The sequence below is a fragment of the Triticum urartu genome, chromosome 5A, assembly GCF_056163025.1.
Source record: "Triticum urartu cultivar PI428250 chromosome 5A, HENAU_Tu73, whole genome shotgun sequence".
Taxonomy (NCBI): Eukaryota; Viridiplantae; Streptophyta; class Magnoliopsida; order Poales; family Poaceae; genus Triticum; species Triticum urartu.
The window spans coordinates 384,621,560-384,693,648 of record NC_141877.1 but is presented as its reverse complement, the minus strand read 5'-3'; the positions used below and the strand labels follow the sequence as shown (position 1 = coordinate 384,693,648).

Below are 72,089 nucleotides of genomic sequence, written 5' to 3'. Positions count from 1 at the left end.
CTCTGCTTCCCTCTGCGAAGGGCCTATCTTTTATTCTTGTATATTACTTCATATAAGAGTCGTGGTGATCTTCACCTTTCCTTTTTACATTTTATCATTTGGCAAGCATAATGTGTTGGAAAGATCCAGATATATATAGCTAATTGGATGTGAGTTTTCATGAACTATTATTGTTGACATTACCCTTGAGGTAAAAGGTTGGGAGGCAAAACTATAAGCCCCTATGTTTCTCTGTGTCCAATTAAAACTTCATAACCATAAATATTGCGTGAGTGTTAGCAATTGTGAAAGACTAAATGATAGTTGAGTATGTGGACTTGCTGAAAAGCTCTTATTTTGACTCTTTCCGATGTTATGATAAATTGCAATTGCTTCAATGACTGAGATTATAGTTTGTTAGTTTTCAATGAAGTTTCTGATTCATACTTGAAATTGTGAATGAATTGTTAGTTTAGCATAAGAAATCATATGACAATATATATATATTGCTGTTATAATAATGATCATGATGCCCTCATGTCCGTATTTTATATTATCGACACCTCTATCTATAAACATGTGGACATATTTTTCGATATCGGCTTTCGCTTGAGGACAAGCGAGGTCTAAGATTGGGGGAGTTGATACGTCCATTTTGCATCATGCTTTTATATCGATATGTATTGCATTATGGGTTGTCATTGCACATTATGTCACAATACTTATGCATATTCTCTCTTATTTTACAAGGTTTACATGAAAAGGGAGAATGCCGGCAGCTGGGATTCTGGGCTGGAAAAGGAACAAATATTAGAGACCTAATCTGCACAACTCCAAAAGTCCTGAAACATCATGGGAGCACGTTTCAGAATATAAAAAAATATTGGGCGAAACAAGTACCAGAGGGGGGGCACCCACCGTCCACGAGGGTGGTGGCGCGCCCCCTGCCTCGTGGGCCCCCTGGTAGCCCCCTGATTCCCATCTTTGCCTATATGGAGTCTTTCGTCGAGGAAAAAATCACAAGCTAGCTCACGGGATGAAACTCCGCCGCCACGAGGCGGAACCTTGGCGTAACCAATCTAGGGCTCCGATGGAGCTGTTCTGCCGCGGAAACTTCCCTCCGGGAAGGGGAAATCATCACCATCGATCCTCTCATCGGGAGGGGGTCAATCTCCATCAACATCTTCACCAGCACCATCTCATCTCAAACCGTGGTTCATCTCTTGTATCCAATCTTTGTCCCAAAGCCTTAGATTGGTACCTGTGGGTTGCCAGTAGTGTTCATTACTCCTTGTAGTTGATGCTAGTTGGTTTATATGGTAGAAGATCATATGTTCAGATCCTTTATGCATATTAATACCCCTCTGAATATGAACATGAATATGATTGATGAGTAGTTACGTTTGTTCCTGAGGACATGGGAGAAGTCTTGCTATAAGTAGTCATGTGAATTTGGTATTCATTCGATATTTTGATGAGATGTATGTTGTCTCTCCTCTAGTGGTGTCATGTGAACGTCGACTACATGACACTTCACCATTGTTTGGGCCTAGGGGAAGGCATTGGGAAGTAATAAGTAGATGATGGGTTGCTAGAGTGACAGAAGCTTAAACCCTAGTTTATGTGTTGCTTCATAAGGGGCTGATTTGGATCCATATGTTTCATGCTATGGTTAGGTTTACCTTAATACTTCTGTTGTAGTTGCGGATGCTTGCAATAGGGGTTAATCATAAGTGGGATGCTTGTCCAAGGAAGGGCAGTACCCAAGCACCGGTCCACCCACATATCAAATTATCAAAGTACCGAACGCGAATCATATGAACGTGATGAAAACTAGCTTGACGATAATTCCCACGTGTCCTCGGGAGCGTTTTCCTTTATATAAGAGTTTGTCCAGGCTTGTCCTTTGCTAAAAAAAGGATTGGGCCACCTTGCTGCACCTTATTTACTTTTATTACTTGTTACCCGTTACAAATTACCTTATCACAAAACTATCTGTTACCGGTAATTTCAGTGCATGTAGAGAATACCTTACTGAAAACTACTTATCATTTCCTTCTGCTCCTCGTTGAGTTCGACACTCTTACTTATTGAAAGGACTAGGATAGATCCCCTACACTTGTGGGTCATCAGCACACAAGTACACAAATATGATTTTTCAAACCGTTACGGTTTGCTGTTGCATGTAGATGTAGTTCAAATTTGAATTACGGTCATTAAATGGCTAGAAAATCACTTAAATGTCTTTAAAAGGTCAAATGGCCCCTAGAATTTTCCAAATTTTCACATGACAATTGTATTAGTGCATGTTAAATGTAGAAAAATAATTGAAGGCCGTAAGAGGAAGCCATCTCCCGTTCGTCATCAAACATGCATTATTACATCTCGGAACCACGAGCCTTCTAGTGAGTTGCTCCGGTTTGTGAGAGGTGTGTGTCCAAACTTTCGTCAAACAGGCCAATTATTTTACCACATCATCTTGGTGGCATGACATTACATCAAGCAAGGTTTTATGTTTTTCTAATCATTTTTTAATTTTTTGGAATTGAAATGCCATGGCACTCCATGCATGTGTGCCGTTAGACCAATATGTTTGAAAAGTTCTTCTAATTTACTACACATGGAATTAACTTGCACACAAGAACACAAATTTGATTTTTCAAACCGTTATGGTTAGCTGTTGCATGTAGATGTAGCTCAAAATTGAATTACGGTCATTAAATGGCTAGAAAGTCATTTAAATGTCTTTAAAAGGCCAATGACCCCTGAAATTTTCAAATTTTCACATGCCAGTTGTATTAGTGCACGTTAAATGTGGAAAAAAAATTGAAGGCCATAAGAGGAAGCTATCTCCCGTTCGTCATCAAACATGCATTGTTCCCTCTTAGAACCATGAGCCTTCTAGTAAGTTGCTCCGGTTTGTGAGGGGTGTGTGTCCAAACTTTCATCAAACATGCCAATTTTTTTACCACATCATCTTGGTTTCATGACATTACATCAAGCAATGTTTCATGTGTTTCTAATCTTTTTTTTGGAATTTAAATGCCATGGCACTCCATGCATGTGTCCAGGGCGTGAGACCAATATGTTCGAAATTTCCTTCCAATTTCCTGCACAAGGAATTAACTCGCACACAAGTACACAAATATGATTTTTCAAACCGTTACGGTTAGCTGTTGCATGTAGATGTAGTTCAAATTTGAATTACAGTCATTAAATGGCTAGAAAATCAATTAAATGTCTTTAAAAGGTCAAATGGCCCCTAAAATTTTCCAAATTTTCACATGACAGTTGTATTAGTGCATGTTAAATGTAGAAAAAAATTTGAAGGCCGTAAGAGGAAGCCATCTCCCGTTCATCATCAAACATGCATTGTTACATATCGGAACCACGAGCCTTCTAGTCAGTTGCTCCGGTTTGTGAGGGGTGTGTGTCCAAACTTTCATCAAACAGGCCAATTATTTTGCCACATCATCTTGGTGGCATGACATTACATCAAGCAAGGTTTCATGTTTTTCTAATCATTTTTAAATTTTTTGGAATTAAAATGCTATGGCACTCCATGCATGTGTGCCGTTAGACCAATATGTTTGAAAATTCCTTCTAATTTACTGCACATGGAATTAACTCGCACACAAGAACACAAATATGATTTTTCAAACCGTTATGGTTAGCTGTTGGATGTAGATGTAGTTCAAATTTGAATTACGGTCATTAAATGGCTAGAAAATCACTTAAATATCTTTAAAAGGCCAAATGACCCCTGAAATTTCCGAATTTTCACATGCCAGTTTTATTAGTGCACGTTAAATGTAGAAAAAATTGAAGGCCATAAGAGGAAGTTATCTCTCGATCGTCATAAAATATGCATTGTTCCCTCTCGGAACCATGAGACTTCTAGTCAGTTACTCCGGTTTGTGAGAGGTGTGTGTCCAAACTTTCGTCAAACATGCCAATTTTTTACCACATCATCTTGGTGTCATGACATTACATCAAGCAAGGTTTATGTGTTTCTGATCATTTTTTGGAATTTAAATTTCATGGCACTCCACGCATGTGTCCAAGGCATGAGACCAATATGTTTGAAATTTCCTTCCAATTTACTACACATGGAATTAACTCGCACACAAGTACACAAATATGATTTTTCAAACCGTTATGGTTAGCCATTGCATGTAGATATAGTCCAAATTTGGATTACGATCATTAAATGGCTAGAAAATCATTTAAATGTCTTTAAAAGGTTAAATGACCCCTGAAATTTTCCAAATTTTGACACGACAGTTGTATTAGTGCACGTTAACTTTAGAAAAAAATTGAAGCCCCTATGTAGCGATCCGACCTCAGACGGTCAAATCTCTGTGTTCAGTGTCATCCGTGGATCGGTAATGCTGACACACACAGTACTTGAAGGATTTATAACAGAGTAGCAATCACACACTTATTACATCGAATGTCTCAAAAGAGAACTTATTACAATAAATATGGCTTAAGGCCATCTAGATAAGATAACAACGGAAGACTTGGAAGATAAAGTGAGTCCATCAACTCCAACGGCATAGCTGAGTGCATGACAAACGACCTAGCGCACCTTACTCCTCGTCTGAAAAGTCTGCAACATGATATGTTGCAGCCCAAAAACGGGTCAGCACATGGAATATGCTGGCAATATAACACAGTAGAGCAATGGACAGATAAATGCTATCACTATATGCATATATGGCTGGTGGAGGCTCTATGGTTATAATTTTTTTTGCGAAAAGCCAATTTTTCCTACAACAAAGGAATATATTTTATTTAACTATCATTGTGGTTGAAACATTGAGAATGGTACCCCCATCTCAATCCCAATTAAAAAGTGTACATTAGCAACCCAACAAATTAATTTAGAGTGATGAGATCAAACCAATAATTCAAGTACCAGATACTCAAGTTGTCCATAATCGGGGACACGGCTAACCATGATTAGTTTGTACACTCTGTAGAGGTTTGCGCACTTTTCCCCACAAGACTCGACCTCCTCCGTTGGATTTCTCGCACTACATGGTGTTTGAGAAATGGATGACTGAGACACAATCTTTCAGAATCATTAACTCTAACCCTGGGTAGACAGTACCAACCTACATCCCCTACATCTGCTAGCCTACCATTGGAAGAGGTCATGCAACATACTCAACTATGCTAGAGCCCATAATAGCTTGTGGCTGCACACGGAAGTTTCTAGCATGAATAATCTTATGATCCCTTTGAGCCTGGGTGGCGGACCATAGGAGGATCACACGGCATAACCCCGGGATCTCCTAGGACAACATTGGTATAACCCCGGGTGCCCAAACCAACAATCCACCCAGATGTGTATTAAAGTTGACACCTTAAGTTGTACGATTAGTTAACAATCTCATATCTGTCATGGATACACTCAAACCAAATCCACATCTACGATCATAGCATGGCGATATAAGCATAACATAGAAGTAACTCCCAAGGTTTGATAATAAAACAGGTAATAGGTTCTACCTCTTTATCTACTTCCCAATACCCACAAGTTAAACACATCCTAATCATGCAATGTTTGAGGATTGTAACTAATGCATAAAAATGGGTATGAAAAGAGTATGATCAATGTGTTACTTGCCTTGCTGACGATCCGCAAAACCTAGTGACTCGTAGTAGCACGCTTCGCACTCCGCGAATTCTATCGCAAATAAACAATAGCATACAAAAGCACTCAAGAAAAGATGAATGGGTAAAACTCAAATAAGAAGATATAACCACAAAGTTCAACTGAAGAACTCCGGTTTGCAAAAAGAATCAAATCAAACGGAGCAACGAAACTCAAACTACGAAAGAAACAAGATCTGTTTACTAATCTGGACTAAAGTCAAAAAATTTAGTACCAAAATCTTGTTCAAGTTGGTTAAACAGAAAGAGGGCTTCGAGACGAAGATCTAGGCGCTTGCTTCACCTGATTTGGATAAACGAGCGAAAAGATAAACTAAAACGAAGATCAGGGCAGAAATCGCGATCAAAAATAATCGCGGAAAAACCCTGGAAAATAAAACGAGATGAACAGGCTAACGAACGAACGTTTGCTGTTTGCGGCTACCTGACGAACAGCATTTGTTAAAATGAACATTTGGACAAACGTCTTCTATTTAACTAAACCGAAGGAAACCGAACAAAAACCGATCTAAAAAATAAAACCGATCCAGGGTTTTTACCGAAAACAAAACCGACAAAAACCGGCAAAGAAAACCGGCGGCGCTAACTCTGGCGAGGCAACGGGCGGCGGCGCGGGAGGCACCGCGGCGGCAAGCGGTGGCGGCGGCGCTAGGGTTAGGGTTTGGGGCAGCGGTGGCTGGGCCTCGGGGTGCCTCGGGCTTGGCTTATAAATCCTGAGCTCAGACGAGTCCGGCTCGGGCACGGCCCGATAGGTCGGTTGACTTTTTAAAAAAAAATGCTGACGTGGAAAACTAACAAAAGAAATACTAAACGGAGTCCAAAAATCCTGAAATAAATTTTCACGGTCCTCTAATAATATTACGGACAAAGTGAACATTTATTTGGGCCTCTAATGCAATATTGAAAAACGCATATTTTTCCTAATTCAAAATAAAATAGCAATAAAATCCAAATAAAATTATTTATCTGATTTAAACATGTTTCCACCAATATTTCTTTTATTTTGGAGAAGTCATATTATCTCCTCTCATATATTTCAATATGAAATATTTTCGAAGGGAAAAATAATTAAAACCAAAATTATCCTTATTTCGATATTTGAAAAAAAATCAAATATGAAAATCATGAAATCCCCAACTCTCTCCGTGGGTCCTTGAGTTGTTTAGGATTTTCTAGGATCACAAAACAAAATGCAATAAAATATGATATGCATGAATGACCTATTTATAACATTCCAAATTGAAAATTTGGAATGTTACAAACCTACCCCCCCCTTAAGATGAATCTCGCCCTCGAGATTCGGGTTGGCTAGAAAATAGGTGTGGGTGGTCTTTCCGTAGATCATCTTCTCGTTCCGAGGTGGCTTCATCCTCGGTATGGTGGCTCCACTGAACTTTGCAAAACTTGATAACCTTGCTGCGTGTAACTCAGCTGGCAAACTGGAGAATCTTGACGGGTTTCTCCTCATAGGTCAGATCACTATCCAACTGAATTTCTTCCAGGGGCATTGTATCTCTCAGAGGGATATCGGCCATTTCAGCATGGCACTTCTTTAACTGGGAAACGTGAAACACATCATGAACTCCTGACAGTCCTTTGGGTAACTCCAACTTGTAGGCCACCTCTCCCATACGTTCCAAAACTCGGTATGGTCCTACAAATCTCGGGGCTAACTTTCCCCTTACTCCAAAGCGTTTAACTCCTTGTAGTGGTGACACACGAAGATATGATCTGTCTCCGATTTCATAGACTACCTCCTTGCGTTTTGAGTCCGCATAACTCTTCTGCCTGGACTGAGCTACCTTCAGTCTACCTCCTTGCGTTTTGAGTCTGCATAACTCTTTAATCAAATCTGGTCCAAACAACTGACGATCTCCAACTTCACCCCACATCAACGGTGTCCTGCACCTCCTTCCGTACAAAGCTTCGAAAGGTGCCATCTTCAAACTGGCCTGGTGATACGTCTCCAACGTATCTATAATTTTTGATTGCTCCATGCTATAATATCTATTGTTTTGGATGTTTATGGGCTTTATTATACACTTTTATATCATTTTTGGGACTAACCTATTAACCCAGAGCCCAGTGCCAGTTTCTGTTTTTACCTTGTTTTAGAATATCACAGAAAAGGAAAACCAAATGGAGTCTAATTGACCTGAAACTTCATGGAACTTATTTTTGGATCAGAAGAAGCCTAGAAGACTTGGAGTGCACGTCAGGGGATCTACGAGGAGGCCATGAGGCAGGGGGCGCGCCCTCCACCCTCGTGGCCCCCCTGACGTACTTCTTCCGCCTATATATCTCCATATACCCTAAAAACAACCGGGAGCACAATAGATCGGGAGTTCCGCCGCCAGAAGCCTCCGTAGCCACCAAAAGCCAATCTAGACCCATTCCGGCACCCTGTCGGAGGGGGCAACCCCTCTCCGGTGGCCATCTTCATCATCCCGGTGCTCTCCATGACGAGGAGGGAGTAGTTCTCCCTCGGGGATGAGGGTATGTACCAGTAGCTATGTGTTTGATCTCTCTCTCTCGTGTTCTTGAGGTGATACGATCTTGATGTATCACGAGCTTTGCTATTATAGTTGGATCTTATGATTTTTTCTCCCCCCTCTACTCTCTTGTAATGGATTGAGTTTCCCCTTTGAAGTTATCTTATCGGATTGAGTCTTTAAAGATTTGAGAACACTTGATGTATGTATTGTCGTGCATATCTGTGGTGACAATGGGGTATCACGTGATTCACTTGATGTATGTTTTGGTGACCAACTTGCGGGTTCCGCCCATGAACCTATGCATAGGGGTTGGCACATGTTTTCGTCGTGATTCTCCGGTAGAAACTTTGGGGCACTCTTTGAGGTTCTATGTGTTGGTTGAATATATGAATCTGAGATTGTGTGATGCATATCGTATAATCATACCCACGGATACTTGAGGTGATATTGGAGTATCTAGGTGACATTAGGGTTTTGGTTGATTTGTGTTTTAAGGTGTTATTCTAGTACGAACTCTAGGGCTGTTTGTGACACTTATAGGAATAGCCCAACGGATTGATTGGAAAGAATAACTTTGAGGTGGTTTCGTACCCTACCATAATCTCTTCGTTTGTTCTCCGCTATTAGTGACTTTGGAGTGACTCTTTGTTGCATGTTGAGGGATAGTTATGTGATCCAATTATGCTATTATTGTTGAGGGAACTTGCACTAGCGAAAGTATGAACCCTAGGCATTGTTTCAACGCATTGCAATACCGTTTACGCTCACTTTTATCATTAGTTACCTTGCTCTTTTTATATTTTCAGATTACAAAAACTATTATCTACTATCCATATACCACTTGTATCACCATCTCTTCGCCGAACTAGTGCACCTATGCAATTTACCATTGTATTGGGTGTGTTGGGGACACAAGAGACTCTTTGTTATTTGGTTGCAGGGTTGCTTGAGAGAGACCATCTTCATCCTACGCCTCCTACGGATTGATAAACCTTAGGTCATCCACTTGAGGGAAATTTGCTATTGTCCTACAAACCTTTGCACTTGGAGGCCCAACAACGTCTACAAGAAGAAGGTTGTGTAGTAGACATCACCTGGTAGCTATTTTTGTATGAGAACTCCGCGTAGGGTAAATTGTCGTCCCAACTAGATCCATAATCTAGTGCACAATCTCTCAACATGTCCTCCAGAATCTGATTGACTCTCTCGGTCTATCCATCTGTCTGCGGGTGAAAAGTTGTGCTGAAATCTAGCCTGGTACCCAAAGTCTGGTGCAGCTGGTGCCAAAATTTTGAAGTAAACTGCATTCCTCTATCTGATATGATGGTCCTCGGAACTCTGTGCAGACATACGATCCTGGTCATATATATCTTGGCCAACTTTGCACTTGTATAGGTGGTCTTCACTGGGATAAAGTGAGCAACTTTGGTCAAACGACCCACTACTATCCAAATAGAATCATATCCCGATCGGGTCCTGGGCAATCCGGTGATGAAATCCATGTCAAGCTTGTCCCACTTCCATTCGGGTATCGGCATAGGCTGCAGTAATCCTGCTGGCTTCTGATGTTCTGCCTTCACTTTCTGACATACATCACATACGGCCACATACTCGGCAATATCTTTCTTCATTCCAGTCCACCAGAAACACTCCTTCAAATCCAAATACATCTTGGTGTTTCCGGGATGTATTGAGTAGGGCGAGTCATGAGCTTCCTGAAGTATCAGCTTCCTGATCTCTGCATTATTGGGCACTTAAACACGGTCCCCAAACCACAAGGTGTCATGCTCATCCTCCCGAAAACCTTTGGTTTTTTCCTTTGCTCATTCTCTCCTTTATCTCAGCAATTTCTTTGTCATCCTTCTGAGCTTCTCGAATCTTTCCCAATAATGTTGACTGAACCTCCATTGCTGCAACAAAACCTCTAGGGACTATCTCCAAACGAAGCTCCCTGAACTCCTCGGCTAACTCCTTTGGAAATCCTCCGCTTATGAGCGTAACTCTTCCGGCTCAAGGCGTCTGCTACGACATTGGCCTTACTTGGATGATAGTGCAGCTTCATAATATAATCCTTTATGAGCTCCAACCATCTCCTTTGCCTGAGGTTCAGCTCCTTCTATGTAAAAATGTACTTCAAACTCTTATGATCCGTGTACACATCACAACGGTTTCCAATAAGAAAATGTCTCCAGGTCTTGAGCGCATGCACTACGGCTGCTAACTCCAAATCATGCGTGGCATAATTCAACTCATGTGGTCGAAGCTGTCGTGAGGCATATGAAACAACTCTTCCGTCTTGCATAAGTACTCCTCCAAGTCCTAAGCGAGATGCGTCGCAATACACTTGGAAACCTTGTGTATATCTGGCAAAGTCAGCACTGGGGCTGTAACCAAACGTTTCTTCAACTCTTGGAAACTTGCTTCACATTCTTCTGTCCATTTGAACTTAGTATCTTTCTTCAAAAACGCCGGCATAGGCTTTGCAATCTTGGAAAAATTCTCAATGAATCTCCGATAGTATCCCACGAGTCCAAGAAAACTGTGGATCTCTCCAACTGAGGTGGGTGCCAACCACTCAGTGACTGACTGAACCTTGGTGGGATCCACTGCTATACCTTCTCCTGATATAACGTGTCCAAGAAATCCAACTTCCTTCAACCAAAACTCACACTTGCTGAACTTGGCATATAACTGATGTTCCCTGAGCTTCTTGAGAACTAAACGCAGGTGCTCCTTGTGTTGGTTCTATGTGTAGAAACTTTGGGGCACTCTTTGAGGTTCTATGTGTTGGTTGAATAGATGAATCTGAGATTGTGTGATGCATATCGTATAATCATACCCACGGATACTTGAGGTGACATTGGAGTATCTAGGTGACATTAGGGTTTTGGTTGGTTTGTGTCTTAAGTATTCTAGTACGAACTCTAGGGCTGTTTGTGACACTTATAGGAATAGCCCAACGGATTGATTGGAAAGAATAACTTTGAGGTGGTTTCGTACCCTACCATAATCTCTTCGTTTGTTCTCCGCTATTAGTGACTTTGGAGTGACTCTTTGTTGCATGTTGAGGGATAGTTATGTGATCCAATTATGCTATTATTGTTGAGGGAACTTGCACTAGCGAAAGTATGAACCCTAGGCATTGTTTCAACGCATTGCAATACCGTTTACGCTCACTTTTATCATTAGTTACCTTGCTATTTTTATATTTTCAGATTACAAAAACTATTATCTACTATCCATATACCACTTGTATCACCATCTCTTCGCCGAACTAGTGCACCTATGCAATTTACCATTGTATTGGGTGTGTTGGGGACACAAGAGACTCTTTTTTATTTGGTTGCAGGGTTACTTGAGAGAGACCATCTTCATCCTACACCTCCTACAGATTGATAAACCTTAGGTCATCCACTTGAGGGAAATTTGCTACTGTCCTACAAACCTCTGCACTTGGAGGCCCAACAATGTCTACAAGAATAAGGTTGTGTAGTAGACATCAAGCTCTTTTCTGGCTCCGTTGCCGGGGAGGTTAGCGCTTGAAGGTATATCTTTAGATCTTGCAATCGAATCTTTTATTTTCTTGTTTTATCACTAGTTTAGTTTATAAAATAAAACTACAAAAAATGGAATTAAGTCTGTCTCATACGCTTCACCTTTTTAATATCTTTCATGAGTATGATGGGAAGGATAATTGTGCTCAAGTGCTAGAAGAAGAAATCTATAAAATGTTTGGCACTAAATATTTGAATGATGAGCATGATTGCAATGTTGTTAGTATGAATTCCTTGAATATCCATGATGCTAATGATATGCAAAGCCACAAGCTTGGGGAAGCTATGTTTGATGAAGATGATATTTTTTCCCCAAGCTTTGATGAGAAAATTTATTGTGATGATAGCATGCCTCCTATTTATGATTATTATATTGATGAAAGTGGATTTGGATAGGTCATGACTTTATTTTGTGATGAATCCACTATTTCGGAAGAGGTTCCAATTGATTATGAGAGCAAAGTTGCCATCTATGATGATTATTGTGATGACTTGTATGCTATAAAGAATAATAATATCCATTAAACTTTTCATCATGATTTTAGTTTTCAATTGGATTATGCCTCACATGATAATTATTTTGTTGAGTTTGCTCCCACTATTACTCATGAGAAGAATTTTGTTTGTGTGGAGAGTAATAAAATTTCCATGCTTGTAGATCATGAAAAGAATGCTTTAGGTGCTGGTTATATTGTTGAATTCATTCATGATACTACTGAAAATTATTATGAGGGAGGAATATATGCTTGTAGGAATTGCAATAATACCAAGTTTCCTCTCTATGTGCGTAAAGTTTTGAAGTTATGCTTGTTTTACCTTCCTATGCTAGTTGATTATTGTTCCCACAAGTTGTTTGCTCACAAAATCCCTATGCATAGGAACAGGGTTAGACTTAAATGTGCTAGTCATATTCTTCATGATGCTCTCTTTATGTTACAACTCTTATCCTTCATGTGAGCATCATTGAAATCATCATGCCTAGCTAGGGGCGTTAAACGATAGCGCTTGTTGGGAGGCAACCCAATTTTATTTTTGTTCCTTGCTTTTTGCTCCTGTTTAGTAATAAATAAATGATCTATCCTCTGTTATGATTGAGTTTTTATGTTTTAATTAGTGTTTGTGCCAAGTAGAACCGTTGGGAAGACTTGGGGAAAGTCTTGTTGATCTTGCTGTAAAAAAACAGAAACTTCAGTGCTCACGAGAATTGCTGCCATTTTTATTTGGATAGTGCTATTTAGTTAAATTTTTTTGCAGATGATTAACATATAAATTCCTCACGGCAAGCAATTTATTTTAGAATTTTTTCGGTTCCGGAAGTTTGCGTTAGCTACAGATTACTACAGACTGTTCTGTTTTTGACAGATTCTGTTTTTCGTGTGTTGTTTGCTTATTTTGATGAATCTATGGCTAGTAAAATAGTTTATAAACCATATAGAAGTTGGAATACAGTAGGTTTAACACCATATAAATAAATAATGAGTTCATTACAGTACCTTGAAGTGGTGTTGTGTTTTCTTTCGCTAACGGAGCTTACGAGTTTTCTGTTAAGTTTTGTGTTGTGAAGTTTTCAAGTTTTGGGTAAAGATTCGATGGACTATGGAATAAGGAGTGGCAAGAGCCTAAGCTTGGGGATGCCCAAGGCACCCCAAGGTAATATTCAAGGACAGCCAAGAGCCTAAGCTTGGGGATGCCTCGGAAGGCATCCCCTCTTTCGTCTTCGTTCATCGGTAACTTTACTTGGAGCTATATTTTTATTCGCCACATGATATGTGTTTTGCTTGGAGCATCAATTTATTTTGTTAGGATTTGCTTTCTGTTATTTAGAAAAATGTTTTTCATCTTTTATTTCAATAAAAGTGGCATTGATAGCCTTTACTATGCCTATGTTAGAAGTCCGCATGTTGCTGTTTGAAAACAGAAAGTTTACCGCTGTTGCGATAATTCCCTAGAAAATTCAGAATGTGATAAAATGTTGAAACCTTTTGCATATTAAGCTCTGATAAATTTAATACAGTGGGAATTTTATTTCATAATTTTTGGAGCTAGGGAAGTATGGATGTTGTTGCATTCTTTACAGACTGTCCTGTTTAGGCAGATTGCTGTTATGTTTGCAGTGTTTGCATATGTTTGCTTCTTTAATGATTCTATTTGAGGATAGGACTATTAAATATGCATAGGCATTTAGTATGCAATGTTGAATAATAATATTAGCGATTTGCTAAAGTAGAGTATGATAAGGTTTTGGCAATGGTTTATACTAACTTATCTCACGAGTCCTTGTTGAGTTTTGTATGGATGAAGCTTTTGAGATTTAGGGAGACCGTGATATGAGAGGAATTAAGGAGACACAAAAGCTCAAGCTTGGGGATGCCCCGGTTGGCATCCCACCTTTCTTCTTCAACAACTATCGGTTAGTTTTGGTTGATCCTAAGTTTTTGCTTCTTCACATGATGCTTGCCATTCTTAGAATGCCATTTTCTTTTGTTTTGCTTGCTGTTTGAATCAAGTATCAAGATCTGAAATTCTTAAATGTTAGAGAGTCTTCACATAGTTGCATAATTATTCAACTACTCATTGATCTTCACTTATATCTTTCGGAGTAGTTTGTTGTTGCTCTAGTGCTTCACGTATATCTTTTAGAGCACGGTGGTGGATTTGTTTTATAGCACCTATTGATCTCTCATGCTTGACTTAGATTATTTTGAGAGTCTTAAATAGCATGGTAATTTGCTTAAATAATCCTAATATGCTAGGTATACAAGATTAATAATAAAATCCTCTTATGAGTGTTTTGAATACTAAGAGAAGTTTGATGCTTGATGATTGTTTTGAGATATGGAGGTAATAATATCAAAGTCGTGCTAGTTGAGTAGTTGTGAAATTGAGAAATGCTTGCGTTGAAGTTTGCAAGTCCCGTAGCATGCACGTATGGTAAACGTTATGTAACAAATTTGAAACATGAGGTGTTATTTGATTGTCCTCCTTATGAGTGGCGGTCGGGGACGAGCGATGGTCTTTTCCTACCAATCTATCCCCATAGGAGCATGCGCGTAGTGCCGAGGTTTTTGATGACTTGTAGATTTTTGCAATAAGTATTTTAGTTCTTTATTACTAATGTTGAGTCCATGGATTATACGCACTCTCACCCTTCCATCATTGCTAGCCTCTTCGGTACCGTGCATTGCCCTTTCTCACATTGAGAGTTGGTGCAAACTTCGCCGGTGCATCCAAACCCCGTGATATGATACGCTCTGTCACGCATAAACCTCCCTATATCTTCCTCAAAACAGCCACCATACCTACCTATTATGGCATTTCCATAGCCATTCCGAGATATATTGCCATGCAACTTTCCATCATTTCGTTTATTATGACACGCTTCATCATTGTCATATTGCTTTGCATGATCATGTAGTTGACATCGTATTTGTGGCAAAGCCACCTCTCATAATTCTTTCATACATGTCACTCATGCATCATCGCAATCCCGGTACACCGCCGGAGGCATTCATATAGAGTCATACTTTGTTCTAGTATCGAGTTGTAATCATTGAGTTGTAAATAAATAGAAGTGTGATGATCATCATTTTCTAGAGCATTGTCCCAAGTGAGGAATAAAAAAGGAAAAAAAAGAGAAAGGCCAAAAAAAGAGAAGTCGCAAAAAAAGAGAAAGGCCATAAAAAAGAGAAGGCCCAAAAAAAATGAGAGAAAAAGAGAGAAGGGACAATGCTACTATCCTTTGCCACACTTGTGCTTCAAAGTAGCACCATGATCTTCATGATAGAGAGTCTCTTATTTTGTCACTTTCATATACTAGTGGGAATTTTTCATTATAGAACTTGGCTTGTATATTCCAACAATGGTCCTTCTCAAGTGTCCTAGGTCTTCGTGAGCAAGCAAGTTGGATGCACACCCACTTAGTTTCTGTTGTTGAGCTTTCATACATTTATAGCTCTAGTGCATCCGTTGCATGGCAATCCCTACTCCTTGCATTGACATCAATCGATGGGCATCTCCATAGCTCATGTATTAGCCTCGTTGATGTGAGACTTTCTCCTTTTTGTCTTCTCCACATAACCCCCATCATCATATTCTATTCCACCCATAGTGCTATATCCATGGCTCGCGCTCATGTATTGCGTGAAAGTTTATGAGTTTGAGATTACTAAAGTATGAAACAATTGTTTGGCTTGTCATCGGGGTTGTGCATGATGAGAGCATTCTTGTGTGACGAAAATGGAGGATGACTAAACTATATGATTTTGTAGGGATGAACTTTCTTTGGCCATGTTATTTTGAGAAGACATGATTGCCTAGTTAGTATGCTTGAAGTATTATTATTTTTATGTCAATATGAACTTTTATCTTGAATCTTTCAGATCTGAATATTCATGCCACAATTAAGAAGAATTACATTGAAATTATGCCAAGTAGCACTCCGCATCAAAAATTCTGTTTTTATCATTTACCTACTCGAGGACGAGCAGGAGTTAAGCTTGGGGATGCTGATACGTCTCCAATGTATCTATAATTTTTGATTGCTCCATGCTATATTATCTACTGTTTTGGATGTTTATGGGCTTTATTATACACTTTTATATCATTTTTTGGACTAACCTATTAACCCAGAGCCCAGTGCCAGTTTCTGTTTTTACCTTGTTTTAGAATATCGCAGAAAAGGAAAACCAAACGGAGTCCAATTGACCTGAAACTTCACGGAACTTATTTTTGGATCAGAAGAAGCCCAGAAGACTTGGAGTGCACGTCAGGGGATCTACGAGGAGGCCACGAGGCAGGGGGGCGTGCCCTCCACCCTCTTGGGCCCCTCGTGGCCCCCCTGACGTACTTCTTCCGCCTATATATCTCCATATACCCTAAAAACATCCGGGAGCACAATAGATCAGGAGTTCCACCGCCAGAAGCCTCCGTAGCCACCAAAAGCCAATCTAGACCCATTCCGGCACCCTGCCGGAGGGGGCAACCCCTCTCCGGTGGCCATCTTCATCATCCCGGTGCTCTCCATGACGAGGAGGGAGTAGTTCTTCCTCGGGGCTGAGGGTATGTACCAGTAGCTATGTGTTTGATCTCTCTCTCTCTCTCTCGTGTTCTTGAGGTGATACGATCTTGATGTATCACGAGCTTTGCTATTATAGTTGGATCTTATGATGTTTTCTCCCCCCTCTACTCTCTTGTAATGGATTGAGTTTCCCCTTTGAAGTTATCTTATCGGATTGAGTCTTTAAAGATTTGAGAACACTTGATGTATGTATTGTCGTGCATATCTGTGGTGACAATGGGATATCACGTGATTCACTTGATGTATGTTTTGGTGACCAACTTGCGGGTTCCGCCCATGAACCTATGCATAGGGGTTGGCACATGTTTTCGTCGTGATTCTTCGGTAGAAACTTTGGGGCACTCTTTGAGGTTCTATGTGTTGGTTGAATATATGAATCTGAGATTGTGTGATGCATATCGTATAATCATACCCACGGATACTTGAGGTGATATTGGAGTATCTAGGTGACATTAGGGTTTTGGTTGATTTGTGTTTTAAGGTGTTATTCTAGTACGAACTCTAGGGCTGTTTGTGACACTTATAGGAATAGCCCAACGGATTGATTGGAAAGAATAACTTTGAGGTGGTTTCGTACCCTACCATAATCTCTTCGTTTGTTCTCCGCTATTAGTGACTTTGGAGTGACTCTTTGTTGCATGTTGAGGGATAGTTATGTGATCCAATTATGCTATTATTGTTGAGGGAACTTGCACTAGCGAAAGTATGAACCCTAGGCCTTGTTTCAACACATTGCAATACTGTTTACACTCACTTTATCATTAGTTACCTTGCTGTTTTTATATTTTCAGATTACAAAAACTATTATCTACTATCCATATACCACTTGTATCACCATCTCTTCGTCGAACTAGTGCACCTATACAATTTACCATTGTATTGGGTGTGTTGGGGACACAAGAGACTCTTTGTTATTTGGTTGCAGGGTTGCTTGAGAGAGACCATCTTCGTCCTACGCCTCCTACGGATTGATAAACCTTAGGTCATCCACTTGAGGGAAATTTGCTATTGTCTGACAAACCTCTGCACTTGGAGGCCCAACAACGTCTACAAGAAGAAGGTTGTGTAGTAGACATCACCTGGTAGATATTTTTGTATGAGAACTCCGCGTAGGGTAAATTGTCGTCCCAACTAGATCCATAATCTAGTGCACAAGCTCTCAACATGTCCTCCAGAATCTGATTGACTCTCTCGGTCTATCCATCTGTCTGCGGGTGAAAAGTTGTGCTGAAATCTAGCCTGGTACCCAAAGTCTGGTGCAGCTGGTGCCAAAATTTTGAAGTAAACTGCATTCCTCTATCTGATATGATGGTCCTCGGAACTCTGTGCAGACATACGATCCTGGTCATATATATCTTGGCCAACTTTGCACTTGTATAGGTGGTCTTCACTGGGATAAAGTGAGCAACTTTGGTCAAACGACCCACTACTATCCAAATAGAATCATATCCCGATCGGGTCCTGGGCAATCCGGTGATGAAATCCATGTCAAGCTTGTCCCACTTCCATTCGGGTATCGGCATAGGCTGCAGTAATCCTGCTGGCTTCTGATGTTCTGCCTTCACTTTCTGACATACATCACATACGGCCACATACTCGGCAATATCTTTCTTCATTCCAGTCCACCAGAAACACTCCTTCAAATCCAAATACATCTTGGTGTTTCCGGGATGTATTGAGTAGGGCGAGTCATGAGCTTCCTGAAGTATCAGCTTCCTGATCTCTGCATTATTGGGCACTTAAACACGGTCCCCAAACCACAAGGTGTCATGCTCATCCTCCCGAAAACCTTTGGTTTTTTCCTTTGCTCATTCTCTCCTTTATCTCAGCAATTTCTTTGTCATCCTTCTGAGCTTCTCGAATCTTTCCCAATAATGTTGACTGAACCTCCATTGCTGCAACAAAACCTCTAGGGACTATCTCCAAACGAAGCTCCCTGAACTCCTCGGCTAACTCCTTTGGCAATCCTCCGCTTATGAGCGTAACTCTTCCGGCTCAAGGCGTCTGCTACGACATTGGCCTTACTTGGATGATAGTCCAGCTTCATAACATAATCCTTTATGAGCTCCAACCATCTCCTTTGCCTGAGGTTCAGCTCCTTCTATGTAAAAATGTACTTCAAACTCTTATGATCCGTGTACACATCACAACGGTTTCCAATAAGAAAATGTCTCCAGGTCTTGAGCGCATGCACTACGGCTGCTAACTCCAAATCATGCATGGCCTAATTCAACTCATGTGGTCGAAGCTGTCGTGAGGCATATGAAACAACTCTTCCGTCTTGCATAAGTACTCCTCCAAGTCCTAAGCGAGATGCGTCGCAATACACTTGGAAATCCTTGTGTATATCTGGCAAAGTCAGCACTGGGGCTGTAACCAAACGTTTCTTCAACTCCTGGAAACTTGCTTCACATTCTTCTGTCCATTTGAACTTAGTATCTTTCTTCAAAAACTCCGTCATAGGCTTTGCAATCTTGGAAAAATTCTCAATGAATCTCCGATAGTATCCCGCGAGTCCAAGAAAACTGTGGATCTCTCCAACTAAGGTGGGTGCCAACCACTCAGTGACTGACTGAACCTTGGTGGGATCCACTGCTATACCTTCTCCTGATATAACGTGTCCAAGAAATCCAACTTCCTTCAACCAAAACTCACACTTGCTGAACTTGGCATATAACTGATGTTCCCTGAGCTTCTCGAGAACTAAACGCAGGTACTCCTTGTGTTCCTCTTCATTTTTTGAGTATACCAAAATATCATCAATGAACACCACAACAAACTTATCCAAGAACTCCATGAATACCTTGTCCATCATGCTCATAAAATAGGCAGGGGCGTTAGTCAATCCAAATGACATAACCGTATACTCATATAGCCCGTACCTTGTGGTGAAGGCGTTCTTAGGTATATCCTGTTCTCAGATCTTCAACTGGTGGTATCCTGAACGCAGATTGATCTTGGAGAATACTTTAGCTCCTTGCAGCTGGTCAAATAGATCGTTGATCATCGGCAGTGGGTACTTGTTCTTGATCGTCACTTCATTCAACGCATGATAATCAACAACCATTCTTAATGATCCATCCTTCTTCTCAACCAAGAGCACTGGGGCTCCCCATGGTGAAGAGCTTCGTCGAATGTAACCTTTCTCCAATAACTCCCTAAACTGCTTCTTAATCTCCTCCAGATCATTTGCGGGCATCCGATATGGTCTCTTTGATATTCATCCGGTGCCTGGTAATAACTCTATCAAAAACTCAATGTCTCGATCTGGCGGCATGCCTGGTAACTCCTCTGGAAATACGTCTGGGTAATCCTTCACTATAGGCACTTCCTCCTGAACAACTCCTGAGAGAGAATTTACTTGGGTTCCCCTCGGCGCATGCGTGGATACATACTTGATCCCTTTTCCCTCCGGGGTGGTGAGTAGAATTGACCTACTAGCACAGTCAATATTTCCTCCATACTTCGATAACCAATCCATTCACAGTATCACATCCAATCCTTGTGACTCCAAAATTATTAGGTCTGAGGGGAAAACATGGTTACCAATGGTTAAGGGTATCCGATCGCACCATCGGTTGGCCATATACAATGCACCTGGTGAGCTTACTAACAAGGGTGTCCTAAGGGCTACGGTGGGTAACTTAACTTGTCCACAAATCCCCTTGAAATGTATGAATGCGATGCACCAATATCAAATAGAACAAGAGCGGTAAATGACTTAACCAAAAACTTACCGATAACTACATCTGACTGCTCTTCAACCTCCTCCACGTTCACGTGGTTCACTTGTCCCCTGTTGAAAGGGTTGGGCTTCTTCCCAGTGCTTCCATTGCCATTTCCGTTCTTCAACTCCGGACAATCATTGGCATAGTGCCCAGTCTTCCCGCACTTGAAACATGTAATGTGACTTTGATCCTTCTTGGCAAGGGTGGCTGGGTTAGAGCGGTTCTGATTGCTGCCTGCTCCATTCCCGTTTTTGTTCTTGGGGCCACTGTGGTTATGCGTACTTCCTCCATTGTGAGTGTGGCCTCCATGTTTATGGGTATATCCTCCCGAGTACGGGGTAAATCGAGGCTTCTGCTGGGCTCCTGAATTGTACTTCCCTTGTCCATACTTCCTTTTGCGGCTCTCAATCTGATGTTGCTTCCCTTCAATCATAAGAGCCCTGTCTACCAACTCCTGGTAGTTAGCGAATGTTGCTACCATCAACTGCATGCTCATCTCATCATTCAACCCTTCCATAAACTTCTCCTGCTTTGCGGCATCTGTGGCCACATCATTAGGGCATAGCGAGATAACTTACTGAACTCATCTACGTACTGAGCCACAGTACGATTTCCCTGGCGTAAGTTGCGAAACTCACGCTTCTTCATACTCATAGCTCCAGTTGAGACATGAGCAGTGCGGAATGCTTGCTGAAACTGATCCCAAGTGATATTTGCTATAGGGAAAGTGGTTGTGTAATTCTCCCACCATGAGGCTGCTGGTCCATCCAACTGATGTGCGGAAAAACGCACCTTCTCTGCATCTGTGCAACATGCGGTGGTCAGCTCCCTTCCAATCCTGCGTAGCCAGTCATCCGCAACTATTGGCTCGGTGCTACTGGAAAACACCGGTGGCTGCAACCTCAGAAAACGAGCTAAGTTGTCAACTGGAGGTGGTGGTGGCGGGTTGTTGTTGTTGTTGCCTTGGTTCTGGACTAATAGTTGCATCAAGGCATTCTGCTGCTGGATCAACTGGGTGAGCTCCGGTGGGAAGGCAAATTCGGGGGCACGTCTTGGAGGCATCTGATGGGTTTAGAGGGGAGAGATTAGAATAGAATGAGGTCTAGTGAGGAAACACTACCCATATGCACATGAGTCAAACACAATCATATCACACTAAATCAATTCAAGCAAGGGCATACAATCGGTCTAGAACTATCGTTACAAAAGTGCTCGGACTACTACTATATACATGGGGGAATACTACTAATCTTATGTTGGTCATCTAGAAATTTTGATCTATGGAAGACTCCATGATATCCACTCCAGCTTCGTCTTCATAATCATCATCACTATCGTCAGGGTCGGAGTCGGTGTCGTCGATGATGATGTAGTCTTCAGAACGAATTTCCTTGGGCTCATCGTCTTCTCCTCCTGGCGCGGGGTCTCCCATGAATACTCCGAGCTTCCTTGTCAGGTCGTCACTCATCTCCACTAGTATTGCGATTTCCTCCTCATATCCGTCGCGTGTAGACTTGAGTTCCTCTTCTAGCTCCATGTTCCTGGTCATCGCCTTCTTTAAATCTATCATGCTTGCGCACATCTGGTTCTCCTGTCGACGGATGTGCTAGTTTAACTCCTGGATGAAAGCTGCAATCGACCTGTCCTTCTTGGTGTTGATCTTCTCCCATTGCTCATCTCGGCACCCGCATATCTGGTAGATAGTGTCCTTCAGCTCCTGTTTGTAGACTTCTCCAATTCTTCCCATAGCAATGTGGGCTGTCATGCTCTTGCCTAGACTCCATGTGGGTGCATCAAAGGAAAACTCTATGGGCTCAGTGACTGGCGTGAATGTCCTTCCTGGAACTTGAACTCGAATCATCCAACGCTCCTCTTCTGGTAAAGTGACGGTGTAGGTCCCGGTGAAGCTTGGTATTTCGATGTTTAGGTACCTAGTGACTTCCTTCAAGTGTCGTCCAAAAGGTGTGTCTTCATTCGGTTGTAAAAACTTGTTCCTTGAGTCCGCCATCCTAAAGGGTAGAAAATGGAGAGGAGTCAGAAATGAGTAGAGAAGAGTGACCCATGGCTCATCTTAGTGGTCGTGTCCTACATTCAGCGTGTGCTCTGATACCATCTTGTAGCGATCTGACCTCAGACGGTCAAATCTCTATGTTCAGTGTCATCCCTAGATCGGTAATGCTGACACACACAGTATTTGAAGGATTTATAACAGAGTAGCAATCACACACTTATTACATCGAAAGTCTCAAAAGAGAACTTATTACAATAAATATGACTTAAGGCCATCTAGACAAGATAACAGCAGAAGACTTGGAAGATAAAGTGAGTCCATCAACTCCAACAGCATAGCTGAGTGCATGACAAACGACCTAGCGCACCTTACTCCTCGTCTGAAAAGTCTGCAACATGATATGTTGCAGCCCAAAAACGGGTCAACACATGGAATATGCTGGCAATATAACACAGTAGAGCAATGAACAGATAAATGCTATCACTATATGCATATATGGCTGGTGGAGGCTCTATGGTTATAATGTTTTTTGCGAAAAGCCAATTTTTCCCTACGACAAAGGAATATATTTTATTTAACTATCATTATGGTTGAAACATTGAGAATGGTACCCCCATCTCAATCCCAATTAAAAAGTGTACATTAGCAACCCAACAAATTAATTTAGAGTGAGAGATCAAACCAATAATTCAAGTACCAGATACTCAAGTTGTCCATAACCGGGGACACGGCTAACCATGATTAGTTTGTACACTCTGCAGAGGTTTGCACACTTTTCCCCACAAGACTCGATCTCCTCCGTTGGATTTCTCGCACTACATGGTGTTTGAGAAATGGATGACCGAGACACAATCTTTCAGAAGCATTAACTCTAACCCCGGGTAGACAGTACCAACCTACATCCCCTACATCTGCTAGCCTACCACTGGACGAGGTCATGCAACATACTCAACTATGCTAGATCCCATAATATCTTGTGGCTGCACACGGAAGTTTCTAGCATGAATAATCTTATGATCCCTTTGAGCCTGGGTGGCGGACCATAGGAGGATCACACGGTATAACCCCGGGATCTCCTAGGACAACACTGGTATAACCCCATGTGCCCAAACCAACAATCCACCCAGATGTGTATTAAAGTTGCCACCTTAAGTTGTACCATTAGTTAACAATCTCACATCTGTCATGGATACACTCAAACCCAATCAACGTCTACGAGCATAGCATGGCGATATAAGCATAACGTAGAAGTAACTCCCAAGGTTTGATAATAAAATAGGTAATAGGTTCTACCTCATTATCTACTTCCCAATACCCACAAGTTAAACACATCCTAATCATGCAGTGTTTGAGGATTGTAACTAATGCATAAAAACTGGGTATGAAAAGAGTATGATCAATGTGTTACTTGCCTTGCTGACGATCTGCAAAACCTAGTGACTCGTAGTAGCACGCTTTGCACTCCGGGAATTCTATTGCAAAAAAACAATAGCATACATAAGCACTCAAGCAAAGATGCACGGGTAAAACTCAAATAAGAAGATATAACCAGAAAGTTCAACTGAAGAACTCCGGCTTGTAAAAAGAATCAAATCAAACGGAGCAACGAAACTCAAACTACGAAAGAAACAAGATCCGTTTACTAATCTGGACTAAAGTCAAATTTTACATTAGCAAAATCTTGTTCAAGTTGGTTAAACAGAAAGAGGGCTTCGAGACGAAGATCTAGGCGCTTGTTTCACCTGATTTGGATAAACGAGCAAAAAGATAAACTAAAACGAAGATCAGGGCAGAAATCGTGATAAAAAATAATCATGGAAAAACCCTGGAAAATAAAACGAGACAAACAGGCTAACGAACGAATGTTCGCTGTCTGCGGCTAATTGACGAACAGCGTTCATTAAAAGGAACATTTGGACGAACGTCCACTATTTAACAAAACCGAACAAAAATCGATCTAAAAATAAAACTGATCTAGGGTTTTTACCAAAAACAAAACCGATGAAAACCGGCGAAGAAAACTGCCGGCGCGAACTCCGGCGAGGCGGTGGGCGGCGGCGAGGCGACGACCGGCGGCGCGGGAGGCAGCGCGGCAGCGGGCGGCGTGCGCAGCGGCGGCGGCGGCTGGGCGGCGCTAGGGTTTGGGTTTGGGGAGACGGCGGCTGGGCCTCGGGGCGCCTCGGGCTTGGCTTATAAAGCCTGAGCTCGGACGAGTCCGGCTCGGGCACGACCCGATAGGTCGGTTGACTTTTTTGTTAAAATAATCCTGACGCGGAAAAACTAACAAAATAAATACTAAACAGAGTCCAAAAATCCTGAAATAAATTTTCACGGTCCTCTAATAATATTGCGGACATAGTGAACATTTATTTGGGCCTCTAATGCAATTTTGGAAAACACATATTTTTCCTAATTCAAAATAAAATAGCAATAAAATCCAAATAAAATTATTTATCTGATTTAAACATGTTTCCACCAATATTTCTTTTATTTTGGAGAAGTCATATTATCTCCTCTCATAATATTTTTGAAGCAAAAAAATAATTAAAACCAAAATGATCCTTGTTTTGATATTTGAAAAAAAATCAAATATGAAAATCGTGAAATCCCAACTCTCTCCGTGGGTCCTGGAGTTGCTTAGGATTTTGTAGGATCACAAAGCAAAATGCAATGAAATATGATATGCATGAATGACCTATTTATAACATTCCAAATTGAAAATTTGGGGTGTTACACCGTAAGAGGAAGCTATCGCCCGTTCGTTATCAAACATGCATTATTCCCTCTCGAAAGCACGAGCCTTCTAGTGAGTTGCTTCGGTTTGCGAGGGGTGTGTGTCCAAACTTTCGTCAAACATGCCAAATTTTTTTACCACATCATCTTGGTGGCATGACATTACATCAAGCAAGGTTTCATGTGTTTCTGAATTTTTTTAATTTTTTGGAATTTAAATGCCATGGCACTCCATGCTTAATTGTGTCATAGCCATGAGACCAATATATTTGAAAATTCCTTCTAATTTACTGCACATGGAATTAACACGCACACAAGTACACAAAATATGACTTCTCAAACCATTATGGTTAGCTGTTGCATGTACATGTAGTTCAAATTTGAATTACGGTCATTAAATGGCTAGAAAATCACTAAAATGTTTTAAAGGTCAAATGACCCCTGAAATTTTCAAAATTTGACACGACAGTTGTAGTAGTACTAAAAAATTTCTCATACATTTAAAACACCATCCATTGCCACTTTACTCCAAATTCGTCTTTCACAGCTAATAAAAAATATTAACAACATCACACAGTTTTTTGTAGGAACCACTTGCGATGAAAATTCCTGGGTCTATTTAAGTCTTCCTCCTTAAACTTCGCTGGCTCGTATGCTCCAGTGCCGGCAACACCTGAATCCACGAACCCCGATCCCCATTCCCGCAACCCATTCTTGCAAAGATGACGACATGGAAACGCTTCGTGAAGGCCCGTACGATGGTCGCGTCCTCCCCGAGCGCAGCCGCCTACGCCGAGAGTGTCGCCGCATCTGCATTGAGCGCGGCCGCATCCGCCGAGCAGGCGTCTGCGGCAGCCGACATGGTAGCTGTAGCAGCCGTCCCGGCTGCTGCAGCTGCTGCGACGGCGGCTGCAAACGCCGAGAGCGCTCGAGCTACCATCCGTGCCGCCGATGTCGCCCTGGCCCCGGTCGAGGCCATCCACGCCAAGATCGAGGACGCATACGCCAAGATATTCTAGGCCACCTCAGAATCCAGCATGCAACCCACGTTCGAAAAGGCGGTGGTGGCCATGGAGCACCTGCTTCCTCAAGAGATCGCTGAGCGGGAGCTGGAGATGCAGGAGGTGGCGGAGATCGAGAAGCGCCGAGAGGAGGAGTTGCGCGTGGCCGAGGTCGAGGTAGAGAAGAGTCTGTCCATCGAGGAATCGGTGGTGGAGTACCAACGTGAGCTCTGGCGCAACCACCACTACGAGTACTACAACCTTGAGGGTGGCGCCGAGGACGAGGACAAGGACATAGTCGACTTCAGCAGGGGGCGCGGAGTCCACCAACGGCGGCATGTCCCCAGGACAAATCATCGACGTCTCATCTCACACCGACGATACATAGGCCGGTGCGGCGATGGATTTGTTAAAATTATGCATACTTAGGCTTTGTTTTTAATGCTGGTCTTTTGTTAGAGCAATGTTTAGGTCAATGATGTCGCTTTAAGGTACGTTGGTATTTCCCCAAAGAGAAAGGGATGATGCAGCACAAAGGCGGTAGGTATTTCCCTCAGATATGAAACCAAGGTTATCGAACCAGTAGGAGAACCAAGCAACACAACGTAAACAGCCCCTACACACAAATAACAAATACTCGCAACCCGACGTGTTAAAGGGGTTATCAATCCCTTTCGGGTAACGGTGCCAGAAATTGGTGCGTTGACGGGAGAAAGTTGTAAATAAAGATAGATCGAACGCCAAATAAAATAAATTGTAGCAAAGTAGATATGAAAATAAAAGGCAAATAAAATAGATCGTGAAGGCAAATAATATGAGAAAGAGACCCGGGGGCATAGGTTTCACTAGTGGCTTCTCTCGAGAAAAATAGCAAACGGTGGGTAAACAAATTACTGTTGGGCAATTGATAGAACTTCAAATACTCATGATGATATACATGCAATGATCATTATATAGGCATCACGTCCAAGATTAGTAGACCGACTCCTGCCTGCATCTACTACTATTACTCCACACATCGACCGCTATCCAGCATGCATTTAGTGTATTAAGTTCATGGAGAAACGGAGTAATGCAATAAGAACGATGACATGATGTAGACAAGATCTATCTATGTAGAGATAGACCTCATCGTTTTATCCTTAGTAGCAACGATACATACGTGTCGGTTCCCCTTCTGTCACTGAGATCAAGCACCGTAAGATCGAACCCACTACAAAGCACCTCTTCCCATTGCAAGATAAATAGATCAAGTTAACCAAACAAAACCCAAATATCGGAGAAGAAATACGAGGCTATAAGCAATCATGCATAAAAGAGATCAAAGAAACTCAAATACTTTCATGGATATAAAAAGATAGATCTAATCATAAACTCAAAGTTCATCTGATCCCAACAAACACACCGCAAAAAGAGTTACATCATATGGATCTCCAAGAGGCCATTGTATTGAGAATCAAACGAGAGAGAGGAAGCCATCTAGCTACTAACTATAGGCCCGAAGGTCTACAAAGAACTACTCACACATCATCGGAGAGGCACCAATGGAGGTGGTGAACCCCATCCGTGATGCTGTCTAGATTGGGTCTGGTGGTTCTGGACTCTGCGGCGGCTGGAATTGATTTTCGTCAACTCCCCTAGGGTTTCTGGAATATTATGGTATTTATAGAGCAAAGAGGCGGTCCGGGGGGCACCCGAGGTGGGCACAACTCACCGGGGCGCGCCTGGGCCTCCTGGCGCGCCCTGGTGGGTTGTGCTCTCCTCAAAGCACCCCCCAGGCGCAGCCTTGGCCCATTAGGTGTCTTCTAGTCCATAAAAAATTTTCGTAAAGTTTCGTTGCATTTGGACTCCGTTTGGTATTATTTTTTGCGGTGTAAAAAACATGCAAAAACAGCACCTGGCACTTGGCACTATATCAATAGGTTAGTACCAAAAAATGGTATAAAATGACTATAAAATGATTATAGAACATCCAAGATTGATAATATAACAACATGGAACAATCAAATATTATAGATACGTTGGAGACGTATCAGTGAACTGGCTCTGTTTAATTACTAAAATTGCTCGATTCAGTAAGTGTGGTATGTGTGTTGTACGCTCTTTTGTGTGCCCAAATTAGCATGTGATGTTAAATTATGCAATGACATAGATGAGGACAATACCCGGGGAAATTTCCACCAAAATTTGAATTATCAAACTCATCCCATGCACGTAAAGCAGAAGAATCATTTGCGATGCACACAATTGTTCAAAGTGAATGGTGTCCGGCAGCACCGCGCACAAAGTTTCCCTCCACATTTCGAATTTTTTGTTCTACCGCCAAAATATCTACCCCCTTCCCCACCCCCTTTTCTCCCTGATCACAAGTCACATTTCCCCTGTTTCCTCCTTCCTTCCTTCCTTCGTAAGCTATAGCCGCTTCCTCGCTCTCGTCGTCTCGCATCCTACCGCCGGGGTCGCCATGGTCTTCTTCAATGACCTCTCCAGCGGTTCCTCCGACGACGACGACTCCTTCACCACCCGGGTATGCCACTCTTCTCTTTCTCGGGCTATAACTTGGAATGAAGGATTTTAACCCGGCGGTCGATTTGAGTCATTTCTTCCTCTTGTAGCTCCCTAGGACCATCAGTTGCAATGAATGGAGCGAGGTGGCTGAGGATCTGTCTGCTTGTTGTCACCATCAATCTCCATGCGTGAAGCTAGTTCCGTTTGAATCTGTGGACGGTGGGAGGAAGTTTCTGGCATGTGCAGAAAAGGTTAGCCCCTCTTTCGTTGTTACAAATAATTTGTTAGATGTGCTTCAGACACTATCATGGTCCCAACCCATTCATACCACACCTTTAACCAAACGCATCCTAAGACAGTATCACAATTTGTACCTAGTATCTAAAAATGATGCCATCTCATCGGCGGTGCCATTAGAAAATTATTTGGCACCGCTTCAGCAGTTTGTGCAGCCAACTTTGGTCCACGCATCCGAGTGGCCAAGCAGTAAAATACTAAATCTTTATGACATGAAGGAATTGGGCATCAGAGCAACTAGGTGCTCCGGAGTCCGGCTCCCTATTTTTTTTTCCGCTGCATCGGCTCACTAGTGCAGGGCACCGGTGCAAAATGTAGCAACAATTGTCTTTACACTGTTTTTGGCATACATAGTAGACGGCGTTAGTGCTATTAGTTCTATCTTACTAAATTTGTGCATGTACACACCTGTTAGTATCAATTTCCTGTCATCCAAACACTATCGCTATGTTGTTGCAGTTATATTTAGCTCCCTCATAAAATATTCAATTTGTTATTTATAGTACATGAGTAAGAACTTGTAGCATTGTTGTGGTTAATTATAGCTTCTCATGTTTCAGAATTTGGTTGTTGTCTCAGTAGTAGTTAATTCATTTGCACATTGATATTTTTTAGAAGATATGTCATAATTAATCTGTTTCTTCAGTTTTTTAAAATAAGGATTGGTGATTTTCTATGTTGCTGTAAACCCATTTCCCCTACAATTGTTATTGATCTAGTTTTAAATACTATAGGATGAACGGAAGTGTTCTTATTTGGAGTGGTTGATCAAGAGTGGCCACAGTCTTTGAAGATGTGCCTAGCAAAGCTCTGGAGCATGTATGAGGAAGAGAACAGAGGGATGCTTAGAGAAAGTGTTGTCAACGCTGAAGAATATTTGAAGATGCGGGATAATAAGAGGAAGGTGGAGAATGAGCTCAGATTTTTAAAATCAGACTTTGCTAAGATGGTGTTGGCGAAGGAGGAGGCACTTTCCCAGTTGGCTAGTGCAAAACAGGTTCTTACTGAACTGAAAGCAGAGGTGGATAAGATGAGCCTGGATGATCTTGATTAGGGAAATGAATATATTGTTTTTATGAAGTTGAACTAGCTATATGATGTAATGTGTTGTTTTCAGGTAGCTATCGCACTGTGATGTTAAAATATATTTATGTGCCTGATATGAAATTGGCAAACAGTTGTTCGATATGAAATGTGAATTTGTGTAATACTGGAATTATTAATTGTAAGCTAATAAACCTTCTAAATGGGTCATGGAACTTTGCAAACGGTTCTAGCAGTAAAAGCGCTTGTGATGGATAGTCCAATGCCACACAGTTTTCTTCATCAAATCGTGTGTGATGTAGTTGAATAAAAGCAAATGGTTAACCAGGGCAGAGCATGTGTGATAGTTACACCTATCACACACGAGCTTATACATAAAACCGTGTGGGATGTACATATGAACGGAAACGTTTTCCCTGGATTGACTGTGTGGGATGTACATACAAACGGAAATGATTTCCCTGGATTGACTATGTAGGATGTACATAAGAACGGAAACGTATTCCTTGGATTGACTGTGTGGAATGTACATAACAAACGAAAACGTTTATTTCGGACTGACTGTGTGGGATGTACTTACGACCGGAATCGATTGGGCCTGTATAATCGTATTTGATCGCTCGTCTGTCGCACACGACCTCATTTTTGCCGAGCGTGTGTGCCAAAAGAGCCTATCCACGACGGTTTCTGGGTCATGTGGGAAGGACCCCCCTATCGCCCACACTCACTTGGCTACGGTTCCAAATGCCATCACGGAAAGGGATTAAAAACCGTTTGTATAGCACATCATTGTACCAGTGCATGGCGATAGTATACACATTTGTCAGCTTCATTAACAACGAAGCCAACAGATGTCAGAGTTTTATTAAAATTATCATGTCGCTGCTTAGGTGCTTGTTTCAGGCCATATAAAGATTTCAGCAACCTACACACTTTTCTTTCCTGACCATCTATCACAAAGCCATCTGGCTGTTGCATGTAGATTTCCTCGTGTAGCCGTCTTAACATCCATCTGGTGGATGAGAAGACCACGCGAGGCCGTCATGAGAGTAATGCTCGAATGGTGGTCAGTCTTGCCACAGGTGAATAAGTATCAACGAAATCTTCCTCTTCTTTTTGGTCATAGCCTTTGGCCACAAGCTTAGCCTTGTACTTTTCAATCATACCATCGGGCCTAAGCTTCTTCTTGAACACCCACTTACACCCCAATGGTTTGCAACCATAGGGACGGTCAGTGATCTCCCATGTCCCGTTAGCGATGATGGAATCCATCTCGCTACAGACCACACCCTTCCACTAGTCAGCTTCTGGAGAGGCATATGCTTCTGAAATAGAAGTGGGAGTGGGAGTATCATCCACGAGGTACACGAAGAAATCATCACCAAAGGTCTTTGCAGTCCTTTGTCTCTGGCCCTACCAAGGGTTTCCTCGTCATCCTCCTCAGGATTTTCATCATGTATTTGTTCATAATATTCCATAAAAATGGCAGGCTCAGGAGTCTCCTCATATTCCTGTCTAGAAGTGCTTTGCATATCTCTCATAGGAAAAATATCCTTGAAGAATGTAGCATCCTTAGACTCCATAATTGTACCGACCTTCTGGTCAGGTACCTGTGATTTCACTACTAGAAATCTATAGCCAACGATATTCTTAGTGTATCCCAAATTAACGCAGTCCACAATCTTTGGTCCAAGCTTATGCTTTTTGGGGATAGGCACATTGACTTTTGCCAAACAGCCCCAAATACGCAAGTACGAGAGTGTTTTCCTTCTCTTAGCCTATTTCTCATAGGGAGTGATCTCATTATCCTTTATCGGAACTTTATTCAAGACATGGCATGCCGTCAATATAGCCTCCCCTCACCATGCCTTGGATAAACCCGATGTATCTAACATGGTGTTAACCAAATCAGTTAGAGTACGATTTTTCCGCCCGGCAACCCCGTTTGACTAGGGTGAATAGGGAGGCGTCCTCTCATGAATAATGTCGTGTTTCGCACAAAAAGAATCAAAATCACTCAAGAAGTACTCTCCACCACGATCTGATCGGACTCGTTTAATTTTCTTTTGAAGTTGATTCTCAACTTCTGCTTTATAGATTTTAAAGTAGTGTAGAGCCTTATCTTTAGTATTTAACAGACACACATAGCAATATCTAGTGGAATCATCTATAAATGTCATGAAGTATTTCTTTCCACCTTTAGTCAACACACCATTCATCTCACAAAGATCAGAATGTATGAGTTCTAATGGTGCCAAGTGTCTCTCCTCCGCAGCCTTGTGAGGCTTGCGAGGTTGCTTAGCTTGCACACATGAAAGGCACTTAAAACCTTTGGCTAAAGTAAAACTCGGGATTAAATTCAACTTAGATCGCCATGTCATAACACCGAAACTAATGTGACAAAGACGCGAATACCAAACTTCAGATTAATTAACACTTGAATGAATATGGTTCATGACTTTATTACAAAAATCTGCGAGGGAAAGGCGGAACATCCCTCCGCTCTCATAACCTTTTCCAACAAATAGTCCATACTTAGTAACAAGTAATTTATTAGACTCGAAAACCAACCAAAACCTTTCTCTACATAGAAGGGAGACACTAACGAGGTTCTTCTTGATGGCGGGACATGTTGCACGTTCTTCAGCTGCATGATCCTTCCCGAAGTAAACTTCAGATCGACCGTGCCAACACCATGAACAGAAGCACTCGCGCCATTCCCCATCAATACATGCCCGTGGCCTGTGACCTGTAAGAAGAAAACAATGAAATGTCAGCACACACATGAACACCCGCACCTGTGTCCACCCACCAATCAGTGGGCTGAAACACTAAAAAAACAGTAAATTACCATACCCAGATGCACCATTCTCATTGTTGCCCACAATCATGTTGACAGACTTGGAGTCCTGTTCTTACTTCTTATACTTGTTTGGGCACTTGTTGGCCCAATGTTTAACCGAACCACAAGTAAAGCATCCCTCGTCCTTCTTGTTCTTCTTGAAGGTCTTCTTGCCCTTCTTCTTAAAGTTGGTACTGTGTTGGACACCGTTCTTTACCTTGGGCTTGTGGGAGTTGAAGTTCCTCTGGTTCATCATGTTTGCAACATAAATTCCTTCAACCCCTTTTTCGTGTGAGTCCTTTGCCCTTGAGTTCTGCTCAACACTCAGATGGCTGATGACGTCCTCTACTGAGAACTCACGCCTCTGATGTTTCAAAGTGGTAGCAAAGTTTCTCCATGAATTAGGGAGATTAGCGATTATACAACCCGCGACAAACTTGCCCAATAAATCACACTTAAGAAGGTCAACCTCCTTAACGATGCATATTATCTCATGAACCCGTTCCAATATAGGACGGTTCTCAACCATCTTGTAATCGTGGAACTGCTCTATAATATACATCTCGCTCCCAGCGTCGGTGGCCCCGAATTTAGATTCGAGCGCCTCCCATAAGTCCTTGATAACATGCACATGTAAATATGCATCAACTAATTTATCTCCGATCATGCTAAGAACTGCTTAGAGAAATACGATGGTGGCCTCGCTGAACGCCTTCTCCTGTCCAGGAGCAATTTGTTCCTGTGGAGACACCGGCGACCCAAAACATGTTCATAGCCGTGAGCCATAAAGTGGTCTTAGTCTGCCAACGCTTAAAGTACGTACCGGTAAACTTATCCGTTTTTAGTGCAGCGGCAAAGTCACTTGCCGAAAAATTCCTACACATAATAGGTTTTTGTATTGTTGAATAAGTAGGCAATTTTTCAACTAATTTAATCCATACAAATCACTAGTATGGCATTGACAGAATTAATGACATACTAATTCTAATCTAAACAAGCACGTACTACGAAAACAGTAGACACATCTACACGTAATGCTAGTACTGCTAATGCGGAAATAATCAGGAGTGGGATAAACGTGTTATACCCTCCAGTAGACCAGGCAGAAGCCGCGGCGATGGTGGCGGTAGCAGCGGCGGCCTTCTTGTCGGCCTCGAGCTTCTCAGTGGCGAGACGGTCGGCATCGGACTAAGACATGGTGATGATGAAGGTGATGCGGACGTAGACGAACGAAGGCGAGAAGTCGCATAGTCACTTCCGAAAAACCTATTCGCCCCTCTGCCGTACAGGATCCGGAGAGGCCGGGTTTCGGAGACCTGCTCTTCCGTCGACCGCGTACGCGGCGGATGGGATGCAGTCACCGGCGGCAGCAGCAACAAAGGAACGACAGTGGGCAGTGCGCGCGAAGCAGATGTGATCTGTTAGTGGCGGCTAGGGTTAGGAGACACCTCCCACTTATATAGACGCATCTGCGTGGAGAGATGTGGGCTCGACCCACGTCCGAGTCCGTGACAACCCACGATCCGACGTCTTAGATCGTGGCCCAGCTGTTAGAAAACTAAACTCTCCGTTACTGACTGGCAAAAATAAACGCGTAGGTGTGATCTCGGCTCGGCTCATTCCCGTAACCCGCGGCGCGTCGTGACGAGGCATGGCGTGGCGAGGCGGGTGGAGGAGGAGTGCGCGAGGGCCTCTTCTATTCTCAAGCTCCAATAGCATGTGGAAGAGAAACCCTTATATGGAGGTCCAACTCCTCTCCAACTTCTGGGGTGAGACTAAACTTCCCACTACACCTAGTGCCAATTAAACCCACATGGGCCCTTAGAGATTTCCAGAAATTGTTAGATGGGTCTTAGACCCACCCTGACATTTCAACAAAATCTAGCTGGTCTTCTCACTAGCAAATTGAGCTTGCAAAATCCCAAAAGCTCTCTCCACATCTTTCGTAGCCGCCGCCTGAGCATTGTGAAAATCAACATTTTTCTTACCTTCTAGTTTTTTCAACGGCTCACAAATGTTTGCCACCTTGGATAGATACCATCCGCAAGATAGTAGCCATAGTTGTATGTATGACCATTTGCTACAAACTGCACCGGTGGCAGTTCACCATTTGCAACCCTATTCATGAGTGGTGACCATTGAACAACATTGATGTCGTTCAAAGATCCTGGCATTCCGAAAAAAGCATGCCAAATCCAAGTCTCCTGATCGGCTACCGCTTCAAGGATTATAGTGGAACCTTTTTTCTGGCTGTGGAATTGTCCGTGCCATGCCTTAGGACGGTTCTTCCAACTCCAGTGCATACAATCTATTAAGCCAAGCATACCAAGGAACCCGCGAGCTTTATTCATCTCCAAAAGCCTTGCGGCATCTTCAACATTGGGAGCTCTCAAAAAATTCCGGACCAAACACTTGCACGATTTGATCCGCCGGAATACCATATGCCAACATACGCAAAGCGGCGATCACCTTTTGAAAGGTGTTATGCCCGAGTTCTCCGACGGCATTCCTCATTTGCTAAAAAAACCGATCATGGCTCGCCAGTCTCTCTGTAATGTGTTTGAACAACTCGATGATCATCCTAAAACGACGCCGAAAGTAGGGCACGGGTATGTGGGATTCTCCGCAAAATAGTTCCTCATCAATCTGTTGTGGGCATCGTTCATTTCCCTCCACATCTGATGACCAAAAACCGAACCACCGTGCTTCAGCTTTCTGTTGATGTGCATAGCTAGGACCATTGCAAGGTCCTCCTCCTCTTGAAGATCAAATTCTTCATTGGAAGAATCGTGGGATGCACTCATCTACAAATTTGAATTCGAACTAAAATTTAACACTACAAACAACATGCTCCGAATTCATCTACAAAAATGAAGTTAGAAGCGGCAAGCGTTTTGTCAAACACCTTGTGGGCGCCGAGCTACAAACCCCCGCCGGGCGCTGTTCGTCGGCGGAACAGGACGCTCGAGGGGTGGCCGTGGCGGAGGAAGCAGCGACGGCCACCAAGGAAGAGGGGGAAGCGACGCGCGCAGTGGGGAACGGCGGGGGAAGCGCCAACGGGTCGCTAGAGAGTAAGGATGGGGAAGGCGCGCACGAGTGGATATTTCAGATCCGGCGGTTCATGGACATTCTTGCGGGCAATTCGCTGTATAGCGCGTGATAGCGGGCACTTGAAAAAAGCAGCGCACGTTGCAGTTCTATTCGGCGCGCGGAGTGGTTTTTATCGCGCACGTGATTTTTGTGTGTCTGTTGGAGCTGCCGATTCGATCGCGCGCTAAAAAAAACTTTTTTTCAAGCGCGTGGCTTATTTAGTGCCTCTGGTGATGCTCAGTGCGCGCTTGCAAGGTTGAGAATGATTCGAAAACTACAGTCCTGTGCGTGTTGACTTGTTGCGTGAAACTCACGCTCGTCTGAACCGCTCGTCGTTTTCCAGAACTGAAAACTGCACCTGAAAACGACGGCTCCATTCCCCCACCTTTTTCCTCGTGTTTTTTGCGCTACGGTTAAAAGCGCCGCGTATTGCAGAGTGCACCTCAGCTGATCGATGCATGCCCGTGGACTCGGCGCACGAGACAGCTGGGCGGGCACACGCGTCTTCGGAGGACCTGGTCCATGCGATTACTAGTAGGCGACAACTAGTGCTCCTGCTCCTCCCAACAAAGTCTTTTGCTTAGCCTTGACACGTACGGTAATGAAGGTGGCAGTGGAGGAGGGGGCTATTTTGCAGTGTTTACTCTCACAAACGTACACCGGAATAATGCATGCTCGTATAGGGTTTGCCTTACCTACTCACATAGCCGCTCAAGTGCGATTGATCTACCCCGAATAGCACATTTACTCGGCATGGTTCATTTGACCAGAGCTGCAATAAATTTGAAGCTTTTTAGGTTGAGGTAATGCGTGCAACAAATCCCGACTTCAGAGAGGCAAAACCAAAAGTTGCCAAAAATGACAAAATTTCAGAGATGGGAGAATTTTGTTTTTGACACTCTAGATTTTGTCAATTTTTCTTATGCCACTCTAGATTTTTGACATTTCATTTTTGTCATTCTTAGTTTTTGACATCATAATTGTCACTCCCGTGGCAAAAGCAAAATTTTGTTAGTTTTTGGCATCAAATTAATTAGGCTAATACTTTGTAATTTTGTACTAAAATTCCTAACCATATTTCAAGCATTGGAAACACCAACTACAAAAAATTGAAACCACATATACAATACAATATAATCCAATGCATACAAACCAACAAAATTTGGGCCCACATCAGAATTTGACACTACACTAAAAAACGTCTTACATTAAGAGAGAGAGGGGGGGGTAATATATTTGTTTGCGCATATACCCCCCAATAATACAATTGCCACTGTTATAAATTTTGTAAACCTCATATTTTAATATATGTGGCTAATATGTCTTAGATGCTCACCTGGTTTGTAACACCTTCTTTTCTTCTAATTAAAGGCGACCTGAGATTACTTTTGCTTTTGCAAAGTACTTTACTACTTAGAATGAAAATATTATTTCATTCCCCGCAAAAAAGAGAAAATATATCATTTATGCAGATGCCACACGACATATTTCTAACACTAGAAGCTAAAAAAAAGGGAGTCCTAAGGGTAAACAATATACTCAATAGTCAAATTTACAAGGGTCCAATTTTATTACTGAGCCCTCGAATGAGAAATAGAATTACCATTCACATCAAATGAAACCCACAAACTCATACACTTATGGTTCACATGAGTGCACATAGTAATAAAAGGTACTCCCGCTATTCGTAAATACTCCTACATGTCGTTTTGGACATCTGGTCAGGTAATTGTCACTTGCATATATTATTAAAAAATTAAATCATTTTCATGAAAAATCTATTTTTAAATGTAGAATTAATTTTTAAAACGTTTTAATTTTCAAAGTTACACAGCTTACTACACTAACTTTGTAGAACAACATGTATAATAACCGAGGTAAAATCGTGGTACATCTAGCAATTCACCATGGGTGTCTCTTCACTTTCCCTCTCCTCATCATCCATCCCTGGGCTGGAGAGCAAAAGCGGCACGCGCATACACACCCCCACCTCCCTCCCTTTCTCTCTCCCCCACCAGCTAGAGAGAGAGAGAGAGAGAGAGAGAGCGAGAGGCAAGCTGCCCTGCCGACCGCCGCCGCTGCCGACGCGATGGCCCGCCTGTTCCGCGACCCCCGCCGCGACTCCGCCTCCTCCTCCTCCAATGGCTTCGCGCCCCCGGCCGCGTCGCCCGCCGCCTCCGCGCTCCCGTCGCCGTTCCCCGACCTCGGCGTGCAGCTCTCCCCGGCCGAGCTCCGCGAGACCGCCTACGAGGTCCTCGTCGCCGCGTCCCGCACCACCGGCGGCAAGCCCCTCACCTACATCCCCCAGGCGGGCCCCGCCTCCCCGGCCTCGGCCTCCTCGGCGTCCTCCGCCAACAGTTCCTCCTCCTCGCTCCAGCGCTCGCTCACCTCGGCCGCCGCCAGCAAGATGAAGAAGGCGCTCGGGCTCAAGTCCTCGGCCTCGTCCAAGGGGGGCAGCCCGGGGAGCGGCGGCGCCGGGGTCAAGGCGGCCCCGCGGCGGCCGGCGACGGTCGGGGAGCTGATGCGGGCGCAGATGCGCGTGTCGGAGCCCGCCGACGCCAGGATCCGGAGGGGCCTCCTCCGCATCGCCGCGGGTCAGGTAGGATCTCTCAGTTGGTTGCGGTTGTTAGCGCGTCAATCCGTGGGATTCGAGCTGAAATGCAGCTTAAAGTTTGCTCATTTGATCGCCATTTTCGTGCTTGCTTGAATTCCGTGTCGGCAGATTGTGGTAGATCTGGGGTGGGTTCAGCGTGCCGCGGCAAAAGCATAGAAAATTTGATCTTCGCTTTGGTTCTACTAGTTTAGTTAGTGTTCTTCGCAGTTAGTTGGAGGGCTCGATAAAGTTCAAATTTACCTGAAAACATGCTTATTTTCTCACTTTCTATTTTTGGTTTTCCGTATCTCAAGTTGAGTTGAAATACAACTGGCGAGTGTGCGAGCCTTTTCTCGAGGGGTGTGAAAATAGTTTTCTTTCCTTTTTTTTAGCTTGAATCTCATAATTGTCGGCTGAAATGGAATAATTCACTTTCCCGTGCATCATTTGATCGTACCATTGATTATATAATAGGATTTTTAATTATATAATTAGTGGGAACCAGAAACCGTGGTAAGTTGCATGATTCTTATCTTGATACCGGGTTTTGCTTCAGTGACAAAGTGCTGTGGAAGTAAGGGGAGGAAATGGGAAAATATACCACAAAAGTGGAGAAATCAATGACATGGATGCTAATCCAGTCCACCATGCAAAGAGCAGTGTATATTAATTGCATCAATGAGGATAAGAAGTTGATGATATACAATAGAACTTCTAACAACTTGCTGAACTATCATTTGCTTTTAAAAGATCGAGGGAAAAAATGTTTGGGGTGAGCTATTACTTATGTCAGTTCCAACAAGTTATTAACTTGACATGCCACTGCAAAATTGCATTTTGCTCTTGCGCCAACAAGAAACAAATAAGCCTCCTCTTTCGCCGTTCTTGCAAGGAATGGAGACAGTATAATGACTCATGACAATGAATTTGACTGCATCCATGAGCATTTCTGTGAGTGCAGAGGTGTGCGTTAGGACTTGTGGAGTAGGTTAAAGAAAATGAAGTGTCATTGGATTGGCTGAATAAGAGGGTGTAATTATGACTGGGTTTTCTTGATACAAACCACACCTTGAGCTTCCTTGGCAACTTGAATTGTATTGGCATTCTGGCAATGCATTAGCAGTGTAGCTTTAGCTGTAGAACTTTGGTTTAACGGATGCATTTCTAGCAATGCTTCTGACATTTTTTTGCTTGGTTGATTCATGAACATGTGAACCGTTGCACACACTAACATCTTCTTTAGTGCTCACATCCATCTCGGTGAACTTCTTTGGAATGCTTGTTTTGGACTTCAGGTTGATGTCAACATGCTAAACATGAACTTTATGTCTATATATGTATGTATACAACCTAATAGTATGTCATCTGCTACTTCACATTCCTGTAGAGAATAAATTCAGATAAGATTTTTTAGCTAAGATAGTGGAGTCTCTATTGTTTTGATGGTCCTACTAAATCCATGTAAACATTGATGAAATTAATGTCCATTTCTGTAGTCATGTAGAACTTGTGTATACTTACTTTGAACTCCAATTTTCTTGGCAGCTTGGCAGGCGCGCGGAAGCTATGGTTTTACCCTTGGAATTCCTGCAGCAGTTCAAGGCATCAGATTTCCCTGATCTTCAAGAACACGAGGCATGGCAGGGCAGGAACTTAAAGCTTATTGAGGCTGGTTTGCTTGTTCACCCGTTTGTTCCGCTGAACAAATCAGACAGTTCTGCACAACGGCTGAAGCAAATCATACGTGGAGCATATGATAGGCCACTTGAAACTGGGAAAAACTCAGAGTCAATGCAGGTCTTACGCACTGCTGTCACGTCCCTTGCTGGAAGGTCCCATGATGGAACTTCTGATGGATGCCACTGGGCAGATGGTTTCCCCTTGAATCTCCATCTTTACCAAATGTTGGTAGAAGCTTGCTTTGATAGTGATGATAGCACTGTGGTTGACGAGATTGATGAGGTGATTGAGCTCTTGAAGAAGACTTGGGTTATTCTTGGAATTAACCAGATGCTTCATAATCTTTGCTTCGCTTGGGCACTGTTCAATCATTTTGTTATGTCAGGCCAAGTTGATATCGAGCTGCTTTCTGCTGCTGAGAATCAGTTGGTTGAAGTTGCAAAGGATGCCAAAACCACCAAGGATCCAAATTACTGTAAAGTATTGAGTTCAACATTAAGCTCGATAATGGGCTGGACAGAAAAAAGACTTCTGGCGTACCATGAAACATTTAATACAAGTAACATCGAGTCCATGCAAGGTATTGTCTCAATTGGAGTGACAGCTGCAAAGGTGCTTGTTGAAGATATATCCCATGAATACCGCCGTAGGAGGAAAGAAGAGACTGATGTAGCTCGAAGTAGGATAGAAACATATGTAAGGTCTTCACTCCGTACAGCTTTTGCTCAAGTAAGTCCCCTTCCGCTGAAAACTATGCCTTTACCTCGTTTGCTGAAAATGTCCAGTTGCTTCATTAATTATTTTGATTATGTCAACCGCGTCACTGTTCATGCTAGTGCTATTTTGGCAACAAAACTTTTAGAAGTACATTCCTGGTACCTAATCCCCAAGAAATTATTTTGCTGAAACCCAAACAGTACATTTAATAATCTTTTCTTACTAGACAATTTGAGCTGCAAATCTTACAGAAATGTATGTGACACACCTTTCACCTGTACAGAGAATGGAAGAAGCAGATTCAAAGCGATCATCAAGGAACCCTACCCCAGTTATGTCTATCCTTGCAAAGGACATTGGTGACCTAGCAATTAAGGAGAAAAATCTGTACAGTCCAATATTGAAGACATGGCATCCCCTCGCTTCAGGTGTTGCTGTTGCAACGCTTCATTCATGTTATGGAAGTGAGCTGAAGCAGTTCATAGCTGGGCTTACAGAGTTAACCCCGGAGACAGTTCAAGTGCTCAAGTCTGCAGATAAATTAGAAAAGGATCTTGTTAATATTGCTGTCGAAGATTCTGTGGATAGTGATGATGGAGGCAAGTCATTAATCAGAGAGATGCCACCATATGAAGCTGAAAATGCAATTGCTAATCTTGTGAAACTGTGGATAAAAGAAAGGGTGGATAGACTCAAGGGATGGGTTGACCGGAATCTGAAGCAAGAGGTGCTGTTATTTTGCTTTACTGCCATGTCTTATTTTCCCAGTATAAATAGAAACCTTCATAGTTTAGTACTTGATGTTGCATGATGTTATGGCTTGCAAGATTAAGTTACTCTATATCTGCATATGGCTAGTGTTCATGTGGCTAGTTTTCAGTTCGCTGTCAAAAATAAAATAAAATCATGCCACCATATTAGTTTTGTTCCGTCTAGTTGGCACAATAAGAGCTGTGTGTACAAACCCAAGCAATATATTGACTCATGCATCTTGAGTCTGAACGATCCCTATGTGAGGATTATGCCAACACAATTTGTTGCTCTATAGAAACAATTTTCACAGTAGCAGTTCTGTTAGGTTTAGCTTAAAACATGTGCCTAGTAAGTTTTCTGTTCCACTAAGCCTGGCAATATCTTCTATGCAGACATGGAGTCCAGGTGCCAACAGAGATAACTTTGCTCCCTCGTCTGTGGAGATGCTTCGGATTATTGGGGAAACACTGGATGCATTTTTCGAATTGCCCATACCAATGCATCCAGCTCTTCTTCCTGATCTGACAGCAGGTCTGGATAGAAGCTTACAGCTTTATGTGTCTAAAGCAAAATCTGGCTGTGGTAAGTACTACGTACACAAAAGATGGAATCGTTTTCTGTAACTTGGTGTTTGGATGCTGAGTAAAATTTCCCTCTGATTTAATTACAGGGTCAAGGAGTTCTTTTATGCCCGAACTGCCTCCACTAACACGATGTGAGGTTGGCTCTAAACTACTATTCAAGAAAAAGGAGAAGCCACAGAATCCACAGCATCGAGGACCACAGAATGGAGCAACCAATGGAACTGACCCCTTGGGCCTTCCTCAACTTTGTGTACGCCTGAATACACTTCAGTACATCCGAAGCGAGCTGGAGAACCTAGAGAAGAAGATTAAAACATGCTTGCGGAACGTCGAGTCAGCTCAGGCAGATATTACTAATGGATTGGAGTTCAAGTTTGAACTTTGTCAGGCGGCCTGTCAAGAAGGTATACAACACTTGTGTGAGACGACTGCTTACAAGGTCACCTTTTTCGACTTGGGCCATATTCTGTGGGACACCCTCTACATCGGTGATATTGCATCGAGCAGGGTGGAGTTATTGTTGAGAGAGCTTGATCCTATCCTGGAGACAATATCAGGTACGGTGCACATCAAGGTGCGGAACCGTGCCATAACGGCATTGATGAAAGCCACATTCGACGGCTTCTTGCTGGTTATCCTTGCTGGTGGGCCTCTGCGTGCTTTTACCCGGCAGGACTCTCAGATAATAGAGGGCGACTTCAGGTCCCTCAGAGACCTGTTTCTGGCCGACGGAGATGGTTTGCCGGAGGAGCTGGTCGACAAGGCGTCCTCCCAGGTAAAGAATGTCCTGCCCCTCCTACGAACAGACTCGGAAGGCCTCATCGAGCGGTTCAAACGACTGATTGCCGATTCGGATCAAAGCCGAACTGCCTCCAGGGGCAAGTTGCCGATGCCAACGACTACAGGCCACTGGAGTCCAAATGATGCGAACACGGTCCTGCGGGTCCTGTGCTACCGGCACGAGGAGGCGGCTACAAGGTTCCTCAAGAAAACCTATGGCCTTCCCAAGAAGCTTTGACGCATGGGATGACAGCTCATGACACACAGGTTGTACATTTCCAGCCGCCGCCGCTATCTATCACAACAGATATTTGCTCGGGATAATGTATTGGGTATGGCACGACCCTGCGAGTAACACCATTGTAAAGGTTCCACAGAGGGGAGGGGGTTTTGTTTTTCTTTTCTCACCCTTTTTTGGAGGGTGGGGGTATTTGTTGATTATTATTTGTATACATGTTTCTCTGACCCAGTTCTTTTGCTGATGTTAGCCTTTGTGCGCCCGTGTTTGTAACAGATATATCTCGATTCCGTTTTACTACTTTGCAACAGGTATATCCATTCATCTTTGTGAATAAATTATGTGTTTTGTGTTGGCATGGCCCCGTTCGTTTGGCGCTCGTTTTAGCTTGCTGTATGCAATGCACTGCGTTTTGGCATTTCATTGGTTGTTGGCTCCTCGCTCTCCTGTTTGTAGAACTCTGTGTTGTAGATGTTCTTGGTTAAGGAGAACCAACATGTGGTTGGTTGATCAGTAGGGCAGTACTATCAGGGTTCAAACCCTAGGTTTTTACGCTTTGGTGCCTCATAATGGTGGAATATTCATTTAGTGGGAGGTGATGTTCTTGTCGATAGCGAGGTGTCCGTGATGACTTTGTCAACCTCAAGACTTGTTGGCTTAGTTTTTTGGATGTGTTTATAGGGATTAGGTGTTGTAACCGCAATAATTTAAAGTTTTCATATAAGCACAAGGGTAACAATCTTGCAAATTTATATGCATTGTAACCGCAGGGCGCAGGCTATAACTTTAAAGGGCAGGCTATAACTTTGAGCAACTAAATTTGGATTGACCCGCTTGTTTCGGTGGGCTGACGGTGACCGGCACCCCTAGCCCAATTTTTTTTGTGAAGCAGACCTAGAAGTCATCGACCTTGAAATTATGGGCCGGATCAGTGTCCCAATGAGTAACGTTCGTCCATTCCCATCATGACATGTCATTCAAACAGTGAAGCTCATAGTTTAGCTAAGCATGCACTCTCTCTCGGTGCGAGGCGCCACATGTGGTTGGCTAAGCCTCATAATCCGAATTGTATCCCACTCCATATGAATTATGATCAATAAAGCTTAGCTTTATCTAAAAAAAAGATTTGCCATGAATGTTTATTAGGAAGATACTAACATGTCTGTAAAATTTTGGTCAGAAACGCTGCATGTTTCTAGCGCACAATTTGTTTTCGAGTGGAAGTATTAGAAAAATGTGTTTGGTTGGATGTCTGGGCCTGAGAAAAACGTAGACTCAACAAAACATGTATTCAAAATAAGAAAACACGGTTTGGATGTCTGGACCAGGCAGTTTGCCAACTCGCTCCCCGCAGCTTCCAGCAAGGATCCAGCCGTTCGTTTGAGTTGACGCAGTGACTCCGGGTCCACGGGTCCACGACGCCGCCATCTCCAGACCCGCCGCCCCGCCATGGACCGCGACGCGCTCCGCATGGTCTGCTCGCCCCAGTTCTGGCGCATGGGCGTCCTGTGGACCCTCTCCCTCCTCTACTCCTACCTCCTCCTCTTCCTCCGTGGCCGGACCGCCGCCCCTCGCCGCCGGGAAGACGTAGGTCGCGGCGGCCGTCCCATCTGCGTGGTCACCGGGGTAATCTGGAACTGCCCTACCAGTCACGCCCGCCTATTTTATGGTATTTTACTGTACTGTTTTCCATGGTGCGCGGCCTTCTCACGGTGCTCCGTCCATGGCGCGTGCTCGCAGGCGACGTCGGGGCTCGGCCGGGCGGCTGCGGCGGCGCTGGCACGGGAGGGATACCATGTCGTGCTCGGTGAGTCGCGCGTGTCTTGTCGTGCTCGTGCGGGCATTTCGTTGAGCACTTGGCGCGCCTGGTCTCGTGCAAAATAGAGTGCCCTTTGTTGAACGCTATATATCTGACATTCGATGAATCTGCAAACGCGGATGTCATGTTTCATGTCATTATTCACCACCTGCTCTACAGATAAATTGATTCTCTGCTGCATCTTGAATTCTCGATTAGGTTCATGTTCATTCTTTATTTTGTCCTTGTTGTGGGACTTGTATTCAGCGGACTAAAATGATACATGTTCTATTTTGCCTCAGCTGGGCGTTCTGCGCAATTGCTGAGTGAGGTATTGTTTGCCGCTTCGGTTGGGTGTCTGTTTGCTTCTGTTTGCCATTATCATCACTGCTGCACTCTATGTAAAACCAGACTGCTAAAGAAATTCATAGGCAACAGCCGGATGCCTGTCTTGAAGCCTTTCAAGTGGACTTGTCATCCCACAGGTCAATTAAGAAGTTTGAAGCTTCGCTCAATCAGTGGATTCGGGATTCGAATCTGGAGCCTTCCATTCAGCTTTTGATTAATAATGCTGGGATGCTTGCAAAATCACACAGAGTTACTGAGGATGGGATTGATGAGTACGTGCTTTCCTTGGAATTATTCTTGTGAAAGAATTATGTGGCTTCAAACCACATGTTCTCTTAATATCAGCATTATGCTTTCTTTTATCTAGCCAATTCTCTAAGTGAACCTTAATGTATGTGACTTTCAGAGTGATGCAGACAAACTACATTGGTCCATTTATCCTGACCAGCATTCTTTTACCACTGCTGAAGAACAGCCCGGTACCTTCCCGGGTGGTTAATCTAACATCTTTCACACACAGATGTGGTAAGTTTGAAGTTTTTCCTATTGTATATAGTACACCAACTGTACGAACTTTTTCTCAACCTATTTTGAACTATTGTTGCGGACATTGCCACATTATGTAAATTTTTGTATTTCATATATTAGTTTGCATCTATCTGACATAGAACTGGACATTGGTCAGGTGTCTAGGTGCGTGAGTGCATGCCAAGCCCACCTATCTGTTTATTTTGTTTGCATCTATCTGTTGAATTATGTTGCCACTCCCTATGGATTTCTTGGTTGTAGTAGCTCCATTGCCAAAATGTAGTGGACCACATATTTCCCTGTTGCGTCTATTTTGAATCTGGTATACTATGTGTACTATTTGCTCTTGCAGCTGGTCACATCGTACCACCATTCTAACAGTTTCCCTCTCCCCGTACACATTCTCTTTGATTAACACGTGCAATTATTATATCTCCAGTGTCAGAAATTGATGTGTCCGAGGAGGCACTGCAAGGAGTGAAGTTTGGTCAGCATTCAGTTGGGGGAAGTTACCCCTTAGCTAGTACTTACGAGTATACCAAATGTACGCCTCTTGCTTTAGTATTCACTTCATGCAGCTCTTATCTACAGAATCTATCTGTCTCATTTTTTCCCATTGCAGTTTGTTTACTTATGTTCTCATATGAACTTCATCGACAACTTCACATCTCTTCTGGTATCTCTGTCATGTATGTGCCATTTAGTCCTGTCTTGTGTTTTCCCCTTCCATTTATTCTTCATGCAGTCGTATTTGATTCACATGATGAGATGTGTAGCAGCGCTTTTTGCCCATTGCCCACCAAGTAAACCTCTACTAAAACATGTCTGACCCAAATGTCAAAGTCCTTGCAAAATTATGTTCTTCTGTAGTTCTGTTGTCTTTTCCTTTTTACCGAAACTCGTTAATTATCTTTGGTACAAGGATGGATTTCGAAGGCTCATCTCTCTGTCGTGCTATGCTACCTTAAGCCCTTTTAGTTGTTTTATCATTTGAATTTGTTTATTCTCGTGTTTAAAGTCTTAAATTTCATGCTTATAGGGCTGCGGATCCAGGTGTGGTAGAAACACGCATCATGCGGGAGCTCCCTCCATGCCTTTCTCGGTTCGCGTTCTTTATTCTGCGCACCCTGAATCTCCTACAGCAGCCAGATACGGGGATTGATGCTGTCCTTGACGCAGCCTTGGCGCCGCGGGTAACCTTCCTGTCAAAACCCTCTCAAAGCTTCTGCCATTTCGCAATGAAAAAAAAGATGCATCAACGTCTAGTACCATCTCTGAGTTTTAGTTGTTATATCGCAGGAAGCATCTGGGAAGTATTTTTTTGGAGGGAAGGGAAGAACCATCAGGTCTTCCGTGCTGTCCTATGACATCGAGATAGCCAAGAAGCTGTGGGCAGCATCTTCAGCGTTGCTCCGGGAACTGCGGCTTAGAGACTGTGAATCGAGGACTGGTTGAACCAGCTTGTAAATTTGACATCGTTAGAGCATCTCTAGCAGTCCCTTCGGAAACATCTGATAAAATTGGAACGATACAGAGAGCATCTCTAGCAGATCCCCTAAAAGTCATATTTGAGGGATTTTTTGGGGTTTTGGGGAATTAAGCCCTATCTAACAAATCCTATATTTCCTAAAAAATATATAAGGAATTAAGACACTTCCTGGAAACGGATTCAATACCGAGAGTGATTTCTCTCCACGATACCAAGCTCCAGACCAACATTTTCCTCTTGAAATCGCTCGCCCCGTGAAACATACATACCGGCTTGCTCAACATACATACCGGCTTGCTCACAGTGAAAAAGAAACAACGACAAAGGAGTGACCACTAGGAGCTCGACCACGACGGTTCTTCCTCTCCCCGCTCGCCATCATCTCCGCTAATCGTTTCCTGCTCGGTGCTCGCCACCGCTGCCCCTCCTCTCCCGCTCGCAACTGTTGCCCCTGCCTGAATCTCAAGATCCGGAGCACATCTCCCTCCCAATTCATCAACAGAACATCCAGACGTGAAATTGGTATTGCCTCCTTTGTTGAATTTCATGTGCAAGCAAACAATAGATTTGGTATTGTAGCATATTTCCGAAACAACACTGATTTGGTATTAGACCCAATGTAGTTCAGAGGCTCTCAATACATACATACAAACGGAGCGTGAATGTCATTGCATATCTGAGTGTTTTGGCCCTTAGCTGTTCACGGTACCAGCCTTGAATCAATCGACACATTGTAGCTTTTGATGCGGTAGTGATTGACACTGATTTGTACCAAGCACCTGCCCTTGTGCTCTTGCTCATATTGGGTACTTCTTCATATTAATATTGTTCAAAATTGACTTAATTTTTTCAAACTCCAAAGTAAAAATTAGATACTAAATTCATTGGGATATCCTCCTATGTGGGCTGTGAGGAGATGATCATTTGAAGACTTTTAGGCAGCCCAAAGAGGTGCAAAAGCCCACTACCTATTAGGATTATGACTAGGGTCATTTTCTGAAGGAAATATGCCCTAGAGGCAATAATAAAGTTGTTATTTTATATTTCCTTATTCATGATAAAGGTTTATTGTTAATGCTAGAATTGTATTGATCGGAAACTTAAATACATGTGTGAATACATAAACAAATACCGTGTCCCTAGTAAGCCTCTACTAGACTAGGTCATTGATCGAAGATGATTAAGGTTTCCTAACCATAGACATGTGTTGTCATTTGATAACGGGATCACATCATTAGGAGAATGATGTGATGTGATGGACAAGACCCATCCGTTAGCTTAGCATATTGATCGTTCAGTTTATTGCTATTGCTTTCTTCATGTCAAATACATATTCCTCCGACTATGAGATTATGCAACTCCCGGATACTGGAGGAATACCTTGTGTGCTATCAAACGTCACAACGTAACTGGGTGGTCATAAATATGCTCTACAGGTATCTCCGAAGGTGTTTGTTGAGTTGGCATAGATCGAGATTACGATTTGTCACTCCGAGTATCGAAGAGGTATCTCTGGGCCCTCTCGGTAATACACATCATAAGCTTGCAAGCAAATGACTAAGGAATTAGTTACGGATGATGTGTTACAGAACAAGTAAAGAGACTTTCCGGTAATGAGATTGAACTAGGTATGAAGATACCGACGATCGAATCTCGGGCAAGTAACATACCGATGGACAAAGGGAATTATGTATGTTGTCATAACGGTTCGACCGATAAAGATACTCGTAGAATATGTAGGAGCCAATATGGGCATCCAGGTTCCGCTATTGGTTATTAACCGGAGAGGTGTCTCGGTCATGTCTACATAGTTCTCGAACCCGTAAGATCCGCACGCTTAACGTTCATTGACGATATAGTGTTATATGAGTTATATGATTTGGTGACCGAATGTTGTTAGAAGTCCTGAATGAGATCACGGACATGACGAGGAGTCTCGAAATGGTCGAGAGGTAAAGATTTATATATATGACGATGGTACTCGGACACCGGAAGTGTTTCAGAGGGTACCAGGTAATTATCGGGTCACCGAAAGGAGTTTCGGGCATCCCCGGCAAAGTTATGGGCCTTATGGGCCAAGTGAGAGAACACACAAGCCCACAAGGGGCTGGTGCACCCTCTATAGGGGCCGGCCCTATGGGGAGGGAAAGGAAAGGGAGGAGGAAAGGAAAGTGTGGACTTGGACTCCCACTTCCTCCCCTCTCCCCCTCTTTCCTTTCCCCCTTGTCCATACAAGGAAAGGGGGGTGCAGGAGGGCAGGAGCCCTAGGGCCGGCGCCCTGGCTGCCCTGGGTGCCTCCCTCTCCCCTCCCACCTATATATACATGGGGAGGGGTGCCACACAAGGACACTTTTGGGTAACGTAGCATGCAATTTCAAAAAAAATTCTACGCTTACGCAAGATCTATCTAGGAGATGCATAGCAACGAGAGGGGGAGAGTGTGTCCATGTACCCACGTAGACCGAAAGCGGAAGCGTTTGACAATGCGTTTGATGTAGTCGAACTTCTTCTCATTTTGACCGATCAAGCACCGAACGTACGACACCTCCGAGTTCTGCACATGTTCAGCTCGATGACGTCCCTCGAACTCTTGATCCAGCAAAGTGTCAAGGGAGAGTTTTGTCAACACAACGGCGTGATGACGGTGATGGTGAAGTGATCCGCGCAGGGCTTCGCCTAAGCACTACGACAATATGACCGGAGGCGTAAACTATGGAGGGGGGCGCCGCACACGGCTAACAATCGTTGTTGTGGCACTATTCTAATCCCAGGATTAGAATAACTATTTGGATCACAGAGCGCTATATAGGGGCGATTTGCTGTTCCTGAGATCACGTAAAAAAAATCCCGACAAATCATCCCCCACCTCTCGCCCTCCCCTGGACACCGACTAATCCGCCGCCGCCCCCGACCCCTCGCATCGCCGCCCCCGACCCCTCGCATCGCCGCCTACGCCCCGACCCCGCACACCGCCACCGCTGAACACCCCCCCGCCCCTGACCCCGCCCGCCGCCGCTGTCGCCCCAACAATTGAAGGCGTCGCCGCCCCAGGAAACCCCCAATCCCAATTCGCCGGCGCGGCCCCGGACCCCGCCAGCACCCTGCGCGTAGGCGTCTCCACCGCCCAGCGCGACCCCTTCACCACCAACATCACGCCGCCACCATCCCGCGCGCCGCCACGGCAACTGCCGGCCTCCGTGAGCGCCGGTGCGCATGGATCCGGCGGGATCCCGACCGGACTTGTCTAGGGATGACCTCTGCGGGCGTTATGGTCACCGCGGACTGCACCCAACCGTCGCAGTGGACTGCTCCGCATCACCGGCGGGTTGGCCTGCGACTACTGCCGAGCCCAGCGAACTGGATCCGCCGTTTCTCACGCGTGAGAGGTGGTGCTTCTCGGGCGAGCCCCTCCGTCCTCGACCACGCTGCGCCGATGACGCCTTGCTCCCTCTTGTTCCTCCTCCATCCCCCGAGCACAACTTCGACGATCTTGTCGACCGGCGAGCCATCTGTCCCTACTGCTGCATCATCCCCCGCCCCATCCCCTACCTGTGCTGCCACCATCCCAGTTGCCCCCAGCGCCAGTGCCGAAGGGCGCCCTGCAAAATCCCTTCTCCGGTCGATGTAGTCTGTGCCTCCCACGATCACATCAACAGAAGTCCCCCGTGTGGGCTCCCGTCGTCGCTCCCTGTCCCCCATCAGCGAGGATGACAGAATCTCGTGGCGCACGCATTGGAGCAGTTTAGTTTCTGTTGTGTGGGCGTGAGTTGCTGTGTGAGCCCCAAAAAATGACATTTATCAAATGTTGGGTATTTGTATAAAGAATTGTTTGTAGAAATTTGTTGTGTTTATTAAAAATACAGAAGTTCACCATACGAACTTGTGCAGTTCAATTTGTACTAAAAAGATAGAAAATAAAACAACAGTAAAGTTCACTAAAAAAATAAAACAACAGTAAAGTTCACAAAAATCATGGAAAAATATGATTGTGTTATTTTCGGCGTTTGCTCATATGACGAGTTTAAATGTAGAAGCTTAGATATTTTTGGTTGAAACATATGGAAACAATATTTACAATGTGAAAAGGTAAATTCAATAGTAATCCATTTTTTCGTCTATAAAATACAAAACTAAGAACTTCAAATTTAAATAACACATTAGTTCGATGTCTATATAAAGAAATAGATTTTCCCTATTTCTAAACGATAAAACCAAGGTCAAATTAAAAATAACAGAGTAGTTATGCTCATTAATATTTTTGATTTTTCTCGTTTCTAAAAAATAACCAATTTATTTAAAAGTTAGATTTTCCTCATTTCTAAAAATAAGAGAGAAGGCCAACTCAAATAACAGAGTAGTTCAAAAAAAGTTTATAAAAATAGATTTTCAGAAAAAAAACTAGAAAACTTGAAATATCCGAGAAGGTCAAAAAAACATGGAAGTTCAAATTTGAAAATGCTAGAAGATTAATTTGAAATAACCGAGAAGGTCAAAAAACCATGAAGTTCAAATATAAAGACCTGGAAAATTATTGGCTTATTTAAAACCATATTTTTCTAAGAAGTTCAATGTAAAAGAAAAGAGAAGTTCGAAGGTTAAAAAACTTGGATGTTTTATCGTTACAAAATAATAAAATGAACAAATTGAAATTAAAAAAAAAAGGAAAAACTAAAGTCTCAAATTATTTTCTCGTTTAAAAAAACAGAAGTTCAAAATAAAATAACGACATGGTTCGATGTTTATTAAAAAAACTAGGATTAAAAGTTTCGCATAATAAAATGATGAAGTTCAAATTAAAATAAATGAGAAGTTGACGTATACGGGAAACTCAAATTATTACCGTCTCTAAGCAAGATAAAATTGTGAAGTGCAATTTAAAAAAAATGTTTGATGCTTATTTAAAAACATATTTATTTCTAAGAATAAGGCTAAGAAGTTCAAATTAAAATAACATAGAAGTTTGAAGTATATAAAAAACTCAGATTTGTTGCTAGAAGTGCACGTGCTCCTTCGTGCATGGTTCAGAATTTATATCACGGGACATCCGACCTCCAATTACATGTGTTAAAATGGCAAAAATTGATGTCCGACCTTCAATTGCGTGTAATTCGATGTATACACAAAAATGTGACAGAATTTCATAGTGAAAACAGTGGGAAGTTCAAGTACTGCAAGGGATGCATTTCAAATGAGAATAAAAAGTATAGAAAAATAAAAGCTTAAAAGGTTTGTTGAAAGAAGTTCAAGTGCTCTGTCCGGGGAAGTTCAAAAATTCTTGCGAGAGAGGTTCACCTTGTATTTCCAAGTTCGAGTTTTTCCATATAAAAATCCAATACAATTCTTTACTCAAAAATATAAAAAGTTGAACTTCAAATTGAAACAACAGAGAAGTTCGTAGTTTATTAAAACCTAGGATTTACCCGTTCAAAAAATAAAAAACACAACGCCATTTTTTGCACTTTTAAAAACAACTCATAAATGAAAAAAATGGTTGCTAGAAGTTCAAGTGCTTAGCGAGGAAAAGTTCAAAAATTCTTGTGAGAGAGGTTCACCGTGTATTTAGATGTCCAAAATACATAAAAAAATATGTTGTTTTTTGTGTTTTAAAATAACTCTCTCAAAGCAGAGAGAAGTTCAAGTGATAACAACCGAAAGTTCACGTACTACATGGTGTGTGTTTCATATAAGAAAAATACAATAAAGTGAAACAGAGTGAAGTTCAAACAGACATGCCCCAGAAGTTCAACTACTTCATGCAGTGCAAAAGGTAGCACGTCAAAAACAAAGTGAAGTTCAAACAGACATGCCCCAGAAGCTCTACTACTTCACGCAGTGCATTTCCGTTCGCGATGAACGCAGAAATCATGATCTCGCTATTTTTCTAATTTACCTCAAAACGGCAGGAATATTATTTGTGTAAATTCAAGTCCTCTATCGGAGAAAGTTAAAAAAAATTATGAGAGAGGTTTGTACAAAAGAAATATCATTTGTGTAACATTGACGAACGGATGAGAAAATTACAAACGAAAATACGTCATAGAAGTTCAACGTGAAAATAGCAGGAAGTTCAACTACTACAGAAAATGAATTTCAAATGAAAAACTTTTAAAATCGTCGCTAGTATGAAAAAACAATTAATACGGGAAAGTTGCGTGTTTACAGCAGCTTTCCATCGGTATATCACCCGCTCAATTCCCGTGAGTGGATGGAGAGCTACGAGCAGTGCATGAAGATCTATTAGCAAAAAAATCACGTGAAAAACAGAGTGAAGTTCAGGAACACGCACCGAGAAGTTCCGGTTCTTCACGCAGTGCATTTTCGAAGAATCTGTTTCGCGATAGAGGCAGAACGAACGATCCTACTGTTTTCGAAATTACTTGAAAACGGCTAGGAATAAGAGAAAACCATCAACATGAAAAAGTTTCGCATTTTACGTAGCTTTTCAATGGTATATTATTTGCCCAATTCAGATAAAGTTTGTAGAAATTACGGCGAAAATACGTTTTTCTCCATTTTCGAAACTTACTTAAAACCGTAAAGAATTAGGAGAAACAATACATACCAAAAAGTTTCGCATTTGTTCAAGCTTTCCAACGCCATATCATTTGCTGCATTCGGACGCACGGTCAAAAAATTAGCTCGAAAATACGAACTCGGTAGGACTTGGACCATTTTCCAAATTACTCTTAAACCATTCAAAATTAGAAAAAAAACTTTCAAGATGAAAAAGTAGCGCATTTTCATAAGCTTTCCTGTAAGTGCATCTAGTGCCACCCCTAGTTGGTTTTGGAGTATTGACGACAAACCTAGTTGAGGGACTAATGTGTTTGTGAGAATTGCAGGATAACACAGGTAGAAGTCCCTCATTGATTCGGTTTTACTACAAGAGATGACCCCTAAAACTTTATGAAGACATTGAAGTCAAAGGTGGTATATGAAGATATTCACATTGAAGACTATGACAAGAGAAGACACGATATGAAGCCCATGGAGCTCGAAGACTTAGATCTTTCGTAGTTCTTTTTCTTTTGTGTTGAGTCATAGGAACCACCGTACTGTTAAGTGGGGTCCAAGAGAACCAGTCAGAATGACTGAAGTGATGCCTAAACCAAAAACCTATGTCTTTGAGTGAAGACTATGAGAGTGAATCTTGTCCAGAGTCGGACAAGCCAGCTTTGCTTGTAGCCCAAGTAAAGTTGCCGTGTGAGTTTGAAATCTGACCGTTGGGACACGTGTCAGTTCCTTAGTGACCCAGGGTCATTTCGGACAAATCAGGTCGGGTTGCCAAGTGGCTATAAATAGCCCACCCCCTACAACCATAAACGGTTGGCTGCTCAGATAGAAAGTACGGCTTTTGTCGTTTGAGAGCAACCCACCTCGAAGCCTTTGAGAGAGAATTCCTTGCGAGGATAAAGCCCTAACCACCAGAGCCAGAGAGAATTGGGCATCACTTAAGTCTTCTTGTCTGTGTGATCTGAACTTATTACACTTGAGGACTGTGCATCCTCCAGCCGATTAGGCGTCACGTTCTGAGCATCCAAGAGACATTGTGGATTGCCGGTGAACGAAGTCTGTGAAGGTTTGGGAGTCTACCTTGAAGACTTACCAGAGTGATTGGGCGAGGTCTATGTGACCTTAGCTCAAGGAGAATACGGTGAGGACTGGGTGTCCTGAGCTGCGTGTTCAGGACTGGGTGTCCGGGACTGTGTGTCCTAAGGTTTAAATACCTAGCCGCTCCAACCAGACGTACAGTTTTCACAGCAACTGGAACTGGTTCAACAAATCATTGTCTTCAACGAGTCACTGGTTTCATATTCACTTCACTTTACTTACTGTTCCTCCTTGTGAAGTCATTGTATGTTTGCTCTATCATTTGTCTTCACTGAGTGACTGCATGTTCTGTTTGGCTTCACAATATCTTCCTACCTGATCCTTACTACCTAGCTGCTATTAGTCTTTGTGCTTTCACTTCATTGAATACTTGACTATGGTTTGCCTAGTGTAGTCTACCTTCCGCTGCATGGTAATAGGTTTAATTTTAGCGTTTATCTTCAAAACTCCCATGTTCTAAAGACTTTCATAAAAATCGCCTATTCACCCCCCTCTAGTCGATATAACGCACTTTCAATTGGTATCAGAGCAAGGTGCTCCCTTGTTCTGTGTGATTCGGTTTAACCACCTGGAGTTCTAGCTATGTCGACTGCAGGGATAATTAAAGTCTCCGCTGCATGCCCCGTCTTCGATGGAAGTGAATATCCCTACTGGAAGAATAAGATGCGTATGCATCTTGAATCCATTGATGTCGACCTATGGTATGTCGTCGAGAACGGCGTTCCCAAGGCTGGAGAAGGTGTCACTGCTGCTGATGTCAAGAAATTCGTTCAACTGGACTCTACTGCCAAGAATATCATCTGTGGTCATCTGACCAAAGGACAGTATGGCCGTGTGAGTGCTTTGAAGACATCCAAGCTGGTCTGGGACTGGCTCTCCGAGGTCAATGAAGGCATCTCAACCCAGAGAGATCAGAGAATCAGTGTCCTTCGCAATCTCTTCAACCGCTTCAAGAGAAATGACAATGAGAATGTCCAGCACACATTTGACTGGCTCACTGACATCACAAATGAGCTTCAAGCCCTCGGCGCCACTGAGATTACCAAACACGAAGTCGTCAAGATGCTGCTGAGATCACTTGATAGTTCGTTTGACATCCTGGCCCTGATGATTCAAGAACATCCTGATTTCAAGACACTCGATCCGTCTGACATACTTGAGAGGCTCAACACACATGAGTTTCAGCTTTCGGAGAAAAGAGAGATCTACGGTCCAAACTATGGGCGAACTCGTGCCTTGAAGGCAAAAGTTGTCTCCTCGTCTGAAGAAGAATCTGACAGCAGTTCTGATGACCCTGAAGACATTGGAAGGGAACTTGCTATGCTTGTCAAGAAGTTCCAAAAATTCACCAAGAAGAAAGGCTTCAGAAAGTCTTCCCGATCAAGTTCAAGGAATGATGAAGCTCCTGCTCATGACTACAAGAAGAAAACATGTCACAAGTGCAAGAAACTTGGCCACTTCATCTCTGAGTGTCCACAGTGGGACAATGAGAACAAAAAGAAGAAGAAGAGCAAGGAATATGACTCTGACGACAAGAAGAAGAAGAAGAAATACTCAAAGTCTTCTTCCAAGTCTTCCTCAAAGTCTTCATCACACAAGAAGAGCTTATCTGGCAAGGCACGTGCGTTTGTTGGCAAGGAAATGGATTCAGAGGAGGAGTCTGCTACTGAGGAGGCGGAGGTGGAGTCTGAGGAGGAATCCGACTCAGGCGTCGCAAGTCTGGCTACAACATACGTTGCCAAGTCCATCTTCAACACTGAAGACAATGACTTCATCACCGACACCGATGCAAATGACAAGGACTACTCCGCTTCTACCTACTGCTTCATGGCACGCGGTGCCAAGGTAAACACACGCACTACTCACTATCAAACATCTAGTGACGATGACTCTGATTGTGGTTCAAAACCTAGCTACAAAACACTTGCTAAAATTGCAACTGAACAACAGAAAGCTATGGAACATATTCAAAAACTGTTAGACAGAAGCGATGATCTGTTAGGTGCTGAAATGACTCGATCTGAATCCTTAATTGAAGACATAAAAAATCTTCACGTTAAGTATCAGGAACTTGAAAGTCGTCATGAAACTCTCTCAACAACTCATGAAAAGCTTTCCTATGATTATCTTCAAAGGAAGCAAGATCTTGAGAAATTGAGAGCGGTTCATGAAGATCTTCAAACGGAAAACGAGTCACTTCGCGCCAAACAGATCAGTCCCACTCAGGAAGGATTTGAACCACCATGTCTTAAATGCATTGAGCATGATAATGCTACTTCTGTTGCTGAATGTTCTATTGCTACTGCTGTTGCAATATCTTCAACTGTTGATGCGGTAACTAACCCCTCTACTGAGGATACCACCGCTATTGCTGATGAGAATGCTAGGTTGAAGACATTGCTTGAAACAGGGATGTACAAAAGTCTTAAAGGGCATCAGACGCTATGTGATGTCCTGAAAAAGCAGATTCTGAACCGAAACCCTAGGAAAGAGGGTGTAGGGTTCGTAAGGAAAATGAATGCAGATGGCTCTTACTGGAAACCTGAGCAGTACCCCAAAACCATGTGGGTTGCTGCAAAGGAACCTTCAGCAGATCCATCCAATCTATCTGGCTTCACTTGTGCTAACCCCATTATCATTGATGAATCCTTTGATGCAAACTATATACTGTTTAAAAATCAGAATGATGAAGTGTTTGCCAGGTACATTGGTACCAACTGCAGGAATGGACCGCCTATGAAGAAGATCTGGGTTCCGAAAAGGTGTCTGGAGAGTCTTCCTGTGAATGTCATCATGACACCTCACGTGAAGAAGACAAACCTCAAACCAAAGGCTTCATACGGTCCAAAGGCTTCATACAGATAGAGGACTCACCTGAGTCGCACTAACGCAAATGTTTTGCAGGAAAAACATACTCAGGCATATGAATATGAGAGCGGTTCATCAAACCGCCATGTTCATAAGACCAAGAACTATTCTGCTTATTCTTATGAGTACTATTATCCGCCTGCAAGACTGTTTGCTAAGGCTTCAAAGCCAAAATTCTCAGATGCTGCACTTAGACTTATTGCTTCTAAGCCACCCTTGAAGATGTGGGTGGTTAAGAAGGCTTAACTCTCTTTTGCAGGGAAAGGTCTCCAGCAGAAAACCAAAATCGTCTGACGCTATTGCTGGGGACCTTAAACATCTTGTAGGGCGCAAGATCAAATGCCCAAATGGTCTTACTATGTACTTCGTACCTGAATCGCTTGCTACTCTCCCTATTAGTCCTAACCTGGATCTAAGCTTTCATAACCCACTGGTTCGTCAAATGTTTTTGCTTCACAATGCTCTTGGTGAAGCCTATCCCCCTAACTGCACTGTAGGGTACGACACCAGCGTCTTCAGAATGGATTATTGACAGTGGGTGTACAAATCACATGACTGGCAAAAGAAGTCTTCTTATGGACTCAACCTTATGTCCATCCGACAAGAGCCACATCACATTTGCTGACACTGGTAAAAGTAAGGTATTGGGTCTAGGTAGAGTTGCAATCTCAAGGGATCAACACATGGATAAAGTCATGCTTGTTGAATCCCTTGGCTTCAACTTAATGTCTGTCTCAAGGCTTTGCGATTTGAACATGATCGTAATGTTTGGAAAATATCATTGCCTTGTACTAATGGAATCTGACAAGTCTCTAGTGTTTGAAGGGTATCGAAAAGATGATTTGTACGTGGTAGATTTCTCAGTAGGGCCACAACTTGCAGTATGTCTTCTAGCAAAGGCTTCAGAATGCTGGCTCTGGCATCGGAGGCTTGGACATGCTGGCATGAGGAACCTCCACACCCTTGCGAAGAAGAAGCATGTCATAGGCATCGAGGGCGTCAAGTTCAAGAAAGACCACTTATGCGGTGCCTGTGAAGCAGGGAAGATGACGAGGGCCAAACATCCCTCGAAGACAATCATGACTACTACTCAACCCTTCGAACTGCTTCACATGGATCTTTTCGGTCCCACTCATTACTCAACTGTAACTACTACTGCTTGCCTCTATGGCTTCGTTATTGTTGATGATTATTCTAGATATACTTGGGTGCACATAATCCTTTACAAGACTGAACTGCAGGATGTCTTCAGACGCTTCGCCAATCGAGCTATGAACAATTTTGGCGCCAAGATAAAGCACATCAGAAGTGACAATGGCACTGAATTCAAGAACACTGGCCTTGATACATATATTGATACCTTGGGCATCACACATGAATTCTCAGCCCCGTACACGCCACAGCAGAATGGCGTCGTCGAACGCAAGAACAGAACACTAATTGAGATGGCCAGAACGATGCTAGATGAATACAAGACCCCAAGAAAATTCTGGCCCGAAGCCATTGATACTGCATGCCATACAATCAATCGTGTTTATCTTCACAAGCTACTGAACAAGACATCTTATGAGCTCCTTACTGGCAAAAAGCCAAATGTCAGTTACTTCAGAGTATTTGGCGCAAGGTGCTGGATCAAGGACCCACATCACACCTCAAAATTTGCACCAAAATCACATGAGGGTTTTATGCTTGGATATGGAAAGGATTCGCACTCCTACAGAGTCTTCAATCTCTTTCATTACAAAGTGGTTGAAACAGTGGATGTGCGGTTCGATGAGACCAACGGTTCACAAAGAGAGCAGCTGCCAAGTGTGCTAGAAGAAGTTCCATCCAGTGAATCAATCAAGCTAATGGGAACTGGAGAAATTATACCTTCTGAAGCTCATCCTGAAGAAGAACTTATCATTTTAGCACCTGATCAACATGAAGACAATGCTCAGCCTGAAGACATTCCTTCCAACAACGACAATGAACAGCAAGAGCAAAGTCTTCGCCCTGTACATCCTCGCGTTGCCAATGAAGTGCAGATTGAAAGAATAATTGATAGCATCAATGCACCTGGTCCACTCACTCGTTCAAGGGTAACTCAGCTAGCAAATTTCTGTGGGCACTTCGCATTCGTCTCAATATCAGAACCCAAGAAAGTTGAAGAAGCCTTCATGGAACCTGAATGGATTCAAGCTATGCAAGAAGAGCTTCAACAGTTTGAGCTGAATAATGTATGGGAACTGGTTAAGCGTCCTGATCCACGGAAGCACAATATAATAGGCACCAAATGGATATACCGCAACAAGCAAGATGAGCATGGTCAAGTTGTCAGAAACAAAGCTCGTCTCGTTGCTCAAGGATACACTCAAGTGGAAGGCATTGACTTTAATGAAACACCTGCTCCTGTGGCTAGACTTGAAGCCATACGCATACTGCTGGCCTATGCAAATCATCATAACATACTTCTATATCAAATGGATGTGAAGAGTGCCTTTCTCAATGGCAAGATTGAAGAAGAAGTGTATGTTGCACAACCGCTTGGCTTTGAAAATCCAAAACATCCTGACATGGTATACAAGCTCAACAAGGCACTGTATGGCCTCAAACAAGCCCCTAGGGCCTGGTATGACACACTCAAATACTTCCTGAAGAGCAAAGGCTTCATACCTGGTTCCCTAGATCCCACTCTTTTCAGAAGACATATGATGGTGAACTGTTTGTGTGCCAAATATATGTGGATGACATTATCTTCGGCTGCACCAATCAGAAGTATAGTGAAGAGTTTGGATATATGATGCAAGAGCAATATCAGATGTCCATGATGGGGGAGCTGAAGTTCTTCCTTGGTCTTCAAATACGACAACAACGTAATGGCATCTTCATATCTCAAGAGAAGTATCTCAAAGATTGCCTGAAGAAGTTCGGTATGCAAGACCGCAAAGGCTTCACAACACCAATGCCAGCCAAACATCATCTGGGTCCTGACGACAATGGTAAAGAGTTCGATGAAAAGGTATACCGCTCCATGATTGGTTCTTTACTTTATCTATGTGCATCTAGGCCAGATATTATGCTTAGTGTTTGCATGTGTGCTCGATTTCAAGCGGCACCAAAGGAGTCGCATCACTTAGCTGTGAAGCGAATTCTTCGATATTTGGCTCACACCCCAACTCTAGGATTATGGTATCCAAAGGGCTCAGAGTTTGATCTGGTTGGATTCTCGAATGTTGATTATGCTGGTGACAAAGTTGATCGCAAGTCTACATCAGGCACATGTCACTTTCTGGGACGATCACTTGTATGTTGGTCTTCAAAGATGCAGAACTGTGTATCTCTCTCCACTGCTGAATCTGAATACATTGCTGCTGGATCTTGCTGCGCTCAGCTTCTGTGGATGAAGCAAACACTCAAGGACTATGGCATTCATCTGAAGCAAGTGTCACTTTACTGCGACAACGAAAGCGCCATCAAGATTGCCAACAATCCAGTTCAGCACTCGAAGACAAAGCACATTGAAATTCGTCATCACTTTCTCAGAGATCATGTTGTGAAGGAAGACATTGATATCATACACGTCAACACTGAAGAGCAATTGGCAGATATCTTCACCAAGCCCTTGGATGAGAAGAGGTTTTGCAAGTTACGGTGTGAGCTAAATATCCTGGAATCCTCAAATGTCCTGTGATCAGGCACACATCCTAACCCATATGCATATTGATGACTTAGATGTGCAACACACGAAGTGAAGTATATCTTCAATCAATGAAGACATACATTCTAAGTGTGAATACATTAATGTGGAATTTGACTTCGGAGCGCCATGATAATTGTGCGTCGTGTCTGGGTCTAATACTTCCTATACGGTGGGTAACACCACCACCAAACGTTCTATTTTGAAGTGTTTCACTCATGGCATTACCTTGCAATGTCTTCACATTTGGTTTGGCTTCGAACTCAACATATTTTCATGATTATCTTCACTATGTTGATTATATATATATATGCTAGTGTTCTGTCCTCTACAGCATTCACTTATAGCCATGTCTTCGTGTTGAATCTTTTGAACTAAGTGAATGTGATCAGACCCCAACTTCTCTATGCTTTCTATCTCAAACTCTATCTCTCCAAGTCATATGCATTCTATTGAAACTATCGAATGTCTTCTCTGCGTCCTTGTCAGCAGAAGATACAGAGACAACCATTAAGTCCGTTTTCAATGCTCATTCCTCCACATGAAATCCAGAGAAGTAGGAATGACCACCCGACAATCCAGGCGTGCGTGGGACGTGGAACAAACCCCAAAATTCCGTATACTGGCCACGTGTTCCTCAGATGCGAATCGCCAGGGGCACCTGTGTAATAGCACAGTGCCGCCCTTGTGCCTATAAATACACACTCACAGCGGTCATTATCTCTTCTTCCACCCTCGCACGAACCCTAGCGCCACCGCTAGCTCTCGACGACGCCGGCGACGAAGCGCTTCGCTGCCGCAACCTCTCCGATGCCGTCTTCACGCCGACCGCGGACATCGTCCTCTCCGCCGTCGCCGTAGGTGTCCTCCGTCGCCAAGTTAGGGCACGGAAGAGTGAACTGCTCGGCCTCATCTCCCACTCCGTCTAGCAGTTCTCAGTGTGGTAAATAAAACTCCCTTTTTACAGCACCGTTGATCCTATTGATCTGTCACTTTCTATCACAAGCAGTTTCTGTTCACACAAGCTAGATCTCTCTCATACTGCATCTCATAACATGCCTAGTATATTCACTTGTGCTTCACTAAGTAGTTAGATTCCTCACTTGTACTGATCTGTGGATTCGTACAAATCTGGAACCAACTTCTTATCTATGAGTGAATGTCTTCGCATGATGAGGTCAATGCCTTCTAAACTGATTTATCTTCAAAATCTTCTGAGAATGCATATGACCTCTTCCCCTTCCCTCGCACCTTAATGCTGTCACAGGTACATGTCCGTGGGAGAATCCTTTGGTTCTCATAGTCTGCATTCATTTGCAGAATTCTTATAGCATCACATAAATTCTCCTAAAGCCAGTTCCTGTTGGTCCAGCAAGAGAAAGCCTTTGAAGCCGTTGAATGTCTTGAAGCCTTTCAAGTTAAAGTTTATGGCTTCAGAGAAAGCAGCAAGGAAGGGGGGCAGACAACGTCGTGGCGGAACATCCAGAGATCTGCCTGATGAACTCGCAGAAATGTATAAGACAGATCCTGAAGAGGATTATGGTCAGCGCAAGACCCGAATCCAATGGATTCGACGCTATTGGGCAGAACAATGGTTCAAATACCGCTTCACAACCCAAGAGTATGCTGAGAAAAGTGCCATCAAAAGACTGTGGGGAGATATCTTATACAAGAATCTTCTACCCAGGTCCAGAGATGAAGCTATTGCCCAAAGCTTCTATCCATGCATGGTTCGTGGGCCACAGCCTGATGATGCACATCCGTCGTCACTACTCTGGTGTCGTGACGACAATCTGTTCAAGCGCAACTTCCAGTTTGCCCAAAACTCAGTGAAGCAGAACAAGAAGAAATTTGGGTTAGACTTCAACCCTGTTCTCTCAGCACCAAGGGCAGATGGCACACGAGAAGCAGAACCCAATGTCATCGGTCCTTATGCCAACCTTGAAGGCCTCATCACCCGCATCTTAGTTCAAGGGACCGCAGTGAATGAGCCTCCAGCTGACTCTGAATCAGAAGAAGCTCCTGCAGTGCAAGCCAAAGAAGATGAAGAAGCCTAAAGCTTCAAATCCTGCCTCTTCACCGAAAATCTCAAGGGCGAAGCCACTGGCAACTGCACCTCCTGAAGACAGTATGCAGTCTGAAGATTTATCACGCGTCTCCAAGCTCCAGAAGGCCAAGATGCCTCTGTCTCACACTAGCAAAGAGCTAACAGCTGCTGCCATCCTGCGCAATGACGACATTGATCTGTCAAGTGATGAAGATCTTGCAGATGACGCTCTTGAGCAACTCATCAAGAGCAAAGAAGAAGCAGAAATCTTCAATGATCTGCCTCTCTTTGATGTCACCATCATCCACAACTTCATTGACGAGTGGTTTGACATGCCAAACATCAGCTTTGAAGATCTGCAGCTACCTATAGGCCTCAGTGTCGCCTTCCAAGGCGCCATTGCTTTAGAACTTGCTATTGCCCAGCGCATTGTTGAACTGAAGCAGAAGATTGACTATGAAAAGGCTCAGTTCAAGAAGCATATGGCCAAGCTCAGCGTGCAAGAAGTGAAGAACTTCAAGGCAATGATGCACGAGCTCAAGGAAGCCTTTGTGAAGAAGCGTGCAGAAGCTCAGGGTTCGCGTGAGCGCATGAAGACTTTGGCTGATAGATGTGTGCAAGCCTATAATGAGGCTGACAAGCGCAAAGCACTTGGGCGTCCTGGCATCGACCCCAGGATGGCCGCAAAGAAGAAGAAGAAGCCTGCTACGGCTGAATCTGATGCACCAAGGCAAGAAGCAGTTCCGATTGTCTTCCCAACAAGAATGACTGGCTCGAAGCCAAAGAGCCGGTCAACAGCTTCAGAGCTCAAGAAGACAAGAACTGCTGAGGCTGAAGCCAGGAAGAGGAAACACTCTGAAGACTCTCCTACTGCCCTCACCAAGAAAAAGCGAAAAACCAAGAAAGCTCGGGCTGCTCCCACAGAGCCCTTGATAGTTGAACCCATTTCTATGGTTCATCCTGACGCAGAACGTCAACTGACGGTTCATGAGCCTGCTTCCACAGAGGCTCCTGAAGCTGAAGACATTCCAGCAGCTGATCCCATCGCTGCTGAAGACATTGGTCATCATGACAATGTAGAAGATGATGCATTCCTTCCTCAGTTAGAAAACAGCGAACTCATCAGCATTGGTCGTCCACTGACGCCAATTGCACATGATGCTTCATGGGCGGATCGCCCACAAGAGGAAGAAGACTATGAGGCCCAGCCCACTCCAACTCCACAGGCGTCGTCTGTGTTCCGCAGGCTTCGCAAAGGTCCAAGGCCTCAAGTCTATGCTGTAGACATTCCGGCTGCATCAGCCGCAGAAGAAGAAGTACCACAAGATCCCACTCCCCTGCTCCACCAAGAAGCAGTTCTCCAGGAGAACGTGCCTGTGACCGACCCTCCAGCTAGTCGAGTGGAGGATGAAAATCTTGAGGCTGCCACAACCAACAACGAAGCTAATGTGGAGCCCTCCCCAACAAAAGCTTCAGAAGACAGCGAAGCCACTGATCCCGCCACTTCTGTTCCTGAGTCTGCTGCCGGTCCTCAATTCAACTATCATGTTGAGCACAGGCCTCAGGTCCAGAAGCCAATCCCAAGACTGCCAAGGTTTACAGGTCCTGCATCAGCACCTGGCTCCTTCAACATCAATGGCTTCAGGGCAGACAACACGTTCTTCAATAGCTCCAGGAACCCCTACTCAAGGGAACGGATATCATATGATCGGTTCTGGATCTATCCTCAACGAAGCTATTACTCCTGCATTCTTTACAACCAAGGTCGCATCTTCCCACACAAGCGCCTTGACGTTGAAGCTATAGCTGGTCTGCCCTGTCTAGAAGAAGCGTTGGATTGCTTCAAGCAAGTGGGTCTGCTGCAATTTGTCACTGCTTCAAGACCCAAGAAGCGCACTTGTGTTCTCAACGACCGAGAGCTTCTTGTGGCCCTACATCAGAAACAAGATAGGCATCATGACTGGCTGAAGCGTCAGATGAAAAGCCTCTTGGTGGATGTTAATCGCACTCGAAATCTTGCCACCAAGAATGCTTTCGTTGCCCATGAAACCTGTCGACGCACTTGGAAAGGGCTAACGATGATGCTTTCTGAAGCTGATCTTCAAGAGGATGGCTTCACTGAGAGATTCAAGTTTCACTCCACACCTCCTCGAAGGGCTGTGCTGCTGGGAACTCCATCCCTTGAAGACTCTGAGTTCTCTTCCTCTGCTGCCACAGTCACTGCCAGAATTATTGAGGAAGAAGATGATGCTACTTCACCGCCATATCCTTCAGCACCTCCAAGCTCTTCTGCACCGCCAAACAACACCAACAACCCTGCTACTTCACCTACTCCTCATGGGAACGAGTAGAGGCTCTATGTCTTCAAACCTTTTTGGTCATTACTGACAAAAGGGGGAGAAGCATATGAGATTGATAGTCTTCAAGCGGGTTCATATGGGCGGGTGCCTTATATTTTGCTTCGTGCTTACAACTCTTGTTTTTTTGCTACCTTTGGTTCTTATGAGTTGTAACACTTAAACTAGATGGTCGTCTGCTACTTATTTGCCACCTTGTTTTGCGAAGATAAATTCCGCATGTGCGACGATAAATTCCGCACTTAGCTCATTCTGCAGACGTCCATTTTCCATTATGCATGGCATTATCTTCATATACTTTCACATGCATAGTGGATTGTCATCATAAGTTGAAGCGGATCTCCACAAGTACAACTTGCCATGTGCAGTTGCATTCCAAAAGCAAATTAACTAATATGCACATCTTCAGGGGGAGCCCTTGCAAGTTATGAAGACAATTCCTTATCCTTTACAGTTTCACAGATTATACTCCCCGTTGAAAACTTCAACTAGTTTGTCATCAATCACCAAAAAGGGGAAGATTGTAAGTGCATCTAGTGCCACCCCTAGTTGGTTTTGGAGTATTGACGACAAACCTAGTTGAGGGACTAATGTGTTTGTGAGAATTGCAGGATAACACAGGTAGAAGTCCCTCATTGATTCGGTTTTACTACAAGAGATGACCCCTAAGACTTTATGAAGACATTGAAGTTAAAGGTGGTATACGAAGATATTCACATTGAAGACTATGACAAGAGAAGACACGATATGAAGCCCATGGAGCTAGAAGACTTAGATCTTTCGTAGTTCTTTTTCTTTTGTGTTGAGTCATAGGAACCACCGTACTGTTAAGTGGGGTCCAAGAGAACCAGTCAGAATGACTGAAGTGATGCCTAAACCAAAAACCTATGTCTTCGAGTGAAGACTATGAGAGCAAATCTTGTCCAGAGTCGGACAAGTCAGCTTTGCTTGTAGCCCAAGTAAAGTTGTCGTGTGAGTTTGAAATCTGACCGTTGGGACATGTGTCAGTTCCTTAGTGACCCAGGGTCATTTCGGACAAATCAGGTCGGGTTGCCAAGTGGCTATAAATAGCCCACCCCCTACAACCATAAACGGTTGGCTGCTCAGATAGAAAGTACGGCTTTTGTCGTTTGAGAGCAACCCACCTCGAAGCCTTTGAGAGAGAATTCCTTGCGAGGATAAAGCCCTAACCACCAGAGCCAGAGAGAATTGGGCATCACTTAAGTCTTCTTGTCTGTGTGATCTGAAGACTTATTACACTTGAGAACTGTGCATCCTCCAGCCGGTTAGGCGTCGCGTTCTGAGCATCCAAGAGACATTGTGGATTGCCGGTGAACGAAGTCTGTGAATGTTTGGGAGTCTACCTTGAAGACTTACCAGAGTGATTGGGCGAGGTCTATGTGACCTTAGCTCAAGGAGAATACGGTGAGGACTGGGTGTCCTGAGCTGCGTGTTCAGGACTGGGTGTACGGGACTGTGTGTCCTAAGGTTTAAATACCTAGCCGCTCCAACCAGAAGTACAGTTGTCACAGCAACTGGAACTGGTTCAACAAATCATTGTCTTCAACGAGTCACTGGTTTCATCTTCACTTCACTTTACTTACTGTTCCTCCTTGTGAAGTCATTGTATGTTTGCTCTATCATTTGTCTTCACTGAGTGACTGCATGTTCTGTTTGGCTTCACAATATCTTCCTACCTGATCCTTACTACCTAGCTGCTATTAGTCTTTGTGCTTTCACTTCATTGAATACTTGACTATGGTTTGCCTAGTGTAGTCTACCTTCCGCTGCATGGTAATAGGTTTAATTTTATCGTTTATCTTCAAAACTCCCATGTTCTAAAGACTTTCATAAAAATCACCTATTCACCCCCCCTCTAGTCGATATAACGCACTTTCATTTCCAACACCATATCATATGCCTCCATTGGATTAGCCATTTAGAAATGACATCGAAAAAACTAACTCAGCTGTTCGGTTTACGAAATTATACGTTTTTTCAAATTACTCTTTAACCATAGGGAATTAGAGAAAACTTTCAATATGTGGAAGGAGCGGTTTTGCAGCCGCTTTCCAACGCCATATTATATGCCTCATTCCGATAAATGGTTTAGAAATGCGATCGAAAATACGATTCACGTTTTTTGTGTGAAGAAAAAACGATTTTCAAAACTGCTCTTAAACCGCTTATATTTTGCCAAAAATTTAACTTGGGTCATGATACTGATGTTCATAGCTTTCAAACGGTATATCGCAAGCCCTGTTTGGGTAATGTTGGTGGAAGTTCAACCTAGTTCACAGGGAAGTTCAACGTACTACTAGCGAGGCAGGTCAGGTTGTGATCAGAATATTATTCTGATCCCGTGATCAGAATAGTGTTTATATATATAGGCAGGTCAGGTTATATATATATATATAGGTTGGAGGGGAGGAGAGGCAGCCAAGGGGGCGCCCAAGTAGGAGGAATCCTACTTGGGCCCCTAGTTCAATTCGGCCTCCCCCCTTTCCTTTTACCAGAAGGGGGAAAAGGGAAGAGAGGGGGAGGAAGGAAAGGGGGGCTGAACCCCCACCTAGTTCTCCTATTCGGCCTCCTTCCTTAGGGGGCGCACCACCCATTGTGGGCTAGTGTGCTTCCCTCCTATGGCCCATAAGGCCCATTATTCCCACGGGGGTTCCGGTAACGCCCCTGGTACTCCGATATGTCCCGAAACACTTTCGGTGTCCAAATATCATCATCCTATATATGAATTTTTACCTCTCGACCATTTCGAGACTCCTCGTCATGTCCGTGATCTCACCCGGGACTCCAAACATTATTCGGTCACCAAATCACATAACTCATATAATACAAAATCGTCATCGAACGTTAAGCGTGCGGACCCTACGAGTTCGAGAACTATGTAAACATGACCGAGACACCTCTACAGTCAATAACCAACAACGGAACATGGATGCTCATATTGGTTCCTACATATTCTACGAATATCTTTATTGGTCAAACCGTAATGACATTATACGTTATTCCCTTTGTCATCGGTATATGTTACTTGCCCAAGATTCGATCGTCGGTATCTTCATACCTAGTGCAATCTCATTACCGGCATTTCTATTTACTCGTTCTGTATTGCATCATCCCGCGACTAACTCATTAGTCACATTGCTTGCGAGGCTTATTATGATGTGCATTACCGAGAGGGCCCAAAGATACCTCTTCGATACTCAGAGTGACAAATCCTAATCTCGATCTATGCCAACCCAACAAACACCTTCGGAGATACTTGTAGAGCATCTTTACAATCACCCAATTACGTTGTGATGTTTGATAGCACACAAGGTATTCCTCCGGTATCCGGGAGTTGCATAATCTCATAGTCGAAGGAATATGTATTTGACATGAAGAAAGCAATAGCAATAAAACCGAATGATCAACATGCTAAGCTAACAAATGGGTCTTGTCCATCACATCATTCTCCTAACGATGTGATCCCGTTCATCAAATGACAATACATGTCCATGGTTAGGAAACTTAACCATCTTTGATTAACGAGCTAGTCTAGTAGAGGCTTACTAGGGACACAGTGTTTTGTCTATGTATTCACACATGTATCAAGTTTCGGGTTAATACAATTCTAGCATGAATAATAAACGTTTATCATGATATAAGGAAATATAAATAACAACTTTATTATTTCCTCTAGGGCATATTTCCTTTAGTCTCCCACTTGCACCAAAGTCAATAATCTAGATTACATAGTAATGATTCTAACACCCATGGAGTCTTGGTGCTAATCATGTTTTGCTCGTGGAAGAGGCTTAGTCAACGGGTCTCCCACATTCAAATCCGTATGTATTTTGTAAATCTCTATGTCTCCCTCCTTGACTTGATCATGGATGGAGTTGAAGCGTCTCTTTATGTGTTTTGCTCTTTTGTGAAATCTGGATTCCTTCGCCAAGGCAATTGCTCTAGTATTGTCACAAAAGATTTTCATTGGACCCGGTGCACTAGGTATTACACCTAGATCAGATATGAACTTCTTCATCTAGACTCCTTCATTTGCTGCTTCTGAAGCAGCTATGTACTTCGCTTCACACGTACATCCCGTCACGACGCTTTGCTTGGAACTGCACCAACTGACAGCTCCAACATTCAATATAAATATGTATCCTGTTTGTGACTTAGAGTCATCCGGATCAGTGTCAAAACTAGCATCGACGTAACCATTTACGACGAGCTCTTTGTCACCTCCATAAATGAGAAACATATCCTTAGTCCTTTTCGGGTATTTCAGGATGTTCTTGACCGATGTCCAGTGATCCACTCCTGGATTACTTCGGTACCTCCCTGCTAGACTTATAGCAAGGCACACATCAGGTCTGGTACACAACATAGCATACATGATAGAACCTATGGCTGAGGCATAAGGAATGACTTTCATTTTCTCTCTATCTTCTGGAGTAGTCGGGCGTTGAGTCTGACTCAACTTCACACCATGTAACACAGACAAGAACCCTTTCTTTGACTGATCCATTTTGAACTTCCTCAAAACTTTATCAAGGTATGTGCTTTGTGAAAGTCCAATCAAGCGTCTTGATCTATCTCTATAGATCTTGATGCCTAATATATAAGCAACTTCACTGAGGTATTTCATTGAAAAACTCTTATTCAAGTATCCTTTTATGATATCCAGATATTCTATATCATTTCCAATCAACAATATGCCATCCACATATAATATTAGAAATACTACATAGCTCCCACTCACTTTCTTGTAAATACAGACTTCTCTGAAAGTCTGTATAAAACCATATGCTTTGATCACACTATCAAAGTGTATATTCCAACTCTGAGATGCTTGCACCAGTCCATAAATGGATCGCTGGAGCTTGCACACTTTGTTAGCGCCTTTAGGATCGAAAAAACCTTCTAGTTGCATCATATACAACTCTTCTTTGAGAAATAGATTAAGTAATGCAGTTTTGACGCCCATTTGCCAGATTTCATAATCATAAAATGCGGCAATTGCTAACATGATTCGGACAGACTTAAGCATCGCTACGGGTGAGAAAGTCTCATCGTAGTCAACTCCTTGAACTAGTCGAAAACCTTTCGCGACAAGTCGAGCTTTGTAGATAGTAACATTACCATCACATCAGTCTTCTTCTTGAAGATCCATTTATTCTCTATGGCTCGTCGATCATCGGGCAAGTCAATCAAAGTCCATACTTTGTTCTCATACATGGATCCTATCTCACATTTCATGGCCTCAAGCCATTTTGTGGAATCTGGGTTCATCATCGCTTCCTCATAGTTCGTAGGTTCGTCATGGTCTAGTAACATGATCTCCAGGACAGGATTACCATACCACTCAGGTGTGGAACGTGCTCTGGTTGACCTACGAGGTTCGGTAGTAACTTGATCTGAAGTTTCATGATCATTATCATTAGCTTCCTCTCTAGTTGGTGTAGGCATCACTGGAATTGATTTCTGTGATGAGCTACTTTCCAATTCGAGAGAAGGTACAATTACCTTATCAAGTTCTACTTTCCTCCCACTCACTTCTTTCGAGAGAAACTCCTCTAGAAAGGATCCATTCTTAGCAACAAAGATCTTGCCTTCGGATCTGTAATTGAAGGTGTACCCAATAGTTTCTTTTCGGTATCCTATGAAAACGCACTTCTCCGATTTGGGTTCGAGCTTATCAGGCTGAAGCTTTTTCACGTAAGCATCGCAACCCCAAACTTTTAAGAATTGACAGCTTAGGTTTCTTGCCAAACCATAGTTCATATGGTGTCGTTTCAACGGATTCAGACGGTGCCGTATTTTAAGTGAATGCGACTGTCTCTAATGCATAACCCCAAAATAATAGTGGTAAATCGGTAAGAGACATCATAGATCGCACCATATCTAATAAAGTACGGTTACGACGTTCAGACACACCATTACGTTGTGATGTTCCAGGTGGCGTGAGTTGTGAAACT

At 43.2% G+C, this 72,089-nt stretch overlaps 2 protein-coding genes across 4 annotated transcripts; both read left to right on the top strand.

Moving 5' to 3' along the window:
• Window positions 1-37,997: 37,997 nt before the first annotated feature.
• LOC125509162 (protein unc-13 homolog) lies at window positions 37,998-43,744 on the top strand. Its single transcript, XM_048674067.2, has 5 exons — window positions 37,998-38,640; window positions 40,180-41,043; window positions 41,315-41,758; window positions 42,177-42,366; window positions 42,455-43,744. Exons 1-5 carry the CDS (start codon window positions 38,131-38,133, stop codon window positions 43,384-43,386), a joined length of 2,940 nt encoding a protein of 979 aa, XP_048530024.1. The 5' UTR covers window positions 37,998-38,130; the 3' UTR covers window positions 43,387-43,744.
• A 971-nt stretch (window positions 43,745-44,715) lies between these two features.
• Window positions 44,716-47,713, top strand: LOC125509163 (uncharacterized). Of its 3 annotated transcripts, XM_048674068.2 has the most exons (9): window positions 44,727-45,012; window positions 45,127-45,193; window positions 45,487-45,515; window positions 45,596-45,804; window positions 45,939-46,057; window positions 46,500-46,604; window positions 46,683-46,749; window positions 47,100-47,253; window positions 47,360-47,713. In XM_048674068.2, the coding sequence occupies exons 1-9, from the start codon at window positions 44,836-44,838 to the stop codon at window positions 47,513-47,515; spliced, it is 1,083 nt and encodes a 360-aa protein (XP_048530025.1). In that variant the 5' UTR covers window positions 44,727-44,835; the 3' UTR covers window positions 47,516-47,713. The 3 variants fall into 3 exon arrangements, with proteins under 3 accessions (XP_087382269.1, XP_087382268.1, XP_048530025.1); XM_087526143.1 differs by having other exon boundaries at window positions 44,716-45,012; window positions 47,100-47,713; XM_087526142.1 differs by having other exon boundaries at window positions 44,721-45,012; window positions 46,500-46,749.
• Window positions 47,714-72,089: the final 24,376 nt, after the last annotated feature.

Coding starts and splice junctions, on each gene's coding strand:
- LOC125509162 (XM_048674067.2), top strand. CDS start 38,131: ATGGCCCGCCTGTTCCGCGACCCCCGCCGCGACTCCGCCTCCTCCTCC. Junction 38,641..40,179: donor TCCGCATCGCCGCGGGTCAG/GTAGGATCTCTC, acceptor TTTTCTTGGCAG/CTTGGCAGGCGCGCGGAAGC. Junction 41,044..41,314: donor TCCGTACAGCTTTTGCTCAA/GTAAGTCCCCTT, acceptor TCACCTGTACAG/AGAATGGAAGAAGCAGATTC.
- LOC125509163 (XM_087526142.1), top strand. CDS start 44,836: ATGGACCGCGACGCGCTCCGCATGGTCTGCTCGCCCCAGTTCTGGCGC. Junction 45,516..45,595: donor CTGCGCAATTGCTGAGTGAG/GTATTGTTTGCC, acceptor ATGTAAAACCAG/ACTGCTAAAGAAATTCATAG. Junction 47,254..47,359: donor ACGCAGCCTTGGCGCCGCGG/GTAACCTTCCTG, acceptor GTTATATCGCAG/GAAGCATCTGGGAAGTATTT.